Source organism: Nuphar pumila, chromosome 2, assembly GCF_984573655.1.
Source record: "Nuphar pumila chromosome 2, dmNupPumi1.hap1.1, whole genome shotgun sequence".
NCBI lineage: Eukaryota > Viridiplantae > Streptophyta > Magnoliopsida > Nymphaeales > Nymphaeaceae > Nuphar > Nuphar pumila.
In genome coordinates this window covers 101113317-101185405 of record NC_143250.1, presented here as the reverse complement: position 1 = coordinate 101185405, position 72089 = coordinate 101113317, and the positions used below count along the sequence as shown (strand labels likewise).

Genomic DNA, 72089 nt, shown 5'->3' with positions numbered 1-72089 from the left:
TTGTACTTTTGTTGTTGTTTGAAAAGGACACCGCAGCTTCATTATCACAGTAGACCTTCAGTGGCTTCCCAATGGAATCAACCACATTTAACTGTGATATGAAGTTCTTTAACCATATAGCTTGCAAAGTAGTCTCGTACAATGCAATGAATTCTGTCTCCATGGTGTGGGCAGCAGTGGTCGTCTGCTTTTCACTCCTCCAAGAGATCGCTCCCCCAGCAAGTAAGAAGACGTACCCAGTAGTAGACTTTCTATTATCAAAACATCCTCCTAAATCCGCATCTGAGTAGCCAATGTGTAACGCCCCGAAATTTAACCCAATTTTTTTTTTTAAACCAACAAATGATTCTAGGGTTAAGCATTTCAGAACGATACAGGAAGGTAAAAGCAAACCACGCCATTAATATTTTTTTTTCAACAATATTAGAATTCAAAGGGAGTTTATCACATCATCAGTCTCAAACCAAAAATTTCAATCAAAAAGCAATTAGGACCACCAGGGAACAAATAAATCCAGCCATGGTCAGCGCCTCATCCTGCTTCGCCCCTGAACTACTCTGAGCCTGAAAATGATAAAAATTATAGGAATTAGACTACCACGTCTAAGTAGGAAATCTGTAATTATTCTTGCAAGTAAATCATGTGTCAGGTGTGATGTGGGTGTTGTGTTGGAATTTCAGTCTAAACATAACACATAGGGAATTCGATGCAATAGCAATAATAGACATATATCTGAATAGAAAGGTAGATTATGTAACAGTTTATACTTAAGCACAAAAAGCATTTTTCTCAACTACAACAATTAAACAAGGTATTACGCAATCAAAACAGAACTTACGCTAACATGAATAACATCTATATAACATCCATAATATGAATTCAATTAACTAATATGTGCACAGTTTAGGATGTTGTTTTATCATAAGCACCGCATATACAACATGATGAAAAAGTAAACAATTGTCTCTTTAATGACTCCAACACAGTGATACCTAACTGTTCTAGTTAATGTTTATCTTTTCTTATCCCGCGGGTACACACGGGCCAAGGCAACCGTCACAGAAGAGAACGTTCGGGGGTATATTATTCAAGGTTGTTTTATTAACCCGAACATTCTAACTGTGACTGAAATCCCAAGGGAGCGGCCAGTGACCAAGAGAAACTCTCAAAGGCCAAAACCAAGACAGGATGCATCCCTAACTTCTGCAGAAGAACATGGAACTACCGCCTAGGACACAATTGGTAGTCCGGGTCCCCCGACTCTGAGGACTGGGACCAACGAGTCGCTTTACGCTCGAAACCAAAACACATGTCCCCAGAGTTTTGTACCACTTACCCTCTCCAAGGTAAGCCCGAAACTGAGTGGGTTAATCTTTTCATTTAGTTAATTTCCCGAAGTATGGGACATTTCCCCAACTTCTTTCTACTATAGTAGTAGTAGGATTCTCAACCTTAGTCATTTTACCCAGGTATATAGAACAGTCTCAGTCATTTGTCATTTTAATTGCATAACCCACCCACAGTGCTCCGGTGCCTTTAAACCAGTCAAGCACACAAGTTATTATTTAATTTCCTTCCCAATATACTTGAACCAGACCACACACCTTCATTAGGTACTTAACCCGTATCGGGTAATCCAATCTGTCTTGCCCATTAGGCAGGGCACATGTCTAAAGATTGCAGCGTACACCAAGTTATGTGTGGAATCAACATCTAATATGTAACAGCTTCTATGAATGCTCAGCATAATTTATTATCATGTAGGGTCTCAATATGAAAATTTCCCACAAACATAGTAACTACCAGTATCTTCAATAGTGAACATGAGTTATCATAAGCATGCCATATCTCCCAACATAATACATAGACAAAAATAGGCTAACAGGTATTTACCTAGACAAGTTAGGGTTTACATAATGAAATAGTGTCAATCGGCCAGCATAAACGTGTTGTATTTTACAGGATGAAACCATTAGCATCTGTCCACATAAATTATGTTCTGTTTAACACAGGTTTACATAATGATTTAATCAACATAGGTTGATTATAACCTATGTTAAGTTCAGCATAACTTTACAGAATGATGTAATCAACATCCGACAAACATAAACTATGATGATTCAGCATAGCTTTACAGACTAAACCATCAACATGGAGCAATAACCAGAAGATCAAGTGGGTGGTCAGAATTTACATGGACAACTTATAATCACAAGGCAACAGCTGTACCAATCGGCCAGCATAAATCAACACAAGCATGATATATGTTTCAGAATAAGAAAAATATGATCTGTTAAACAAGATTTTCATAAACCTAATTTGTATTAATCATTATCAAGATTTGATTTTTAGCAGTTCAACCATATGAACCAAGTGTTATTTAACATTTCAGTTCAACTAGAATACAGCCTGCACAATAACTATCTACTTAGCCATTTACTGTACCTTAAAGAATAAATAAGTATTTAATAACATGTCTTGTTACATAGGAAAACAAATAAGGAACATATTCCATACAGCCAAATGCACAAAAACTGTTAATAATTTAGCTACCCTACAACCTATACACCAAGAAATTCGATTTAGCCTTGAGAAGAACCTCACACCAGAACTGCACAATAGTATAATATGCCATAAACCCTGAATTTACCCGATCTCTATAAAAATAAGTGCCTAATTTAGTGAATTGTATGCTGCCCGGGTTACACCACAACTTAATATCAGGAAAATGACAAAAAGAATCTTGCACTATCGTGTTTCATGCAACTAATTGAGTGTAATATTGTATGCAGGGATTTGGAGTTTATGAAATACATATCGGATGCTAATATAGTTACTAAGACAAGAAAAAAAAAGAAACATTCACACCACACTCCGAAAACCAACAGGTAACTAGCAACCTACCCGAATCTTGATGGTCGATGCCGCAACATTTAAACACAGAATCATTCCTTAGTTCAAGATATCACATGAACCACCTTTGGTACAACCCCCCCCCCCCCCCCCCCCCCACACGCACCACGCTCTGTAAAAAAAATCTGAAACCCCCAAATTGTAAATTTGGGGTTTCGGTTTGGGGTTGACAGAAAACTCCAACACTAGAGATTTTTCCCCCTTGCAAATCGACTGATTTGGGTTTTGGACAACCCACACTCCACCCAAACCCATGATTAACCTGAAAAAAACAGTCACAGGAAACCTACCATTTTCCGGCGAAGTTGTTGCGGCAGCTACGAGAGAGGAGGTCGGTTGCGTCTCCTAACACGGCTTCAACAGCAGGCCGAGCTCGGGGGAGGGGAATCCGAGGGTTAGAGAGAGAAGAGAGAGAGAATGGGACAGCGAGAGAGGGAGAAGGAAAGGTTCGGGGTCCCTCCTTTGTAGGTGGGTGGCCTCCCGAAAAGGAAGGAGCTCCTCCTCCTCCCGGCGGCTGCGGTGTGCACCCCCAACTCCCATCTCCTATGTGTTAGGGTTTGGCTGAACCCTAACACCCGATAACTCAGGGGAGAGGGTTTCCCCTCTCAAAGCTTTTTATCGGGCAACCCATATCGGGTTGCCCCCCCCCCCTCATTAACCCCTCTTTAATTTTAACAGGGGGTGGATCGGGTCCGGGTCCGAACCACGACCCGAAATGCTGGACCCAAATTTGATTTGGGTCCGGGTCGCTTAAACAGCAGTGGACCCAAGGGTTGGATCCACTTGGGTCCGAACCGAGGATTTGAAATATTTAATTCCTTAAATATTTATTTATATAATATTACTAAAATACTCTAATATTCGAAATTTTCTTTTGGGTCCAATAACGGATCCTGGCCCAAATCCACAAAATTCTTAAGTTTTAGTGTAAAATTTATGGTTCTTACACAATGACCTCGAGGTGATCAACTTTATGATATGTTAACATATAGTCTTTTGTCCCTTGCAAATACCTCAAGACTTTCTTGGCAGCCTTCCAATGGGGTAAACCAGGATTAGACTGAAATCTGCCAAGTACCCCTACTGCAAAAGAAATATCTGGTCAAGAACATGTCTGCGCGTACTGCAAGCTGCCAACAACTGATGCATATGGATAAGCACTCATCTGTGCTTTGTCAATATCGTTCTGTGGATAATCCTTTAGGCTCAGTTTGTCACCTTTTGATATGGGTGTAGAAGTAGGAGAACAATTCTCCATCCCATATCGCTTTAACACCTTTTCTATATAGGATCTTTGGGAGAGGCCTAGAAACCATTTTGCTCGGTCTCGACGAATCTCAATGCCAAGAACATAAGCAGCCTCACTCATATCTTTCATATCAAAATGTGATGCAAGAAACTATTTTGTCTCTGAAAGCAACTTTATATCGTTGGTTGCAAGTAAAATGTCATCCACATACAACATCAATATCATGAACTTACTCCCACTTTTCTTAAGGTATATACATTGATCAATAATGTTTTCTGTAAACCCGAAAGTCACAATGACGTGGGAAAATTTTATATACCACTGTCGGGAGGCCTGTTTAAGTCCATATATTGATTTGTTAAGCTTACAAACCAAACGATCATTTTCAGAGAAACCAAGAGGTTGTTCTATATATACCTCTTCATTCAAATCCTCGTTGAGGAACGTTGTTTTCACATCCATCTGATGTAGCTCTAAGTCATAATGAGCTACGAGGGCCAGAATAATCCTCATTGACTCCTTAGTTGAGACAGGAGAAAATGTCTCATTATAGTTAATGCCTTCCATTTGGGTGAATCCTTTAGCAACCAATCTTGTTTTATGTCTCTCTATGTTACCTTTGGAGTGCTTCTTGGTCTTAAAGACCCATTTACACCCTACGGGCTTTACTCCTTTAGGTAACGTAACAAGATCCCACACTTGATTTTTAGCCATAGAGTCTAACTCTTCTTTCATGGCTTCAATCCAGTGCGAAGATTGCTTGCTTTCAACAGCTTCCATAAAATTCAACGGGTCATCATCCATATCTATGAAATCACCAGGCTCCTGAAGGTACACCACATAATCAGGATGTATGGCAGATCTCCTAATCCTTGTAGATCTCCAAACAGGTCGTTCCTCAGGCTCAGATGAAACCTGATTATCCTGCTCGTGCTCTTCCGCATTGTCCACAATAGGTTCACTTTGGATTTGTGCATTAACAATTGAATGATCAACCACACCATCATTAGGAATAACAATGTGGTATCTTTCAATGTTTTTCTTAACAGGTGATGAAACTGGATCTTGTATTTCCTCAAAACTAATGCTTTGAAGTGCACTTAATCCTACTAAACCATCTTCTAGGAATTTAGCCTTATCCGTTTCAACAATTTGTGGTGAATGAGATGGGCAATAAAACCTGTATCCTTTTGATCTTTCTGAATAACCAATAAAATATCCACTGGTTGTTCTTGGATCAAAGGCTTTAATGTGGGGGTTATATAGTTTAGCCTCTGCAGGACATCCCCATATGTGCATATAAGACAGTGATGGTTTCCTACCTGTCCATAACTCGTAAGGAGTTTTAGGCACAGATTTCGTAAGAACCTTATTCAAAATATGCACAGCAGTCCTTAAGGCTTCACCCCACAACTTGATGGGAAGTGTTGAATAATTCAACATAGCCCTGACCATTTCTTTAAGCGTATGATTTCTCCTTTCAACTACACCATTCTGATAGGCACTACCAGGCATGGTATATTGAGGCACAATGTCTTCCTCTTTAAGAAATCGCGCTAATGGTCCTTCCCTTTGCCCCATCTCAGTAAACCTACCATAATATTCGTCACCTCTATCAGACCTGACTATTTTAATAACCTTATCGGTTTGTTTCTCTACATCTTTCTTAAATTCCTTAAACATCTGAAAAACATCAGATTTTTCGAAAATCAAGTAGAGATACATATACCGAGAATAGTCATCAATAAAGGTGACGAAATATTTTTCGCCTGTGTAACAGGGGGAAAACGGTCCACATACATCCGTATGGACTATTTCTAATATCTCACTGCTGCGTTTGACACCTTCTTTATATGTGTTTGTATGCTTAGCCTTTATGCAATCAACACATGGGTCATTGTCAATAAAATCTAGAGATTGCAAGATCCCTTCATTTACCAGTCTCTTTATTCTCTTTTCAGAGATATGACACAACCTTCGATGCCAAAGCTTGTAAGATTTATCATTCATCATGCTACGTTTATTTCCAACTAATGCGTATTCAGAAGTCAAAGACCCCTGAGTTTGGATCTTCACATTCAATCTATATAAACCATCATAAACTGATGCAGAACCAATTTCAATTGAATTTCTGAATATGAACAATTTGGAATTTTCAAACTTAAAATAATATCCAAATTTATCCAACTTTGAAATTGAAATTAAGTTTCTACTATACGATGGAATATAAAAGACATCATGAAGATCTAAAACTACGCCCGTATCCAGAGTAATCCTGCAGGTTCCAACACCCTTCACATGTGAACGCATCTTGTTTCCCGAATAGATGCTTTTCTCAAGCATTGTTGGTTCCCTTCTGCTCAGGAACAGCTGTAGACAATTGGAAATATGAACAGTAGCACCAGAATCAATCCACCAGCTATTTTCAGAAATTTGTAATAAATTACATTCACGAGAAACAAATGACAAATTACCTCTCTTTTCCAACCACTTCTTGTACTTTATGCAATTTGCCTTTATGTGTCCCTTCTTCTTGCAAAAGAAGCACTTTATGGGAGTAGAGTTGGATTGCTTATCTTGGGATGACTTATCCCCAGTTGGCTTCTTCCTAGCATTTCTCTTAAATACATTCTTCATTGGTCTTACCTTGGACGTATGAGAAGCCATATGTGCACTCTGCACCTTCTCACCTTTCATCCTCTCTTCTTCTTCAACACACTTGGACATGAGTTCATTAAATGTTCATTCATCATTATGTGTGTTGTACGAGATTTTGAAAGGTTTGTATTCCAAAGGTAAGGACGTTAGAACTAAATGCACTAGGAAAGAATCAGAGATGGTGAGCTTCATGTCATTCAGCTGAGACGCTATGTTTCTCATCTCCAAAATGTGCTGGCGAATGTTTCCCCCTAGTATATTTCATAGATATCAGTTTTGACATCAGGGTACTGGCTCTGGCCTTGTTTGAACTCACAAACTGTGTCTCAATGGCATTCATGAATTCCCTCACTGTTCTGCATTGTGGGATAGCACTTCGAATGTTCTTAGCTACTTTAGATTGCAAAAGCAACAAGCTAAGCCTATTCGAGCGCTCCCACTTCTCAAAAGCAATCTTTTGATCAGCAGTACTCTGATCAGTGAGGGCAGTGGGTTCATCTATCCTTAGGTCCAGATCTAGATTCATATACCCTAATGCAAATAAAACAGTTTCTTTTCAATCACTAAAATTGGATCTATCTAGAAAAGGTATAGAGCTAGAGTCATCTAAAATCACAGAACTAGAAACTGCATGACAAAAGACACGTATCAGGAAGCATTCATACGAGTCTAAAACTTTAGCGGAAAAAGCAAAATGATAAAGGCCCTTGATATGCTTCTTTCTAGGCGAGTGAAGGGGGTTATCAGAGTCCTACTTTGGTAAGAGCTCCGACACGCAAAAACACTTCGCCTACCGACCATATTCGGTAAAACTAAGGTTCTTGTGAAGATAGACCATCAACACAATGTATCTTTGGATACACATGTGTGATGTATCTCGACACATTTACCTTATTCTACCCTACTTAAATTCCAAACACGATAAAACTACCTTTGGGTCGTCTATCGTTTCATGAATATAAGTACAATGTGCATATCGGCTTAGGAACTGGATGATAGTATAAAATTCATTTATGACTCACGTGTATTCAGTCACTTTGGTGACATGAAAACACTTATTCATTTAACTATCCTTAATGCTAATATGCAAAATTATATCTTAAAAGGGTTCGTAAACCGAATGGACCAGACATATGACTCTCGAAATGGTTCTAAAACTGAATGAACCTGTCATATATTCCATGAACCGGTCTTAAAGCACTTTGAACCGGTCTGAAACAGCCCCGAACCGGTCATCCAAGGGTCCGAACCGGTTCTGAACCTTATAAACCGGGTCAAATATGAACAAAAGTTCATTAAAACCCTATAACCGTATGCCAAAACCCCTGTATTTTCTTATATTTAAGAAAACAGGGTCTTAGCATCTCGAAACCGGTGAAAAACTGGAAGGAACCGACCAAAAATAGTTCTGAACCGGTCCCGGAAGGGGACTGAGTCAGTCCTTGATCCGGTTCAGGCCAAATAGTGCCTGGACCCTTCTGGATCCGGGTCAGACCCGGGGTTATCCGGATCCGGGTCGGACCCGATATTACTAGATCTGGGTCGGACCCGAGCAGGTCTCCACCTGAATCCCTGATCCGATCTGAATCACCTTATGGATCGGATTTGGGTGGGCGGGTCCGGTTCAGAAAATGAACCCGACCCGAAAAAAACAAAATGATAAGGGTCGAATTAGGGTTTTTTGAACCCTATTTCGCCCTTTTTCAAAATTTGCAGAGTGTTGCCGCTGCATGCCGGCGACCAACGCCGGCGCCTGCCGGCGATCAACGCCGGTGCCTGCCGGCGATCAACGTCGACGCCTGCCGGCGATCAACGTCGACGCCTGCCGGCGACCAATGCCGCCGTCCGCCGGCGACCAGCGCCGCCATCTGATGGCGCCCCAACTCCGACGAAAGCATCCATCCGACGGCCAAAATCGTTGCCGCAGAAGATTTCTGAAATCCGACGACTCAATAGTTGCCAGCGACAGTCCCAGCCGAGCTTTAACTGGCGGATGTGGAGTGAAGCACCGGCGGGGTCCTCGTTGACAGGAAACCCCCAAAAACAGAGGTAAGTATTTTTTTTTTATCAATCTGTCGCCTAACGGCGACAGTCGCCGGTGCCGGATAGGCGCCAGTGACCAGCAGCAGGGTCACCCCACGGTGATCTGCGTTGCTGGTCAAACCAGAGCACACCCCGCGCGGAAGCGGGGTGTGGGCCCATAACCCAATGTTGAGTCCGGCGGCGGTTTTCCGGCGATGCAGCATACCAAACGGTATCCCTGTAGTCATGGCCCTGCAAAGACAAAAGAAAAACAGAGCCTTCGTACCTGATGCTGCCATTTGATGGAGGGCGGAGGATGTTGCCGGAGAAAGGGGTTCTTCAACTCAGCCTGTCCGCAGCCACCACAAGCGCAGGCCTCCTTATGCAGACGGTGAGTCGACCTCTTCCCTCCTCAAATTTCTGTATTTTCGCTCATGGAAAGGGTTGCTCATGAAACCCTTTTATAAGCCATGAAATGGGAACGGTTGAGTAACCGTTCCCTCTGATTTCAAGTTTAACGGAAGGAACACTTCATGTGGGGAAGTGTTACCCACATCGTGGGTAACCACCACCAACGTGGTGGTTTAACCCAACATAACTTACTATCGTCACAGTTCCGCAAAATAAAACGCATGAAACCTGCCCAACTGGACAGAAATAAAAAGGGTACAGTTTGGAACTCCGGGAATTGCCAAACATGCTGATCACGGTCCATCATGAACATAGCCTGAGATACGTGTGAAGGTTATGTACACCACAAACACAAACACATGCATGCATGCACGCATGCACAAAAAATCAAGACATCATACAACCAACGGGTCAGCATCAACCGGGAGAACATCAGCCTCCTGCTGCAGTCCGCCATTCGCACCTCAGCGAGAGTTTTGAGCCCAAGAGCCAAAACCTTCAGGGAAAAGAAAGCTCACTAAGAGTAAGTACCAAAACCCAAAAAATGGTGATGGTGACAATGATGATAGTATTATTTTCCTCTAAAAAGATTATAACAATATTATAAAGCATCTGGAATATTTCTAAAGTGCTGTGTTCTCACAGCCACATTCATGTCCTGGGGGATCAATGTAGTGATATTCAAAATCCTGAAGAACAAAATATTTATTATGATTGTATTTGATTCTTGTTTTGGCTTTATCTTTTTTCTTCTCATTATAAGTTTTTGTTATTCGTCCTTGCTGTCTTTGAAGAAAATGACCAAAAAATGATAAAGAATGTCAATTTTTTACACATCCTACAAAAGCAAAGGAACCTGCTGAAAAACAGGAATGAGTAATTAGTGAGAACAATTAGAAGAGCACAACTGGAAATAGTGATTGTATAACACATGATGCAATACGTGTTATCATTGATTGATTGAGTAATATATTACCAATTAACCCATCACTTATTTTTATATTATCATATTATAATTTATAAGCCTTATCAATATTATAACTCATATTACTGATAACTTTTTTAAAAATTCCAATATTTTATTATATATATATTATATTTTTAAGACCAATATTTTTCGAGATTTTCCCAAGAAAAACAAAAAAAAATTAAAATCTCTGAGATATTCCATTGCCCAGAACTTCTCGTCATTTGTGACTGTGTCTACAAATTCATTGTTTGTGTTAGCATGTCTAGCTGATGCAAAACGACCTTGGAAAAGGTCACAACGGTACACACATTGCCTGCAATCCAAGCAAATGGTAGAAAGAGGAAAATTGCTAATGGAGTAAATCACAGTTGATTGCGACTCAAAAATCTCACCATGCCAACCATGTACCTGAAGGGCCACCCTCGTTGCAAGAACTTAATTTATCAAACAAGAACATAAGCACTTAACAGAAGAATAACATCTCAAAACACAAACTACAAGTCTACCACTCAAAGGAAGTTCTTCCATGGGAGGGCATGAAATACATGAATCAATCTTAACATCCTTTTATGATGTGGTTATGAAACACTTCCTTTGAAGCACTAGCTTCCAGTGAACATCACCAAACACATTAAAGAAGGTTTTATGAACTTACCTCCTAGTAGATATGAACTTTTTCCTCCTCAGACTAGCAGCTTGGACTTTGCCACCATATCGTAAGCCTTGAGGGTTGATAGCTCAAAACTAACATCTTTAACTCTGTTTACCAACTTTCTGTTGTGCTTAACCATTTTCTCGGTAGTCTGTTCTAAGCGGTGAAGAGGTCCTATCCTTGGTATTTTAAGATTCTTGGGAATGTATGGCCGCTAATTCTAATCCTAAAGTGATATAACTTCTTTTGGTGATACTAACTTAAGTGCCAGTCAGAACAGGGGTGTCAGTGGGTCGGGTTTGATCCAGACCTGACCCAGACCAAACCCTATAGGGTCAGGGTTTGGTGATAAACAAGGAGGTCCAATTAGAATCTGGGTCAGACTCAAAGAGTCCGATTAATATATGGAGTCGGGTATGGTTTGTGAAATTTCAAACCAGACCTGAGCCCGACCTGAGTGCCGACTAAGATTTGCATTTTTTGAATGTAAAAAAGATATATATATATATATATTATATATTTTATCGGGTATGGTCAGGGTCTGGTTCATGTAATCCTTATAGGATGATTTCTCTTATGGTGGGTCCAATTGGACCTGGTACCAGCATCTCAAATCAGCTCTAGTTTTTGTCCCACATGGGTACGAACCAAACCCGGTCGTTTGACACCAGTCAGAAGCATTGAAAAGACTCATGTAGTATCCAGCTCACCCTTTACTCCCCTGTAAACACCTAGAGAGATTAACTTCACTGCCACAATGTATCCTCAAAAACAATCTCAGATTAGCATAATGCTGTTTTGCTTTACCCACTCCCTGAATTTGACATGCTTGTTCTATAGGATACAACTCAAAAACCACCAATTCAGCCCTTAGGGCTATTGAAATAATAATAATAATAGTAATAATAATAATAATAAACCAAATATATATAGATATATAATAAAATATTATAAATAAGTAGCAGAAAGGAAAAAAAATGAGAGAGGAAGAAAGAAAACTAAAAACTATATTTTTAGTTGTTCTAAATCCTTGAACAAGGAATTAGATCTAGAAATAAAAAATATATAAAATAAAGAAGAAAGAACATTTAACCTATACATGAGCCTTGGGGGTCATGTATGAGGTTTGGGATTCATAAATTATGAATTTACGAATATCCTCAAATTTCTTTATTTTTCTAGGTATGGACCTTGGGAAATGATTTTCCCAAGTGAGAGCTTACTGGCTAAGCATAATAACAACTCATTTAGAGTGCAATGAGATGTTTGCACTATCTCTAGAAAATGACATTGTGAAAATAAATGTTAGTGTGTCTTGTTGGGCAAGGCCATGAGTACCTAAAGGGTACTTTGAGAAATTAAGAATTTGATAATGAATCAGAAATTAAAATAAACAAGATACACATACTTTGGTTACGCTTTGAAAGATGGGGTAACTTGTCACCTTGAGTGACTCTTCACTCACCTGGAGAGCGAGCTTGCATCCAACCCCGTGGGATTGTGCTGAGTTGCCAACAGACTTCTTCTCAGCTGGCGGTGGTGTGTTACTTTTGTGGGCCCCGCTTTGGTCACTAGGGTGGACCAATCTTCTACCACGGTGGCTTAGGGGATGAGAACTTCTTTTTGTTGTGGAGGTCCAGCTACGTACGCTAGCAATAGTGCACTACGACTTTTTTTCAAAGCAAGGAACTCCTTGACGAAAGATTTCTATACCTTGGTGTTGGTGACTCGTGTTCTTGTGGGGTTTAAAATAAAATATTAAATCACTCATGAATGCACACACCCACATCGATCGACAAACCTATAGTGACCCGTGGCAGTGGTGCCCTCGTGGAGATAATAATGAAAGTGACAACTACAAAAAATTATAATATACATTGGCAAAGAGCAAATATAACTCTAAATAAAAGAAAACAAAATTTTACATGCATGCATTTAGGTTATGTTCAGTTGTTTGTTTGATCTCTCAAGTTAGAGGTCTTGTCGAGTCAAATCCTATCAAGTCAGGATCTGAGACTCATTGTTATCCATGGACTTAGTTGGAGTCCAGTTTAGCTTGGTGATCTACCCATGTTTGCTATTGCATAGTGGGTGGTCATGTTACTTACTGAAACTTGTGGTTTGTCTCACCCCTGCTTATTTTTCTTTTTTTCAGAAAACCATAAGTAAGCGGGCTTGGCTGCGATAGATATGCATAACTAGAGTATCTTTGGAGCTGAATTATGGACCCTTCTCTTCCTGGGAGTGCTCTATATTTTGGGATTTTATCATAAATTTAATTGAATATAATTTTGTGAAACTGAGTGTTAGTTCACCTCTTGAATTTAGTAATCAGTGATGCATACATGAATGAAATGAAACTTTTGTAAAAATGTTTGTTCTTCCTTATTGCTAGAAAACATTTGCAATAACAAAAGGGGTTGAGAAAATATTTAAAAGAAATAAATATCTGATTTTTCGTTGTATGCTCTATTTTAAAAAAATTGCTCAATTTTTCGTGCAATATCACACAAACAATTTGCATTCGGTTCGTTCGGCTCAGTTACCAATCATATTCTCATAATTATCAAATAATTTGTTTAACTTGTGTGTGGCAGCTTGTATTTCCTATGTTTTTGCTCCCTATTCGAACATTGTTGGGCCCCCTCGCCCATTCTGAACTATTGTGGACTGGGTGCCATCATAGATTTGCTTGTTGCTTTGCTACCTATAACTATGTATTTAGTTGAACTTATGGATAAATAATTTAAATAAAATGTGTGTATTCATTGTTTGTGTAGCGTGAGAACATGTGGAAAAAAAATGAGAGAGGAAGAGGTGGGTGGTGGTGATAGTGGTGGGTGGTGGTGAGATGCATGGTGATTGTGGTGGTGGTGGTGGTGTTGGTGCTGGTGATGAGACGTGGTGAGATGGGTGGTGTAGAGTGTAAAAATAAATTTTTTATTGATAGGAAACATTCGTCCACATCCCTACCGAAGAATGTTTCATATTAAAAAGTGTACTTTTTAGAAAAAGTCTCTCTTATTTGAAATGGTCGAAAAATCCGTATGAAATTTTCATTTTGCATTCCTTTTCCTACATCTTTGTTGATTCCAAATGTGCCCATAATCAAGTTCAATTCTCAGTTTGTGCTTGTGTGAAAAAAAAAATTGCTTTTAATTGAGTCAGCTCAAGCTCGGCTCGGCTCGACTCAATTTATACAAACTAGATGAGGTAAGTCTGAACAAAACCTTACTATAAACAAGCCAAGCCCAAACAGCCTGCAATCAGTTGGTTCGGCTCAGTTACCAATCATCTTATGGTCATCTTCTCATAATTGTCAAAAATTTTATTTAATTTGTGTGTGGCAGCTTGTATTTCCTATGTTTTGGCACCCTATTCGAACATTGTGGGCCCGCCTCGCCATTCTAAAGTACTGCTGACTGGGACTCGCAATAGATTTGCTTGTTGCTTTGCTGCTTGTAACTATGTATTGAGTTGAACTTATGGATAAATAATTTAAAAAAAATGCTTGTATTCATTGTTTGTGCAACATGAGAAAAACAGAGTGAGAAAATGTGAAAAAATGAGAGAGAGGAGGAGGCAGGTGGTGGTGATAGTTGTGGGTGGTGCTGAGATGGATGGATGGTGGTGGGGGTGATGATGAGATGTGGTGAGATGGGTGGTGGGGAGTGTAAAAATAAATTTTTCCTTGATAGGAAACAATCCTCATGTTTCGCAATAAAAAGTGTACCTTTTATAAAAAGTCTTTCTTATTTGGAAGGGTCGGAAAATCTGTACGGATTTTTCATTTTGCATTACTTTTCCCACATCTTTCTCGCTTCCAAACGTGCCCATAAGCAAGTTCAATTCTCACTTTGTGCTTGTGTGAAAAAGGTTTTTTTTTTTTTAAATGAGTCACTTATACAAACTAGACAAAGTAAGTCTAAACAAAACCTTGCTATAAACAAGCCAAGCCCAAACAACCTGCATTCGGTTTGTTTGGCTCCTTGTTCCATCTTCTCATAATTATCAAAATAATTTTTTTAATTTGTATGTACTTCCTATGCTTTAGCTCCCTGTTCCAACATTGTGGGCCCTCTTCGCCCATTCTGAACTATTGCTGACTGGGCCCTGCCGTATGCCCCCACCATATGTTTGCTTGTGGCTTTGCTACCTGTAACTATGTATTGAGTTGAACTTATGAATAAAATACTTGTATTTATTGTCTTTCATAATTTTTGATGCATGTACGTACATTCAATCATTAACTTTATGGCCTTTAATTAGGACATAAGTGGGACGATTCAGTCTGGTTCAAAATCAATGTTGTCAGTATAGGTGTGTATCGGCTTGTACCTATCGTATCGGTAGAAAATCAATACGCTTCACTCCTGAATCGGCTATTTTTTAATAAATATAAGAATACTTAAAATTACTGTTTAATATATATTATTTTAGTGACTTTAACACGTGTCATGTAATATTTTTTATATTTTTTTTTGACCTATTCAGAATGATTCATTCAGATTCACCTGGATCGTGCACCAAATGATACAAGGCCGATATCGATGACAACATTGTTCTAAACCACTCATTGCAATTGAAAAGGACATAATGATAACAGACAGTGATGGATCTGGACTCAGTCTTGGAAATTGGATTTTGGAGACTTTACTTTTCTCAAATTAAGTTAGCCCCCTAGTATTACCTGTGGGTGGTAAGTGGGCCATGTCAGGTGGGGTTTCATCAGACCCATTTTTTGAAATAGTTCTAATATTCAAATCCATAACTGACCTAATTTGATTGATGTTTTGGTCTGGGTCTGGGTCTGGGTCTGGGTCTAGGTATGACTGAAATTATGTAGACCAACATGAGTGAATGGGTTTGGGTCTAATCTGGTCAAACGTCAAGTATAAAATGTCAGTTTTGTAGCAGACCCAATTTTTAAAAGATTGGATCCAGACCCCCAACAATTCTATTTGGGCTCAGGTTCGAGTCTGGACATGTCTGAAATTGTAGACCCGTATGGGTTTAATGAGTTTTGTCCTAAGTGGGGTTGGATTTTAATAAAGTCATTTTTAATTAAGTTTGATATTATCTTTAGCAAACTATATGACTGGTAACCGAGCCGAACGAACCAAATACAGGCAAACTTTAGAGTTTTCAATTTTTGATACAAATTAAACAAATTATTTGATATTCTAAAAAGTGCTTACTTTAGAGTTTTCAATTTTTTAAAAATGCATACAAATTTCTAAAAATGCTTACTTTAGAGATAATAACCAAAATAAAGCACATTTAAATTGAAAACTTCTAAAACTCATTATTCCAAAGCATACAAAAATTAGAGATGAAAAGAACATTAACCAAAATGGGTTTAGATATAAATCTCATCCGAGTTTGGGTAGGTTTGAGTGGGGTCGGCTTAGATTCAGGTTGGGTTCAGATTTAAACCTGACCCAAACAAGTTTACCATGAGCAGCTCGGTTCATTTACCAGCCCAAGTTTTGGCCCCAACTTTGATTGAATTCCACTTGAAGGTATTCCAGTAATATGGATTTGCATAGCCAAATCGAGACCCATCCAATTTCCAGATATTATCCAAGTGGGCCATATATCTAGATATTCTCAGATCTTTTTGGGTCTCACCTAGATATATAGCAAAATTTCATAATTTGAAAGAACTAGAACTAGAAGAGTAATGAAGAATAGCTTTGGAGTTACCACAAATAATTACTAATAAAAACAGCTGTGAAATACAAATTAATAGATTCATATCATAGGCCCAAGAGGGCTCCACTAATCCGGTAGGGGCGACTCATGTTCATTACCAAGTTGAAGAGATGTAAATTCGAAACCCACGGGTGTATGCCCGAGGCCAAATCAGTGTGTACTTCTGATGTAAATCCAAGAATGGATTTACAGAAAAATTCTACCCAACTACAACCTTATTTAAGAAAAATAAGAAATTTAATAAAAATTGCAAGAAATAACAAAAAAATTAAAGAAAGAAATTGATTGAGATTTTTCTCTTCTCAAAACTGAATCACCTCTTATATTTCTCAGCTTTTGATAGATGAGAGAGTTTCCTAATTATAATCAAACTAATTAACCTATTCAGTTAACTTCCAAAAAAGATAAAATAAGGATCAGATATAATGATCCCATATTCAAATATCGAAATACAAAGATCCAAACAAAAATATCCAAATAACTAAAATGGATCTTTGATCTCTTACCTGGGTCTTCTGCCTGCATCAACTCCCCTATGAAAAGGCAGACCTAGGTTTTTTATACTATTGAGCTCGCATGTGTGGGATATTATTTCCCGATTATCTAAAAAATAGAAAAAAAAAGAGATTTATACAGTAGGCTTAATAAAGTATTATAACAAAACAATAGATGCCTATTCTAAAGAAAATAATTTGGTGAACAAGGGGGGACTGTTTGGGAACATGCACCCTTGTTGTGGTCCTCTCTCTCTCTCTCTCTCTCTCTCTCTCTCTCTCTCTCTCTCTCTCTCTCTCTCTCTCTTTAAGCCAGCGGTAAATCATGCAGGAGGTATCCTTATCTTGAGAAAGCAGTCTTTAAATTTATCTCAACTGGATATGGGTCTTTTCTCTATGACTGTTGCTTTCAATTTGCAGACAGTTGATAGAAGAGTAGTGGTTTCTGCTGTTTATGGACCTAATCTCGCCGCTATGAGGCCCGCTTTCTGGGATGATTTGGATAGGGTTGTCGTTTCGAGCGTGGATTGTCACCTTCTTATGGAGGATTTCAATTGTTTGTTATCTATCCATGACTCTAATAACCTCGTAATTCCTAATCCCTCTATGCGAGGTTTCCAAGACTTTGTTCATCGTCATTTTCTCTACCCTATTCCTTTAATCGGAGAGCGCTTCTCTTGGTCGAATATGCGGTCTCGTCCGTGCTGTAGGGTCCTTGATAGGGTCTTTGTCACCCCTAATTTATTGGACCTCATTCCCGACGTTAAGAGTGTGTTGTTTGCTCCCTCTATCTCGGATCATGGGCAGATCATCACTCATTGGGGGGATGACTTTCGACCCACTAGGAGCTTTGCGTTTGAAGAATGGTGGCTTCAGGAATCAGATTTTCTCTCGGTTATTACTAATTCTTGGAACAAAACTGTTGATGAGCATTGGGCCGGGCTACATGTTCAAAATAAGCTTTCTCGTCTAGTTAAGGATATCAAAGCTTGGCTTCATAGTCGTAAGGTGGAGGAATTTCAGCAAATAGCCGCATGGGATCAAGAGATTTCTGCGTTGTATCAGTCTATGTCTTCTTCTGACTCTTTTTCTGATTTGCAACTTCTCAGTCTCCAAGCCAGGTCCTTAGAATTAACTATGTTCTTGAAAAGCTGGAGGATCAAAGAGGAAATTCGTTGGAAGCAAAGGTCTAGGGTGAAATGGCTTGCGGCTGGTGATGGCAACACTAAATTTTTTCACTCATATGCTTCCCATCGTCATAGGAGGAAGATTGTTCCTTCTATCTTCATTGAGGGTGTTTCTTGTCTCAATCAACACGTTAATCCGGCAGTCTCGCTATACTTTAAGGACTTATATTCTGCATTGTTAACTGCGGATGATGTCTTTGGTAATATCCTAGTTGGCTCAATTCATCCTGAGCAAGCCAGATCTATGCAAAGAAGGTTCTCTGGAGATGAGATTTTTTCAACCATTAAGGATCTGTCGGGTTGGAAAGCGCCTGGTATTGACGAGTTTCATTCGACTTTTTTAGAATTTTTTGGGACTGTGTTAAATCAGACGTGGTGAGCATGTTTGATGAGTTCCATCGTAACTCCAGACTGCCTTATCATTTACATGTTGCTATTATTTCGCTCATTCCAAAAGATGATGAGGCCACTGATATTTCTCGATTCTGACCAATCTCAGTTATGAGTGCTCTCTATCAGATGCTTGCCAAGGTTTTGGCAAATAGGCTGAAATCGGTGGCTAACCAAATTTTTTCAGACTCTCAGTTCGCCTTTATCCATAATAAGAGGGTCCAACACTCGTTCATCATGACGTCCGAGGTTGTCCATTTCTTGCATCATAGCGGTCAACCTTACTTTGTCCTTAAATTAGACTTTCATAAAGCTTTTGACTCTGTGCATTGGTCATTCTTATTTCAAATGTTAGCTAATTTCGATATTGGTCGTCATTTTTCTGGTTGGGTGAGAGAGCTGGTCTCAAATGCCCAGACCATGTTAAATATCAATGGTATTAGAGGAGACCGGCTCAAGTTGGGGCGGGGTTTGCAGCAAGGGTGCCCCCTATCGCCTTTGTTGTTGAATGCAGTTGTTGAGGGTCTTGTGGTCTTGCTTAAGCGGGATGATGTATCGGGTTTCATTCATCCTTTGCAGGTTTCTGACTTCCCGGGTCATATTCTTACTTATGTTGATGATATGATCATTTTTGGTCGTGCAAGTGTTCAATAGATGCTTAGGTTCAAGCTTATCATTCAGTTCTTTCTCTCTCTATTCGGGCTTTCTCTAAATGAGACCAAATGCTCTATTACCATGTTCAATGTTAATGCCAATATGCTTGCAACTGGAAAGAAAATTTTTAATTACACTATTTCTGAATTGCCTATTATGTACCTTGGCTTGCCGTTACAAGTGAAGCACCTCTCTTCAGCTGCTTGGGCTCCGACACTTCAAAAAGTGAAGCGCAAATTGCTTTCGTGGCAGTCGTCTTATCTCTCCAGCGCTGGCCGTCTAACCTTAGTTAGACATGTTCTTTCAACTATTCCAGAATTTTTCATGTCTATGTTTGTGATGCCTGTAGGAGTAGAGAAGCAGCTGACGCGCTTGCTGGAAGGCTTTTTATGGTATGGGTGTCAACTCAAGGGTAAGCGTCACTTGATTGGTTGGCGTTCGGTGGTCTTACCTCGGCGTATGACTGGCTTAGGCATTCCTGCGCCCAGACTGCGAAGCATTGTTCTTGTCGCCAAGCAATGTTGGTTGGCCCACCAACCGGATAACCCTTGTGCTAGTTTGCTTCTTGCTAAATATGGAGATCCAACTCTTATCCTGGTTCGTTTGGGAACCCGAGGTTTGGCACTCTCGCACTTGCGTAAATCGTGGTTGAGGGCTTTAGCCTGCTTTAGAGACCATTTTGAGGACTCCAGAAATTTTGGTCAGTGGTTGCAGTGGAAGTTGGCGCCAAGCGGAGAGTTTCTCACCGAAAAAGTCTATAGATCGTTGCTCCCGCCGGGGGCTGATTGGTTGCCCGAGAATGTGCTTTGGGGGAAGGGTCCTTCCCCTCGTTCTCGAGTCCTGGCTTGGTTAATTTTGCACGATAGGATCCAGACCCACAGTAATTTAAAGAAGTGGGGCATTCAGCTCCCGAGTTGGTGCGTGCTTTGTCAAGCTGCAGAAGAATCTACGTTTCACTTGTTCTGGTCTTGCCCAATATTTGTGGAAATCTTTAGCAGGACCTGGAGGCATCCGCAAGTATTTGTTAAGGAGGAGTCCTTTGGGCTAGATCTGATCTTTGGGCCGGTTTGTATTAGGCACAGCAAGAGGTGGGGGTTCATCTGGCAGACGTGGTTGCTTACTTCTTGGTGGTTTGTTTGGATGGCGTGAAACGATGCTCATTTCTGTCATATTCCAGTTAACATTCAAAATCTGGTGCATAAAATCTTGGTAGATGTTTATGTGATCTTGCATATGCATCTTAGTGATCTTCCACTCCCTCCTGTTAATGCTACCTATCCTTTGTCGCAATCTGGGCAAGCGGCTCCGGTGTGAGCCCAATTTTTCTGTCTGATGTTCTTTTCTCTTGTGCTTTCTTTATTTGTTTTGGCTTTTGCTCTTGTTCAGTTCATGGGTTCAACATTTTGTTGATCTTCATGAGTGGTAATGTTGAATTACTTTTGGCTCTCTCTCTCTCTCTGGTTGTCCATCGCTGCTAGGGTTTGGTAAGTGTGTATTTTCTTTTTCTTAATTAGCATTAAGAATGAACAATGAATGTTTGATTTTTTTTTTTGAATATTAGAGCTTTTATTTGTTCTTTTTTCATTAGCATAAATCTATGATTTCTTTTAGAATTTTGAGTATTGATTTGATTTTTTATTTTTAATAATATTTTTTACTTTGTATTTATGCTCACCCTAGGTTAGAATCCTGGCTCCACCATTGCCTATAGGGTCAGGTTTTGGTGATAAATACGCAGGTTCAATTACAATTCGGATTAGACCCAAAGAATCCAATTAATATATGGAGTCAGGTATGGTTTATGAAATTTCATACCAGATCTGTGCTTGACCCGAGTTCTGACTAAGATCTTCAATTTTCAATGTAAAAATGATTAAAATTTTATTTTACTGGGTATGGTCTGGGTCTGGGTCTGGCTCATGTAATCCTTATAGAATTTAGGTATGGTGTCTCTTATGGTGGGTTTAATTGGACCTAGATTCGAACCCGATACCAATATCTCAAATCAGGTCTCGACCTGGTTCCACTTGTGTTTGAACCAAACCTGACCCATTGGAAGTATTCTGGTGTTCCCCATGATCTCAGTCCGAGCTGTTGAAATAGGTTTGGCGTTCGACAACGAATCACGAAATCTTGGCAATCTTGTCTGAAATTGTTCACCCTCCCCCACTCCCGAGTAGGAATCACACAGGGTAAATTGATACGATATAAACTTCTGGTAAAATGTCCGTCCTTAACCTAAGGGATAAAGTACCTATGACTGTCATCCCATAAGCATAAAACTCAATGGAAACCTCCTCTATCAAATGAGCCTCCTGCTTTACCTTACTGAAGGAGTTGCTCATATGGGGATTTGAACTCGGTAAGAAAAGACCTTTCTATCGCCAGCCGAGACCATGTGGCCAAACCCTTCAGGTCAAATCACATTTTTGCTATTCTTGAACAAAATCTAGAATTGATTAGGGGTGACTTGTAAATGTCATCAAGTTGATGGAATGTCATGAGTTCAAAACCCATAAAGTGCATCCCTTACCACAATGTCAAAGTTGGGTGTACTCTTGGGTGGGATGAGGAGGCCTCAATGGTTTTACCAACTCGAGGCTAGCCATTAGCCAATGTGCAGTCCACACTTGGAGGAGGAATGGTTTTTCCTTAGCCTAGCTTGAAAAAGAAAAATTATGGTTAAATGAAAGAGGTACTCATATCATGGGTGTGGCATTGGAAAATCTTGATGGTCAACCACAATCTCCTTGGCATTAAGATTTTAGAGCTCCTAATTCCAATGTCTACCTTGCAGAAGTTACTTTGTGTGTACCGGGGCTGAGCCAGGATTTTAAAATTGGGTGGGCACAAAATGCACAGTGAAAAGGAAAAATAATTCTTAATAAACTATACTAACAACATTTCCAAATAATATTATAAAGCATAATTCTTACATAAAAACTCTAATTCCTACAAATATCATAATTATGTATTTATATTAATTGATTAAAACATAAAACCTTTAATAGTTTAACTAAAAATTGAGCATTTATTATTGATTATTCATGGATTCATGTCTAATTACCATTGAAAAAAATAAAGAAAATAATGAAACCATAAAAACATTTATGCCATTTCATAGAAAAAACAAATCAAAACCTTAAATCCTAACCAGCATCACTCATTTAAAGGTTATTTGATAAAAAAAACTATATTTCTAACTAAAAATAAGCATGTGGAATCATGTTTAATGTTAAAATAAAAAAAAACAAAAATACCTAATTAAATATTTTACTCATTGAAAAACAAAATAAAAACCAAAATGCTAATTGAAAAAATACAAAAAACCCTAAAACCTAATTAAATATTTATGCAACAAAAAAAATAAAAAACTAATTTCCTAAGAAACATTATATATATATATATATGTGTGTGTGTGTGTGTGTGTGTGTGTGTGTGTGTGTGTGTGTGTGAGAGAGAGAGAGAGAGAGAGCTAATTAAGAAAAAAATACAAAACGCTTAAAAGTCATACTAAAATCAAGCATGTGGAATACCTAATTAAACATTCATCTCAACCAAAATAAAAGACCTAAATGCTAATTAAAAATAAAAGATCTAAAACCTAATTAAATATTATACTATTTAAAAAACTTAAATCAAAAAACTATTTGCTAATAAAAATCATTTATATATACATGCTAATTGAGCAAAAATGAAACCCTGAAATTATAACTAAAATTAATCATGTAGTATCATATTTAATGTTGACTAAAAAACATAAAAATACTTAATTGAGCATTCATCTTATTGAAAAAAGTACAATTAAAAACTCAAAGGATAATTTGACAAAAGAAAACACAAGAAACTCTAAACCCTAGAGAAAAAAGCACAAGAAAAAAAAGCCAAAAAAGTTGTTGGGCGGCAGACAGCCTGATGCAGGTGGCATGCCTAATGCCCTAACCCCTGAGCAATCAGTAGAAAGAGAGAGGTGGGGTCGGGGTTGGGCATGGGCACATCGTTTTTATGATGTGGGTCCGACCTGGGTGGTACCCACCCTGACCTAATGGCGGGTCAGGGTGGGCACTGCCTAACTTCACCTGATACCCCCTTATTCGGGGATTTTCAGGTCAAGGTGGGCACATGTCCATCCTTACTACAATGTAGCTCAGCCCCTGGTGCCCACCCTGACCCGGCCTCTTATGCACATGGTGGGTCAAGGTGGGCTCCGATAGTCCTATTGGAAGATTTTCTGATCAGGGTGGGCACGTGTCTACCCTGGCTACAGGGTATATCGCACCTGGCCATGTATCTTTTTAAATTTCGTATATTCAAATTAATTATTATTTTTTTTATGATAAAAGAAACCTCACCGGATCACTTAGTGGGCCTGCCTCCCTGCGTGGCATAATCAAATGAATTGCCAGTTTGGCAGTTGATGATCAAGGCAAGTAAGCACATGTCAAGTGAAGTGCGTTTTTTATTTCAGCAGGCCGGTCATTCACAACATTGCACATAAATGTTTTTTTTTTCATGAATATTGGCCATCTATTCCCCTCACATTCCAGCTAGCATTTTCTAATTCTTAGTTTAGACTTGTCAAAAACCATGTTAATCCGGAGCTTCTAACAATCATTTTCTTCCAAATTTCTCTTATTCATCATTTTTAGCCATTTGTTTCGTTCCCTTTCTAATGAAAGAGGCTCTCTTTCATAGGAAACCAGGTATCTTTCTTACACAGTGTAAAATAAACATGTCTATGAAAAATATGTACTGAAACTTGCATTCTAAATGCAAAAAATAGCTTTCCTGTCAAAATACCTCTTCCTTCCAGAAAGCACTTTCCCTTCCAAGTGGCCTTTTCAAAGAAAAGAGGCATCCCATGAACGAGAGCACGACAAACACCCCTTAGGGGAAGCTACTTTCTCTTGAAAAGGATGATAGAAGGGAAAATACTTTCCAATGAGAGGAGTGAGAGAGAGAGAATTCCAATAACATTGCCCAAACAGAAGACCCCTGGACCAACGAGAGTTGAACCCAGGACCAGATGGAGAAACAAAGCATAAAAAAGCAAAAACAGGGGTTAAGCTTAAACAATCGCAGCTATCAAACTATGCAGCCCCCACTCCCCCACCGAATGCGAATGGCAGCAAGAACATCATAGTTGACATGGTGCACTAGCATCGTCAAGACTACACGCCCATCCCTATAAATCATGCCGTTTCGTGTAGTCCAAATCACCCACCACAAGGTAAACAACCATGTTCTACAGATGAATCTCTATTTTTTGCTACGCCTTATTTGTAGGGGACCCCGAATGAGATATCTGAAAATGGAGTCAATTTTGACTTGCACCTCAGGTATTGTCCACGTAGCCTGAAACATTTCTTGCGTGATGGGGCAGTACCAAAAGAGGTGCTTTATGGATTCTTCTTGCAACCCACACAACATGCATTTACTGGTCAATTGAAAGCCCCACCGTTTGAGTTTGAGTTGGGTCTGTACACAATCATGCAATATAAGTCATGCCAAGATCCTTGATCGTGGAGTGAGGTCATTTCCCCACAGTTGATTCCTAGGAAACCAATCGACTCCAGGAGGATGCAGCAATCCATAAACCTTAGCAATGGTAACTGCATCGGATGTGTCCCTTGCCCATTCAAAGAAATCTGGTAAAGTCCCCACAGAATGTCTGCACTGTGTGAGGACTCGCTTCCATGCTTTTCACAAATGAGAACTCGGCATGCACTTCATATTCAGACAATCGATTAAATCACCTTGATGAAGGTGATATTTGCATCTAAGAAAAATATCCCAGAGATCCGAAGATGACTCCAAATCACCGTTAAGAAATAAGAAGGCAGCGAGGAAAGCACATGCTTTATCATTGTAACCTGGCCTACTATGGACAGATATCTAGCCCTCTAAGAGCTTAATCGATGATGAATTGTTTCAATAACTTTTGTCCACGCCAGAGCACGCGGTTGAGCTACTTGTAACGACAACCCCAGGTAGGTGGTCGAAAACTCTTTCATCGAATAACCAAAAATCGTAGATGCTCCTGCTCGAGTGTCTCTATCGGCGTTGAATAGATAGATGAAACTTTTTCTTTCATTGATGTGCAGCCTTGAGATAGTAGCAAAAATCTTTAGAATGAGAAGCATCATGGTCATTTGTAGTAAAGAAACTTCTCCAAAAATGATAATATCATCTGCAAACTGAACCACATGCTCTAAAAAACCATTGAAGGGAAGGGGGTTCAGAAGTCATGCTTCCACTGCTCTGTGCATCAATACGACAAACCCCTCGACTGTAATATTAAAAAGCAATGGTGATAAGGGGCACCCTTGTCGGAGTCTGTGCTCCATCGAAAATGACCCTCCTCTTTTGCCATTCACCACTACCACTGCTTCTCTTTGATCCATCGTTGCCATCTTTGTCCAAATCACATAGCTTCTAGAGTCCGAAAGAAATAGGTCTATGACACTAAATCAAAGGCTCTGCAAATATCGAGCTTTAACATATAAAAAGTCCTTTGGCTACATTGCATAGAATGTGCCACCTCAGATGCAATGATATGGCCATGCATGATGCTTCTAGCTGAGATGAGTACCTTTCAGTCTCGTTGCCAATACCTTAGCAATGATCCTTCTTAAAGCACACATTATTGAGATCGGTCTGAAATGTGTTATGTTTGTTGATGCACCCTTCTTTGGGAACAGCTCCATCAAGAACCGATGGTAATCAAAGGGCAATCTTGTGTTTCGGTGAAACTCTGTAAAAGGAGCGTGAAGGTTTCGACCGACTGTCTCCCAATAAAATTTGTAAAAGTCAATCGAAAATCGGATAGTTTCCTAACAACCTGCTTGATTTCCTCTAAAGAAAATGGTACCTGCAATCGTTGAGCTCGGTGGGACGACAAAAAGCGAAAGTTGAGGGTGCCCATATCCCCACCCTCATTGACAGAAAGTGAAAAAAATCTGAGCATAATAATTGTTGATGGCCGACAACAGTTGATCCCCGGTGAAAATTCTCCCTTTGATTGACATAGATTGGATTATGCTCCCACAATAGCGCTCAGATGTTGTTTGATAAAAGAAAGAGGTATTGGCATCACCTAATGCCAACCATTGGATCTTCGATCTTTGTCTCCATTTGATCCCCTCCCCTAATTCTTCATTCAATGATCCGATTTGTAAGATCCCTCGTGCTTTCTTTGATGGCCTGTTGTTGTGTTTCAGGCATATTGGGGTTAGAGGTCAGGTAATCCTCTAGATTCGATAGCTCTCATTCTCATTCTTCCAAATGAGAAAGACGAGACGCCCCACTCTCTTTAATCCATCGAACAATTTCAGCCGTCAATCGTTTCAATTTGACACATAATATGATCACAGCCCTAGATGCTTGCATTGACTTCGTCCAGCTTCTTTGAACAGTAGAATTGAGCAGGGTTTAATTAGCGATCGATAAGGTTGATGGCCTAGGGAGGTGTCCTCCATTACACTTGGGAGGCGTGCCTTTCTACCATCTCCTCAAGTGGGTGAGTGGACGTCATAATTTATTGCATCAGGGGACTCGTTAGTGCGGCCACCAATGAGAGGAGTGAACCCAATGTAATGAAATAGATACTTTTTCTAATTTGTGTGTGCTCCACCTCATATTTTTGTGACGGGGCGGGGCGGGGAAAAGTGTACATCCATCCCCGCCTTCATGGATTTTAACCTTCGTCCCCGTCTCCATCCCCTTTTCATACCCTTCATCTCCGGTCCAAACAGGGTGAGGCCCGGCTTTCCCCCGGTCCACTGCCATCCCTAGTCTAGATGAAGGAGTTCCCATTACGGGTGTCAATGAATTAGATTTTATCCGGTGTCCTATCCAATTCTATTGGTTTAGTTGCATATCCAAATATAATTGAATGAGAATATGGTTTTTATTTTTTGGTATTGAATCTTATAAATATCTACGTGTAAACAGTAGATCTAGGATCAACTAGTTACCATCGTCACTCGATTAATCAGATAATTTCAACACGTCAGCATAGGGTTCTTCTTGAAGGTCTCTCTTGTTGACACGTAGCGGTAGTCTTGCACCGTCCTGCCTGTCATACTGCCATGTCACAACGATATCCTCGTTGTCCACCGCAAAAGCCAAAAGCAAGGAACGAAAATTGGCATCAAATTTATTTTGTTTTTTAGATGAGATCAGGTCAGAGTGTGCTTCTCTGGATGCCGTTGATCTCAAGATGAACGGCATCCAAAGCTTGTACGAATGTGATGCTCACCGCTTGAATGTGATCCACTCTTTTTTCCCATGTCGGATGGACGGCATCAGAAAGGTTTAAAATTAAAGGCTTACAATGAGCTTGTTCATTGTTTTTGATGGGTGTCGTTCATTTTTTTAGATGAACGACAGGCAAAGTGTCTCGGCGGTAACCTGATCCTCTCATTTTTTTTTTTTTTTAATTCTGCTGTTTTATGCTGCCCAAGGATGATCTACAACATGCCATGGGGCATAATGTTACTGGTTAGCAAGACTCACAAAATTATACGCCTCGAAGTGAAGTGAAATTTCAAAAACGCCACTCAACCTTAATGGGATTTTGTTTGTGTTCTTTTTTTAAGAGCCAAGAGGCAGGTTGATGGTTGATTGATTATCTTTTTTTTTTTTTTCTCCAAAAGTTATTAACAAATAACAAAAAAAAAATTTCAAGATCATGTTGGGAAACTCTAACCTCCATCTTATCTTATGAATACGACTCTTAAAATTTAAACTTGAGAATCCACATAAAAACGAACTAATTGCACCCCTGAATTGAAGTTTACCAATCTCTGAACGAACAGAGCTACAATTGGCCAAGCATTTTCCTTTAATGACACATCTTTATGTTAACAAAGAACCTACTACCTAGAATATGAAAACTGAAATATGAGCATTTTCAACACTTTTTTGTTTTTTTGCAAATCCAACCATGTGGATGTGCTTGGCATGGTGAATTTGCTAGGAATCACCTATTGGATAGCATATTTTCGATAAAAAAATAAATGTGTTTTTTAATGCTTTAATATGTATAAAGATTATGAGCTATTGATTTTAAAGCTTTAAAATAATCTGAATTATGCATCAAAATCAGATGATTCAAGAGCAGCTAGCTTCTTATAAAACTAAACATGTAGATCACATTACTAGGTTAGATTCAAGAGAAAAGAACAAAAATTTCATGAAAACCGTGGTTCACACATTAGTTCTCATATTCTAGTTACTCCTACTTAAATCATGATGAGTTGTAAACAATCTTAGTTGCCAAAGAGTGCCAACCCTTGCCTAAACACTTCTTCCTTCTAAAACTTCATATTAAAACGAGATATTTTAGGTACATATTTGAACAAGAAAAAACAAATGCATATCTTTCGCCTGACTTGAGGAGGTTGGGTTAGAGATCTTTGATCTAAGGACCCAACAGCAGATGGAGGGTGATCAGGTGCAGCAGCATATTAAAACTGCCCAACCACAGCCCCTCAACTATCTAATGGCATTTTCGTAGTTTTTAAAGCAATCATGTCTAAATACTCAGCTTCCCTCTCCTCCGTTCCCTATAAATAACCCGAGCAGCCTTCTCTTCGTGACATGCGAAACTTGCTTCTCCTTTCCCTCCATTTTCTGCTGTCTTTAACAAAAGAAAAAGAGAAGGGAAAAAACCTTTCACCCTCCGATCCCATCTTCGAGATATGCTTGGCCGTCTATCCCTCTAATTCCTATATTTACTCCAATATCTCGTCTATATATTTCCTTCTTCTTGGTGATTCTTATCTTTTATTGAATACATATATTCTTCCTGATTCGGATCACGAATTTCTGTGTTTTGATCGGGATTTTTGGGGTTTCGTTTTGCCAGAGAGGTTCGTTCTTTCTGGGGATTTCCTGAATTTTAGTGGTTTCCATCGGGATTTTGGGGTTTCGTTGTTCCAGAAAGCTTCGGTCTTTTCTGGGGGAGATTTCCTTAATTTGGTGGTTTGCGTCGGGTTTTTGGGGTTCTCGCTATTCTTCTCCAAAAGGGTTTCTCTTTTTCTGGATTTTTCCGGAAGTTTCTGAGCGAAATTCGGGTTTGGGAGTTCTTGTTGTGTTGGAAGGATTGGGTTTTCCAGGCTTTTTGAAGGAATCATGGAGGTTTCGGTGATCAGAAGCGGGCAATTTCCCGCCAGAAGAAAGAACTCCGTTTTTACGAAGTCGAATCTCGCCGGGTATTACAGAGAATTAGGGTTTTCGAGGAGGGGGCCGACCCGGATCGGGTTCGGTCTCGCGGCAGATGGGAGAAAGGGGATCAGGGCGGGAGTTCCTGCGATCGGCTCCACCGGAGCAGAGAGGGTTCTCGTCGGGAAGGAAGCCGGGAAGCGTTCTCAGGATAAGAAGGTAAAAAAAAAAAAAATAGTTCTTGATCATCGATCTCTTTGCCTTTCTTCTTGTTCTTTGTAGATCCGCGGACACGCAATGGTTTTTGGACGATCTATCTAAGCGAACCCCTTGATCCTCCTTGTTCTGCACGGAATTTCCCTCTTTTTCTTGGGTTTTTTTCCTTTTCGTTGTCTGCAGATCCTAAATTTCTTCTGGTTTTTTGCGAGAATTTCCCTTGTTTTCTAGTAATGATGTACCAAACCCTCGATTTTTTCTGGCTTTTTGCCAGGATTTCCCCTTTTTTCTGGTAATGATTAACCAAACCCTAGATTTCTTCTGGTTTTTTGCGAAATCTCCCTTGTTCTCGGAGTTTCTGTTATCCAAAACGAATAATTTTTTTCCAACGGTGAAAATTTTGTCTTTCTTTAGCTACCCGCCAAATTTTGAGATACACATGGATTGTGACAGTATTATCCTTTTTGACTGTTTAATGACCAAATTGCCCTTCAAACTTCTACGTTCTACGTTGATCGACACATGAGATTTGTCCTCTTGCCCATTTACTGAAACGCAAAGCTTCTTTTCTTTTTCCTCCTGTTTCCTTCCACAAGTTTTCTTTTTCTTTTTCTTTTTCTTTTTAGAAAACTCTTGTGGTGGTCCGTACTGGAGCTCTTTTGCTTCTTTTATTTATGAGTTGTCTTGGCTATGTGACTTTTTTGTTTTTTATGGATCCTCTTTATCTGCAAGACGTTTCAGTATTAATATATAGATTATAGAATCTGTCACCGATAATTACTTTTGAAATGAATTAAATCCCTTCTTAATGATGACACAAAATTGGGTTTCCTATCATTTCAAGATGGTCTTGAGATTTTACTGTAATCCATTTTGGGTGTTTCAAAACTTCAATTTATATGGATCTACCAACTTTTGGTAGTGGGTTGTCTGAAGTAGTGATGCCAGTTGTTTGGTGGTGGGTTGTCTGAAGTAGTGATGCCAGTTGTTTGTTGGTTGTATAATGTTTCTGGAGCACACCCTTCAAACAACAGATATTTGCTTTTCATTTCATCTGTTATATTGTTTTCTTCATTGTTTGTTTGGTAGTATATTGGATAGATTTTTGCGCTTTCTGTAACTATCATGGATGATATTCCATAATCCTGAAAATTGTTAGTTCTCTCTATTAGTGATCGCTTATCAAGGTGCAAAACTAGTTTGGTTGCATAACTTATCCTTGTCAAGGTTAAGTTGAAAGGGTTTAAAGAGTATTTTGGATCCTTTGAGGAAACACTTGTTTGTCGTTCCTACTGGCTGTGATACTGACCTTTTTGTTGGTTATAGTTACTGTCCTCTGCTGAGAGTGTGTAAAGCGCAAATAGCACAAATGATATAAAATATCCTTGTCTAAAAACCAGACCAAGTTGGCATAATCAAATTTTTAGGTCTTCTCCAACAACTAAGGGTGCGTTTGATACTCGAATTTCAAACTTGGATTTGAGATCCAAGCATTAGAGGTATGTGCATCTCAGGCCTGACCACGAATTATGAAACTGGGTATCCCTAATCTTAGCTATCATCTGTATAATCTTCCTTCACTAAATGTCTCTGATGAGTGATCTTCCGGAAGTTTGTTTCCGGCCTCTTACGAGAGAAGACCCTTTTCTGGACTGCAAGACCTGAGATCCCTTAGTATATGTGAGACAAGTTTCTCTGGCCGACACTGATGAAGCTTCTCTAAGAGGTGGATTCAGGTTATTCCTGAGATTTTTGTGGTGGAATGGTTATTCCTGATATTGTTGTAGGTGGAAACTTGCTTCCATGGGTTTTTTATAACTATTGAAAACACATTGTTATGGTCCACATGTTTGTTTCCCTAAGATTCTGTGATTCCCAGATTTAGGTTTTGTACTTCTGCAGCTTCTGCCTGCCCTTCCTGTCCACCAAATCCATCAATAGCTAATACAGGGTTGGACCTGGTAATAGAATGGTGCTGGTTCATAATTTTGAGCTAGGAACAACGGTTCAAACTTAAAACCAAAGGCTGGCTTTGAAAATTTAGTGGAGCAAAACCGACTCCCAAGTGTCATGTTAGGCTTGGTTTGGATTGAAGAACACACGTTTTCGTTAGAGTTAGAGAATCTGAAAACTCAAACTCGTTAGGGTTTGATTCTTTGATGGGTCCCTGACTTTCCTGAACATTGTGTGCAGAATGGCCGAGTTCCATTATACGTAGCACTTCCTCTTGATACAGTCTCCGATGACAACAACTTGAACCATATGAAGGCCATCTCCACCGGACTTAAGGCATTGAAGCTTCTTGGAGTTACAGGTGTGAGCGTTCCAGTAAGGTGGGGCATCATCGAGCATGAATCAGCTGGAAAATTCAACTGGTCTGCGTATCAATCTCTTGCAGAAGTGGTCCGTGACTCGGGGCTCAAACTCCGAGTTTGTCTCTGTTTCCATGGTAGATCAGGCATCTCGCTCCCTCCGTGGGTTGTTCAGATTGGAGAAAGAGAACCTGATATTTTCTTCAGGGACCGTGCTGGAAAACGGTACAAGAACTGCTTGTCGTTGGCAGTCGACGACCTTCCGGTGCTTTCCGGAAAGTCTCCCATGCAAGTCTTTGAAGAAATTCTCTCGGAATTCAAGTCATCATTCTCAAGCTTTCTAGGCACTACAATCACGGTAAAGATCATGCTCCTGCAATTTTTTAAGAGAACTGTGAACAGTCTCTCCTATCTGTGGATGCCCAACATCCATATATGGAAGAAACTACTCTCCGACTCTTAACGGCTGCTCTATTTGATTTTCTTACAGGATATCTCATTAAGCCTCGGTCCAGATGGTGAACTTAGGTACCCTTCTTTCCCTGAAAATCGCCTCAGCAAGATTCAGGGAGGTGGAGAGTTTCAGTGTTATGACAAATACATGCTTGCCAACCTCAAGCAACTTGCTGAAAGTTTTGGCCATGCCAATTGGGGTCATTCTGGCCCTCATGATGCGCTTAACTACAACCATTGGCCGCAGACAAACAACTTCTTCAAGGACTCCGGTGGGTCCTGGGAAACACCATACGGCGGTTTCTTCCTCACCTGGTACTCAGACCAGCTGATTATCCATGGTGATCGCATCCTCTCTCTTGCCTCAAGGGTTTTCAGTGATAGCCCAGTCACCATCTCCGGCAAGGTCCCGCTTGTGCATAGTTGGTACAAGACTCGGTCCCATGCTGCTGAACTAACTGCAGGATTCTACAACACTGACAAAAGAAACGGTTCCGATGCTGTTGCCAGAATGTTTGCTGCAAACTCAGCTACGTTGGTGTTACCAGGAATGGATCTCTCTGATGCCCATCAACCATCCGAAGCCTTATCGAGCCCGGAGTCACTAGTTTCGCAGATAAGAGCAGTGTGCCTCCAGCACGGAGTGCCAGTCTCAGGGGAGAACACATCAGTTTCCGGCATACCGGGCAATTTCAGGAGGATTGAAGAGAATCTAAAGAATGATGAATGGATGTTGGATTCATTCAACTACTGCAGGATGGGGGCATACTTCTTCTCGCCGGAGCACTGGCCGAAGTTTACCGAGTTCTTCCAGGGGCTCGAGTTGCCTGAAAAAGATTCTGATGACCTCCCAGACTATGAGGAGAGGCTCTCCTTCGTTAGTGCTGCTGAGCCCGAGAAGACATTACAGATGCAAGCATAAAGAGATTCTCATTTTGCTACTTCTTCCTCAATGTAAATATTTATGTATTGTACTTCAGTTGGGGGAATACTCGTGTGGCAGTTGTCTTGTAAGCGCCATAAGCTTGGGCCATAGGAAGTTATTTGTATACTGTCGAAAAATAATAATGTATCTGATAGTCCAATGTATGTATGACAATATAATCACATATACCTGAGCAGAACTTACAAAGAGGGGATTCTCTTATTCTCTGTACGCTAGTTTTTTTTTTTGTTTTCATCTTAAGAAAAGCAATATCTATGATACAGCTTGAGGAAAGGCTTATTAGCTTTGCCTAGGAACAAAAAGGTATTACCAAGCATTGAATTCTTTATATTTGGCGTCTCAATCACTCCCAATTCATGGTGTAGAGCTTCAAGTAGATATGTTATGGTGCATCTGCAACCATCATGTTTGTCGCCTGCCTCTTTAGACTCCATTTCCATTGAGAAATGGAATCATATGAATCAGAATCGCATGGGGCAGATGAAGAATGATTCTAATGGCAAATGAGAAATCGACTCCTTTGCAGAGGATGAGCAACAGACTCTCATGCCCCATTTTCTCATGTTTGATTAGACATGAGAAAATGGAGCAATGGGAGAATCATTCTCATGGGGGCTTAACAAACGTGCCCAAGAATCTGTGATCAATTAGAAAATGCTAAAAGGTCGATTCGCTACCAATGTTATGGTGATTCGCTACCAATATTTCTACAATACAAGCTGCCCCTATTAAATCCTTGTAAATAGTAACTAACAATCTTGAGCATTCTGTTTTTGCGGATGGCAAAATAGCAGGAGGGGATATGACCATATCATCAAAATGCTTCGGCTGCCTAGTCCACCTACTCAAGAATCTTTCCAAGTTTTTTTTTTTTTTTTTTTGAGGTAAGAATCTGACGAAAGTCTTATCCTGTGTGTGTACTGAGCCATCCCCACTTCTTTTTCCAAGTTGGGTATATATTTTGGTTTCTTTTCTTTTTCTTTTTGTGATTTCAGATTTTCAAAGATATTTTTTACCACACTTGAATGAGGATAAGCCCAAGACAAAACTCAAATATCACAAGCCAAATATCAAAAGTGGCGCCATTTTTGTCCAAACTTCCCAGGCTCAAAACCAGTGCAGGTTATTCCCCAACTTGCCTTTACCAAAGGCTCTTTTTGGGAGCCTTGAATTGGAGGTATGTGGTGGTTCTCTCCACTGTTCTCATGTTCTCTGCTGATTGGGAGCAGTAGTGTTGCCCAAACACTGAAACTATAAATGGAGTTGGCATTTCAACACCATTGGCAACTCCATCCTCAAGATCAATCTCATTCAAATCGCTTGAACAGATAAGCCTCACAAGCCCTGCAGCAGAAGCTGATGCTGTTAGAGGGTGGGTGCAGGAGGCGGACATATCCCTGTATTCACTGGTTATCTCATGTGCATAAGCCAAATCAACAGGTTTCCTGAGGGCAGGAGGACGGCCGCAGGGTTTTTACATCACTGGCTGCGAGAAGAGTAGTTTCAGCAGCACATCCAGCACGCCAGGTCTCCCAACCTGGTGCCAGTTTCATGAAAAGTTACCTTATCGTGAATCATATTCAAAAGCCACCTAATTTCACAGAAAATCTACTTTGCCAATGAGCACTCCAAGCTCAAAGAACAGAATCAGCAATCCATCAAATGGACAAAAACAGGAATAAAATAGAAATGCATTTCAAGTATAACTTACTATCGTCACAGTTCCGCAAAATAAAATGCATGAAACCTGCCCAACTGGACAGAAATAAAAGGGTACAGTTTGGAACTCCGGGAATTGCCAAACATGCTGATCACGGTCCATCATGAACATAGCCTGAGATAGGTGTGAAGGTTATGTACACTACAAACACAAACACATGCATGCACGCATGCACAAAAAATCAAGACATCATACATGATACAACCAACGGGTCAGCATCAACCGGGAGAACATCAGCCTCCTGCTGCAGTCCGCCATTCGCACCTCAGCGAGAGTTTTGAGCCCAAGAGCCAAAACCTTCAGGGAAAAGAAAGCTCACTAAGAGTAAGTACCAAAACCCAAAAAATGGTGATGGTGACAATGATGATAGTATTATTTTCCTCTAAAAAGATTATAACAATATTATAAAGCATCTGGAATATTTCTAAAGTGCTGTGTTCTCACAGCCACATTCATGTCCTGGGGGATCAATGTAGTGATATTCAAAATCCTGAAGAACAAAATATTTATTATGATTGTATTTGATTCTTGTTTTGGCTTTATCTTTTTTCTTCTCATTATAAGTTTTTGTTATTCGTCCTTGCTGTCTTTGAAGAAAGTGACCAAAAAATGATAAAGAATGTCAATTTTTTACACATCCTACAAAAGCAAAGGAACCTGCTGAAAAACAGGAATGAGTAATTAGTGAGAACAATTAGAAGAGCACAACTGGAAATAGTGATTGTATAACACATGATGCAATACGTGTTATCATTGATTGATTGAGTAATATATTACCAATTAACCCATCACTTATTTTTATATTATCATATTATAATTTATAAGCCTTATCAATATTATAACTCATATTACTGATAACTTTTTTAAAAATTCCAATATTTTATTATATATATATTATATTTTTAAGACCAATATTTTTCGAGATTTTCCCAAGAAAAACAAAAAAAAATTAAAATCTCTGAGATATTCCATTGCCGAGAACTTCTCGTCATTTGTGACTGTGTCTACAAATTCATTGTTTGTGTTAGCATGTCTAGCTGATGCAAAACGACCTTGGAAAAGGTCACAACGGTACACACATTGCCTGCAATCCAAGCAAATGGTAGAAAGAGGAAAATTGCTAATGGAGTAAATCACAGTTGATTGCGACTCAAAAATCTCACCATGCCAACCATGTACCTGAAGGGCCACCGTCGTTGCAAGAACTTTATCAAACAAGAACATAAGCACTTAACAGAAGAATAACATCTCAAAACACAAACTACAAGTCTACCACTCAAAGGAAGTTCTTCCATGGGAGGGCATGAAATACATGAATCAATCTTAACATCCTTTTATGATGTGGTTATGAAACACTTCCTTTGAAGCACTAGCTTCCAGTGAACATCACCAAACACATTAAAGAAGGTTTTATGAACTTACCTCCTAGTAGATATGAACTTTTTCCTCCTCAGACTAGCAGCTTGGACTTTGCCACCATATCGTAAGCCTTGAGGGTTGATAGCTCAAAACTAACATCTTTAACTCTGTTTACCAACTTTCTGTTGTGCTTAACCATTTTCTCGGTAGTCTGTTCTAAGCGGTGAAGAGGTCCTATCCTTGGTATTTTAAGATTCTTGGGAATGTATGGCCGCTAATTCTAATCCTAAAGTGATATAACTTCTTTTGGTGATACTAACTTAAGTGCCAGTCAGAACAGGGGTGTCAGTGGGTCGGGTTTGATCCAGACCAAACCCTATAGGGTCAGGGTTTGGTGATAAACAAGGATATCCAATTAGAATCTGGGTCAGACTCAAAGAGTCCGATTAATATATGGAGTCGGGTATGGTTTGTGAAATTTCAAACCAGACCTGAGCCCGACCTGAGTGCCGACTAAGATTTGCATTTTTTGAATGTAAAAAAGATATATATATATATATATATATATATATATATTATATTTTATCGGGTATGGTCAGGGTCTGGTTCATGTAATCCTTATAGGATCCGGGTATGATTTCTCTTATGGTGGGTCCAATTGGACCTGGTACCAGCATCTCAAATCAGCTCTAGTTTTGGTCCCACATGGGTCCGAACCAAACCCGGCCGTTTGACACCAGTCAGAAGCATTGAAAAGACTCATGTAGTATCCAGCTCACCCTTTAATCCCCTGTAGAGAGATTAACTTCACTGCCACAATGTATCCTCAGAAACAATCTCAGATTAGCATAATGCTGTTTTGCTTTACCCACTCCCTGAATTTGACATGCTTGTTCTATAGGATACAACTCAAAAAACACCAATTCCCAGAAAGGCAGAAAGAAGACAATGGTGAAAAAGAGAAGCTCTTGTTTTCCAATAAATTCATTTATATCCATTATAACTTGGTCATTCCTTAAGCAAACAGTAATGCCATGCTAGTATTATTTTGCAATGGAATCTACAGAAAATTGCCTTGAAAATTCCATAGCTAATGGATAAATGATGAACAATCCCGATATCTTAAAGCACAGGAGAATTTGGAGAAGTTTGAAAACAGGAACTACAGTTCAGGCTCACAAGATAGTTATATAACTTGATCTACCAACTCTTTTTTAGGAAAGATGACATTTTCTGCCATATTTCCATCTTCAGGTATGTAGAACAAGGTATACTTTGGTCCTCATCATCATAAAACCAGGGTGTTGACAAAATTTAATATAGGCAGGATCCATAATCTACAAGATTAGCAGAAGCAAAGAAAGATTTTCAATGGATATGTAAAGGACGTTGCTTTACCTTTCACTCACAAGCAATCTTGGTGTCAAAGCTGCTGAGGCATATTGCAAAGGCCTGAAAAGCAGAGAGAGGATACCTATAATCCATTGTGAATGAGTCCTTGGACACTTTTCCGAACTGCAGGAGAACCTTATCATGCTCGTGAATCACTTGTGTGTTTTCAGGTGCGGCAACAAGCTGGAAATTCTTCACAGAAGCAACAGTTACACGCCCACGAAAATTCAAGCACCAACATTGAAGTTGTTCATGCCATCTTGGTGCTTTATTTTTCAACACTAGCATTCCATCTTTTGCTCCATTTCGGCTTGATAGTGGCAATGAGAATGAACTTTCTGAGTGGGACTTAGATCGAGAAAAAGGATTTGATGTGAAGGAGTCGAGGCCATTGAGGAGGAACTCAGTCTGTGTTGGAGCAACACCTCCAGGCTCCATTGCTGTTGCTGGGATAGCATCCATAACACACTGCATTCTCCTTGGGCCCCTGGTTTTGGATGATGCACATATAAATGATTTCAAGAATGCTAACCAATGGCATAAATAACAACAAATCAGCTTTAGCAGGAAGCATAAGAGCGAACAACATTTTCAGCTACATATTAAATGTCGCAAAAAAGTTGTTGACTATGTGATTTCATCAGGAGAAAAAAGTTGAAGTGTAGAGGATGCAGCCAAAAGAAATGCAACATTTTTTCACATTGCAGAAGAGAGTGAAGAAAGACAGTACCAACCAGGATTATTATTTCCACTATAAAAATAATTGATAGGTAGGTCTTCTAGGTGGCAATTTTAGTTAAATAAATATACACTATACAAATGATGGTACCTGATTATCTTCTTGTCACGTTTTAAGTCAATAGCTGATGTGATAAAACACAGCCACATCAAAAAAACTCAGATAGACCTAAAAGGACATGGGACATGCTATTCTTGTCAGTGTCACATTTAGGGTAGTGTATAAGGAAAAATGGCAAGGGAGTAAATTGGAGTATCCTTGTGACATATCAACAAAATAGTTTGCATCCAGCAATTCAAAGAGGTATAAGTTATTGTCAAACCAATGAATAAGAGGAAAATTTTGTGAAACCTAGTAGTTTTTAAATAATCAACATCCTCCAATGCATAATGCAGAAAATATCAACAGCTTCTAGGCCGTTTATGACATGAAGGAATCAATATCTCAATTCCAGTATACAGATAGCTCTGCAAGTTAGTTTAATACCTGGCACCTAGGACGTTAAGCTCATATGAAATATGGGCAACAGTGTAATTTCCTGCAGGAACTCTTGGAGAGACTTGCTTCAAACCAACCAACCGGGTTGAGTGGCTCTTTGTCACTACGGCTCCAGCATGAGGAGGCTGTGCATCATACACAGTAAACTTTGTGCCCAAGAAGTTTGACCTATCAACATGAATGGAAGATATCATCTCAGCTTCACCAACAAGGACTTAGACGTGATAACACATACATGTATGGTAGAGAATGTAACAGCAAAATAGAGATGGACACCTCTTCCCAAATGTTTAAGCAAACTTTATATGCGTCAGCATGTACAAGCTATAACATGATTGTTTGTGTAACATCTTATGTACAACTGGCAGATTGCCTACATCAAACACAATGACCGCATGTTCCTTTACAAGAAACTAAAGAGGCACTTATGTATGCTGCAATACGTCCTTACATATGAAGCCAATACATAGCTCTTGGCAACTATAAAAAATCTGGTGAAAAGATAAAGGGTTGAAAATTGCATTACTTTTGACAGGACTAATCACACGCAAGAACGGAATATAATAGTATTATTTTCACATGGAATACTTTTACACTTCTTGTCATGATAAGATAAGACGAAACACATTCTATTGAAATAACAACAAATAATTATTATAATAAAACAAGAAAACAAGAAATCCAGGTCAATAATAGTGAGAGTTCTTCAAAGGAGAAAGTAGTCCAAACCGGCAAATGGATTCACATTGGAGTCCTTCAAAGGAGAAAGTAGTCCAAAACCTGCAAATGGATTCACATTGGTCTTCACTATACAAGGGATTTGGTATCCAGAACTCACCTCAACTTCCCTATATAGGTACCACTCCCCTTGGACATATCCCCAGCATCTAAACAAATAATGTAGTCAGTGTAGGTTGGACGCCGAACCCTTCGTGCAGCAAGAAGGAATTTACCATTTTCTGCCAGTGCTGCAAGAAGCAAATTTGACAGTCATTAACTACAATTGATTTCCCAAATATTTATGAGATATTCAAATTGCCAAGCACACCAGATATTATGAAGAAATACTCTGGGTTACAATTTACTGCAAACACATACATTCACCCTGTCCCAGACTGGACTAGATAAACAATCATTTGTAGCACAGGTACATCTTAGTGGACAATAACATTGCACCACACATCCTTTGGCAGCTCAGATCATGGGAAGCGAGAGCAAGAAGCAATGCAAGAAGTAGAAAGGAAGCAACAAATTTAAATTCTAAGAGAATCTGGAAAGCAAGAAACAAATAAAAAGCAACATGGGCAACCGCTTGAGAAGCAAAATGTGGAACCACTTGGGAAGCAACACGGGAATTGTTTGGGATGCTAAATAACATTGATGTGTGAAATAATGAGAAAACTAATGAAAACAAAGGTAAACAAAACCTTCTATGAAATCAAAATCATACTTAGTGAACCATATCAGGAAATATCTGGTAAACTATATCAGGAAATCTCTAAACCAGTTATTTTAAAAGAATGACATGAAAAAATACATGCAACAACACATTCTAAGACAATGATCATGCGTTGACATGAGAAACAAAAATCACATTTTTATGACTAGTAAGTTTACTAAAGCACCAAGTTGTTGAAAATAATAAAAAATTAAGCAGCAATTGATACATGTATTATAATGTCCATTACATGTGTAAATAATTTCTAATAAATATATTTTATAATGCTTATTATTCCTAAGAATTGTGATTCTTATTAGACATATTTTGTAATGCTTATTGAAATGTCCATTACTTGCGTGTTTATTTCTTAGATAATGTGTGAAGCTTGGGAATAACAAGATCAGAAACTATTTCCTAGTTTGCTCTTCTCCAGGAAAAATAAACAATGATAAAAACAGAATCTGGTTGCCCCCACATGGTTAAGACCAGAGTTACCAGTCGAGGAAGCGGGAGCGGGAAGCGATACGGGAAGCGGGAGCGGGAAGCGAGGCACTTTAAAAAATTTAGGAAGCGGGGAAGCGTGGGACCACTTAGAAGAAAATTCCGAACCGTCTCGGAAACGACCTAGGAAGCGAACCGGAAGCGACCTAGGAAGCGAACCGGAAGCGAGGGGAAGCGAAAAAAAATGAAAAAAATGGGGAAGCGAGGGGGAAGCGAAGGGGAAGCGTGGGGGAAGCGTGGGGGAAGCGTGGGGGAAGCGCGCTTCCCATTTATGGGAAGCGCGTTTCCCATAAAAGGGGGACGCGCTTCCCATAAAAGGGAAGCGCGCTTCCCAAAAAAGGGGGACGCTTCCCCTCACGCTTCGGAAGCGCGACGTTTCGCGCTTCCGAAGCGCGCTTCGGGGAAGCGCGCTTCCCCTTTTGCCTAGGCGCTTCCGGTAACTCTGGTTAAGACCATCAATAGTTAAAAGAGTCAAATTAGTTATTATAAGTTGTCTAAGTAATTAAAGTTAAATATTAAATATTAGGCAAACTTAAGCACTAGCTTGACTATTTGCTTTACAAAATGGAATGGAAAAGATTATTAGGAACTTAAGCCAGCATTGACAAGTCAAGGTCACAAGGTACTTAAGGCAAGAACACAAAAATACCATTACAACAGAAAAAACATTATCAAAATCAAACGCAACAATTTTAATGAAGTCAAGAAAGTAAAAGTGCCTGATAACATAAAAAAAGTTAACAGTAACTTACTTTGGGTCAGACCCAGGTAAAGATGATAAGCATGAGTAACATGATCCCTTTTTATATAACACTGCACCATTGTGTCTCTTGATCCAGGCTGCAAAATGCAAAACCACCAATTTCTTGAGCAAATATGAAATAACAAAGAAACGAACATAAAGTAACACTCATGCACCAGTACTTAATTTTCATTGATGATCATCAAACAACATTCTTGATAATTTGTAAACAGCAAGAGACCAAATGGAAAAATGTGTAGAGCTATTTATACACGATCATTACTCCAATACAACCTGCCTTTGCTGCAGCTTGAATAAAAAAAAGATTGACACACTGCTCAAAGACAGAAAATAAACTAATCTTTTGATACAATCTGAAAAATCATATTCTAAAAATCCTGAATTTCTAAAGAACTTTTGTGTATGGTGACAATATGAGTATTATACATATTCTAAAAATCCTGATCATTAGAGGACAAAGCAGTGTTATCAGTATCATATTGTATCGTACAATACGGATACGGCGTGTCACAGTATCATTGGTCCATGTGATACGATATACCCCCCCTGAATCTTTAATGAGATACAATATGATATTCAGTTATTTTAAATTTTATTTCATTGTTGTATTATGTAATTGTTATAATTTGTCTACTCAAAACCTTTTTCTTTTGTTTGTTATCTAATGTGACTGTTTAATAGTAAACCTTTTGTTTTTGTTAGTTGTTAGTTTGTTACAATATTGTTTCACATGTTATAGTAGTACATGTATATGTTTAATTGTTCATATTGCTTAAATTTGACTTATATTTTATTTGATTTTATGATTTTTTTTTGAATTTCTTTTTATGATTTTTTGTGTGTTTTTGTATTTTTTTAAATAAGATTTTTCTTGTTTCTTATGATATGGTACGAGACACCCGTATCGCTAGCCTTTTGATACGATAATTATATTGAGACAAAGCATATTGAAATTGATTGTCACTTTACAAGGAAGGCATATAAAAATGGAATCATTTTGTTAGAACATGTGAGCTCAAAGGAACAAGTTGCCGATGTGTTTACTAAGAGCTTAGCACCTTCACACTTTCAAACCTTTCTTTCCAAACTTGGGATGATACCATTAGCATCATCTCAAGTTTGAGAGAGAGTGTTGAAAAGTGTAATATGGTCATTGTATCATATGTAATGATAGTCTTGTGTTACCGTCTTTTCCTATGTACATAGATTATTTTATGAGCAGCATTTCTGTATTTTAGTAGGTGGCTGATGTTTAGGAATCAACAGTTTTTGTCCAGTTCTTGCTCAATCTCCATTTTTGCTTTTCTTCTGGCTTTGATAACTACCACTTCCATGCTATATCCAACACTCTTCCCCTAACATTTCCTAACAATTCACACTTCACACATAAAGGCATATTTTAACACTCACACTTTGCCTTGTTGTAGCCACTTCCTGTTCTGGTAACTAGAGGAAAACTGAAAAGCAAAAGGACATTTCAAATTCTGAAATTAAATATCTTACAAAGATCTCAAAAAATAATATAATGAGAAAGTTCAATAGATGATATTTTGAATTTCTCAGATACTTTTAAGACTGTCAAGAAAATGCTGCAAGAAAGGCAAAATATTGGCAATAACAATGACTAAGATTGAAAAATAGAAAACATAACAATCTCGGCTATTTTTTCACTTTGTTTCATTCTTTACCCTTGGTGTCTGCATTTGTGTGTGCCAATCATGAGCAGGAGCAATGGTGACAAATATCTGCAATATTTTAAAAACATTGCAGAAACATGTGATACAGTATCAGTCATTTCAAATGTTTAAATTATTCTGATATTTTGGAAATATTGCAATTCTTTCACTTAAATGAAAATATCACAATTTTATCACTATATTTATGTTTTTCTCAGCTAATATTTAAAATATATTTCTTCATATATTTCTATTTTTATTTTTTATTATATTTACATCTTAAACATGTCATTATGGAAGGAACTATCAACTAAAACAAGAGTTAAAAAGAAAAAGTCAAAAACCATCCAATACATCAATAAATTGGAGAACTTTGGGTTTTTTTATGCCAACATTTTCCTTAATACTGTAGCTCAATTTGGATAAAACACTTAAAAAGTGATATTCAATAATCTTAAGAAATGGATTTTCAAAACAAACAAGAATCCTCAACCATCTAAATAATGGCTTCATTCTCCATCACCTATAACATGTGCAACCAGATGGAAAGCATATGTGTTCATATTTACCATTTTGTGTGGATAAAACACTCTTAAATTTCATGACTTAGAGATACTACATGGTTTTCATGTACGTTGTCATAGTGGAAAGGAATAGAATGAGGGACATGAAACATCAACTTCCTAACATATTTCCTTTTTTGTGGTTCTATATTGGGTGATAGCTCCTGGTGTAATTCAAATTTGCAAAAAATAGAGGGAGGTGCAGAGCATCATTTCATACGTGTATTTTTTGACTCAAATGAGAAAAAAAAACCTCCACTAATCTCTATTTTTGTCCCTGAAGTGACAATGTAAGAGGGGCAGCTTGAAGTCATTTACTGCTTCCATGTTATAGAGTTTCAGTGAGTACTATTTCCCATGTGAATTATGAGCTGACAAATGGAAAAATAGCAACTGACTTGGAGAACATGTTATAAAGGATTGGAGGTACTAGGAGAACATGTACAGCTAATGCAAAATGTAGATAACCTTTTCAGTAAGTTATTCTAAACCTTAGATATCGCAAAGCAAAGGGCATCCCATTGAGGAACCGAGCACTAGGGAGACAGCCACAACTTGGCATCTAATTGCAGAAACTATGTTTTCCTAGTCACATAGATTAAAATAAGAAATGCTCCAAGCATAGCATTTTCCTACATATGGAGATATAGAACAGAGATATAGCTTTCAGACGAGCAAATAAAAATTCAGCACATAAGGAATCTTCTAAAGGGTAAAGGTCCTAAAGGAACGTTGGATATCAGTATGCACTTTCATGAACGGTAAAAAGTGCAAGTATGGTACTGTTTCATAAACCCAAGAAATAGAAGAGCAAATGGGCATGAGATAAAACGAAGATTTGGTCAAACCATCCATATCAAAACGCTAAACTTCAAAACGAAACATGGACAAAGCAGCAATTACATCAAGTAGTAAAAAAGTGTAACAAGTATAAACTATCCGATACAAAAGCAACCAAAACACCTCAATGTTGCTTACCGCAACAAACTATAAGAATAAAAAACAGCAACCAAATTCTTAAAAAGGAAAAAAATACACAAACGTTTCCACTAACCTGCTTCAACGAGATTGGAAAAGTCAGTTTCCCTGACAACTCTGGTGTCTTGACGATTTCCTTGGTTATCTCCCTCCAACTCCTGCAGACCCCAGCGCAGGCGATCACGTGTTTCCTCGGCGGCCATGTATCCTCAGCTGCCTCAACCCTGAAGATCACATCCCTCAGCAGTTCCGGCGGCATATTAGCCCAGCAGCTCTGCTTATTAGAGCCCTCATTCGTCTCATGGGCAGCCTCTCCACCACATCCTGTGTTCCCAACATGCGACCTAGATCTTGACCCATATCCTAACCTTACTTCAAACCCCTTCTTCGACGTACCACTTTCACCCTTCATTTCTTGAATTATACTCCTAAAAGACATCTCCAACTCCCTCTTCCACTTCCGTCCTAATCGAATTCTCCTCCAAAATGCCCCAAAACAACTTCAAATTGCCACATTTATCTATCACTCCATCCCAGCATCCCTATTTACACATAAAATCCACAAACATTCCCCATTCCCCAGGATCAACTCTAAGGTGATGAAAAAATACTACCTCAAGGAGAATACACATTCGGCGAATGATAACCCATTCGCCGAATAAAGGAAGCCATCTGGATTTTCCTAACGTTTCGCAACAAATCCTTCTGGTTCACCTAAAATTCACAAGACCCTAATCTTCCCAAACCAAAGGCAAAGAGAAACGACCAATCCTTTCATCAATTCCAGCAGCAAAAACCCCTACACCACCTCCATTTTTCGCATCGGATCAAACGCTCCAATCAGGATTTCACCTCGATCCCTTCATCCCGGATCCGAACGAAAAAACGCCGAAACCCAATCGGCAAGAAGAAGAAAACACTCGCACAGACTCAGATCCTCAACTCAAAACTCTCCCGATTTCAACCAGAAAACAACCCGAAAAAAACATTCAGACATAATCTTCCTCGAATGTCCACATCTCCCCATGGATTACTCCGTAAAGGAGCAACCCATCATCAAAATTCCTCCTCGATCAACAGAACAAGAAACAAAAGCAGCCGAATCCGAGCTCATTCTTCACATCACTCCACAGAGACTTCAATGAGATTGTACCGCAGAATCAACAAGATATATATATATATATATAGAGAGAGAGAGAGAGAGAGAGATTCTTAGGGTTTCGACCAACCTCAGATTATTGCGCGCATCTCTTTTTGCTCGTCTCCTCCACTCGGCGACCAAAAAAGACAACGGAATCGATGGGAGTTTGTGATAACACTGTCATTAATTGTCATTTAACGGACCATTTAAAAACTTGTTGTCTGTAATTACGTTCTTACCCATAACTTTTTCCTGAATAGCGACAATGTCCCAATTTTTTCGTAACTATCTAGATTCTAGGGCTGCAAACGGATCGGATATGGTAGGATACCCGATCCAAATCCGGCATATTTTTTCCGAATATGGATCTTTTAAGTATGATTTTAATGTCCATACGGATCTGATTCGGATCTATTCAGTCAGATTACTTTAGGATTCCGGTCTGATTCAGTTCGGCATTTTAAGTCATATCTAGAATGGATCTGATTCAAAATCTGACCCGATTACATTGTTTACATGTAAATTGCTTGTTTTTCAGTTTTTATTCATTTTTTTTCGGATACATTGGCATGCATTTGGGATTTGGATTCAACCTTACCTCATCGGATCTGATTCCGATCTGGATTCCGATTCAGACTACCATTTGCATTTTGGACTATTTGATAAGACCTGGACCGAGTCTGACCCGTTTACACACCTAGTTCTATCCAATGTCTCGAATTTTCGATTCTGGGAAAATCTCGGAATATTGTGAAAAGTGTGGTTTTGAAGAAATGAAAATTATTGGCGTATATGAAAAATCATAAAAAATAAGAAAGATATATTAGTTTAAATAAAATATAATATTGTGAAATTTACTTACGATTTAAAATGTGATGTTTTTAAAAGGTAGATGATCCGTTGAAAATATCGTGCTTTTTTTGCTGTTATATTGGCCTAAGAAAATAACGTGATGATCGGTGATATTTGTGATACAGGTCCTATATGGGTCAAGTAGGGCTCAATCCTGTTGATTTGGTTCTTTCCTCCTTGACTGGACAGATTGGTTAGGCAATTGGGATAATGGTCGATCCGGTTTCTTGGGTGACCCGGTTTGTTCCAGGCATGGCTGTGGAATGGATCTTGGAGCAGTTGGTCTTCTGGATAATGAATAATGAAGGCTGTCTGGCTGTCAATGTTATCCTATGGATTGACTGGATTTTGGAGGCTGTTATTGGGTTCACCTTAGTACATCAAAAGATGGATCTGGATCAGCTTTGATGGTTACCTGCTTATGACATGTTTGCAATTATTTTAGCATAAGATGTCCCCCACAAGCTTAGAATGATTTTATAATGGATTACGATTGTCCTCAGCCGAACTTTCAAAACGAGGGCATAGGAAGTGCAAAGCTCTATTGAGTAGAAAATACATGGAGTGTACAAACAATGACTACTCATTGGCTTGATAGGGTGATGTGCGGTAGTAGACGGTATTGTCATTGGTTAAGGCGGCACAGACGTGGAGTGTTGTTTAGTTTAATAGTGTCAACGGATGCGTTTGAAGATTTGGTTAAGAATCTCTCGACTTTAATTAGTTTCTCACGCGTAATGTTTAGAAGCATGAAGTGTGTAGGTGAAAGCCAATTCTTCTAGGGATCACCTTAAGTGGTTTCAACCGAATGTATTGACTCAGGGCTAGGCGAGTGAATGTTTAGGAGCCGACGAACAAGTCTGAGTAATGCTTTTCGTTATGACATACAATCATTAATTGGCCTTCAGATTGGGATTGAAAGGCCTTATTCCTTCTATGACGAGGTTATATTAGGGTGTGCTCATAGGGTCGTGATACACTCTATGACACATGAAGCTAAGGCGTTTGTGTGTTGTTTGGAGGTGCTAGCCGGTATGGGACGACTATGCATGTAAGCGACATGAATCAGGTAAAATACGCATTTGGAGATGCGCTTGATCAGTTTTCGCTAAAAGTTGTACACGATGTGGTGCACATGGCCAATAAAATGATTGAGCATATGAAAAAGTTTTAATGTGCGGCCTTTGGCCGTTAGGCAGTCTGTCGCATTGCAAGTTTGCAAAATAATCTAGACTTGTGATAGTCATAGTGGGTAAACTTAATTTGAGATCATTATCCAACAATATAAACCTTAGTTGGATTCAGATCCAAACCAACCCAGATCATGGTTTTGTACATGTAAAACCAGGTATATCCGATCTTGGTTGGCCTTTCTCGTTAACCACAAGTCATCCACATATGTTGACATAAGATCCTTCTCTTGATTATTTTGGATCTCAAGTTTCCTATTGCACCATCCCTTGTGAAGGTCTAGATAATAGTAGATCTACATCCAAACCCAAAAATTATGTAAAGATCTGAGTCCTGACATGAATCTAAATTAGGTCTAATATAACATAGTTGAATCTAGGGGTGTCAACGGATCAGGTTTAGTTTGAACCCAGGTGGCACCAGACCTGGCCTTGATATTTGGGTATGGTATCGGGTCTGGACCTGGGTCTAATCAGACCCACCATAAGAGAAGTCATGCCTGTATCCAATAAGAACTACATGAACCAGACCCGAGCCATACTCGGTAAAATAATATTTTTTATCATTTTTATATTGAAAATTTGTGGGTCTTAATTGGAACTCAGGTCGGGCTCGGGTCTGGTATAGAATTTCACAAACTATACCCGGATCCATGCATTAATCAGACATTTGGGTCTGGATCTGGGTCTTAATTGGGTCTTCTTATTGATCATCATACCCGGACCCTATAGGATTTGGTACGGGTTGGGTCCAGGTAAACCCAACCCGTTGATAACCCTAGTTGAATCCAGTTCCGATTTTAAAAAATGGTAAAAAAAATGGGTTCTTACATATTAAAAAATTGCGATGGGATCTGTTATAACTCTGATCCAAATAGAGATCCAGAGATAAAATGTTGACATAAATCTAATTTTGGATGTAGTTTCAGATCTTATTTCAAAACCCAAATACCAGAATAATGTGTCAGAATCGGATCCAATGTCCAATCCATTCCCATGATAAACCCACGGTTACTACCCTCTTCTTTGCTGGTCAAGCTCTTAGATGGACCCGGGGGAGGTCCGAACCCGAGAGTATTTGGTTAAGTTTTGGAGTGGACTTTCACACCATCCAATGGCCCCACATACAGTACCCATCTTTTTTGTGGCAATTAAAAGGTTTATGCCAACAGTTGGGCGTTCGGATTCCTGCTTTTGTTGTATTATTGGTGCATGGCGCACAACACCAACAATGTTTAAATTATTTTTTTTATTTTAATGATGAATAATTCTCGGCCAAGCAAAAAAAAAAAAACCTCGGGCGTGGCCCCCACAACCACGTGGTCCATCTCTGAAAGCCACGGACATACCCATGCGCCAGCGGGGCTCGCGCTTTCATCTGATAGGGTAGCACCCTCTCATGCAACCACCCCACCAATGTTTAAATGACTCAGGGGAGTTGGATGTTCACTCCCACTACTTGAATCCAAACACGTTCTTTGTGGAAATGCACCACAGCCAAAGGAGGAGAATTTTGTCTTTTCAAAGCTAGCTACGTGGTTATGCGTTGGACCAATGCTATTGGCTCATAGTGATAGATTATGCTTGAAGAGCCCATACTGTAATATATAAATATATATTGCTGGTATAAAGATAGTAATAGAAGAAAAAGAACGTTTGGTTAGATCACATGAGATTCATTTTCTCATACACTTTAGAAAGTGAATCTCATTTGCTTTTTTTTGCAAAAGCAAGTGGGATGGGGCCTACACCGGTAGGCAGGCGGTCTAGGTTTAAATCTCATGCGCCTCACCCTTTGCGCAAGTCCGAAGTTTGGTGATTCTTTGGGACAACGGGGTAAGCCCACAAAGTTTTATGTTGCGATTAAGTTCCTTATCTTTGGGGGTGGTTTCTTTATGTAAATATGAAATAAAAAGTACTCTCATGAGAAAGTGAATCTCATTTGCTTTTGCAAATAAGAGTTTTTTTTTTTTATAAAGTGAATCTCATTTGTGTGAGATATCGAATCTAATGAGACTTCATGAGATTTAGAAAGTGAATCTCATTTGCACATTACCCCCCACAAGCAACCAAAGGTACCTTTAATGTGTGTTTGTTATAATAAATCCCTTGCTTTTTTTCTCACATGCATTTGTAATACCCATAAAATGACATTTTTATGCTTTCCTTGTTAAATTCACCTTACGCCCATCTTATGCTTTCTTTTTAAAATTCGCCTTATGTCATCTTATGCTTTCTTTTTTAAATTCACTTTATGTCATCATATGCTCTTTTGAAGTTCTTGTTAAACAGATGAATAATTAAGGCATTTTAGTTACTTTGTTTGATTAACAGAGTTTAATTGAATGAATCATTTTAGGGCTAAGTGTGTATTGGAAACATAAACAATCTTTTCTATGGAGAAAGCTGGGTTAGGCATACCCTACCAGTTATACAACCATATACCATTGGGATTCGAACTTGCAATGTCTCAACACAAGGTGACGTGCACTCACTGCTCCTACCAGAAAAGCATAGCTCTGTGGGTTCCAAACATAAACTATTAATGCATGCAGCTTTCTGTAATTGCTGATTAGTGTTTGGGAAAGGGGATACAATCATTTGAAATAGGTTTTGAGGGTTTTTTTTTACCATACTGATATGATCTACATGCTTGACTTCATAGAGGTTGGCTCTTAAATTATCTGATTCTCAACACTTGGATATTTTATAGGGTTTAAAAATAATTGATCTAATTTTTTTTTTTTGAATTTTTAAAACTCAATGACCTTGCATGAGCCCTTCAGTGGACTGTTAAACTTAAAACTCTTAATCAAATATAGAAAGAAACATGCATGTCTTGCTAAAGGTCAACACATATGGACCATTCTATTAAAATGAGAGATAGGGATGGCAGTGGACCTGGAAAAAAAGGGCCCCGCTCCATTTTGCCCCGTTTGGATCGGGGATGGAGGACATGAAACAAGGATGGAGGTTAAAATCAAAACCCATGGGGATGGACTTACGATTTTTCCAGACCCGATCCCCGATCCTTGTTAATAAAATAACTAAAATACCTTTAATGATTTAATAAAATTTCATGTAACTTCCTTTTATATATTCTTAATTTCTAACCCATAAGATAAAATGATCCTCTCCTTTTTTGGGTTGACGTGGTTGACCCTTCAATGGTTTGACCTCTTTCTTTAGGGATGGCAGTAGATCGAGATGAAATGGGGCCCCGCCCCGCCTCACTCCATTTGGACCGGGGATAGAGGACATGAAACGGGGATGGAGGTTAAAATCAAGACCCGTGTGAGGACGAAGGCGGAGATGGAGGGCAGAATTTTGAAACGGAGTGGGAGTGATGACGTTGTCCCCCACATATGCTCTAGTCCACTGCCATCCCTAATCAGAGGGTCCACTGCTAACGAGGGGCACATGATTACTGATCTTACTTAATGCCATTTCTTTTTCCCCGCCTTTTTTTTTAAATTTATAATACAAAAAAAAAACTGCACCTGATATGAAGACCTGGTTGTGATGGTTGAGCCTGCCATACCTATGGTTGTAAAACTCTGAAGCTAGGACCGCTGCCCCTGAGGACTATGCTATGCATTGTGTTGCACAAAGGGGTGACGCCCATGAGAATCGAACCTAGACCCCTGTCTAGCAGTCAAGCCCTCCACCCCACTACGCCAACCCCCATTGGGCTCCTTTTCCCACTTAGTCTTCAGGTTGCATTTTTGCTCGTGAATGCATTAAAACCAAGGAATTGCACTACACTACAAGATTGTTGGTCACTATGGCATTAAAAAAACTGCTAGTTGCTATTTGTATAGTTTCCCTCAAAAATGCATTTAATTCACAATGGGGCTTGCTAGTTAAGTGTGAAGAAGGAGTGGCATCAAAGAAAGCAACAACTTTCATGATGGGTCTGGTTTGGTCTGAGTCTGAACCCGGTGCCATAATCTCAAATCAGGTTTGGGTCTGGTTCTACTTGAGTTTGAACTAAACCTGGCCCGTTGACACTAACACATGTAGACAAAGAATAAGGCCATAGGTATCGCTCATCTCACAGGGGCAACTTGTAAATGTCACCGAGTCAAGTGTAACCCCTAGTGAGCAAGGGGTGTTATGCCAAGAAAGACAATGAATGAGGTGGTTTCTAATTGGTTATATTAGAGAGGGAGAGAGAGTAGACAAGAGTACCATTTCAAAAGGCTACATTTGCACCATAGCAACATGCAGTTTAACTTCTTCCTTCATACTTCACCATAGCACCATAGTATCACATATGGTCAGGGTCTGGTTCAAGTAATCCTTATAGGATTCGAATATAGTTTCTCTTATGGTGGGTTCAATTTGACTCGAGTCTGAACCCGATACCATAATCTTAAATCAGGTTTTGGGTCTGGTTTCAACTGAATCCGAACCAAACCTGACCCGTTGGCACCCCCAACACATGTAGACAAGAATATGGCCCCAGGCATGATCACTCATCAACTTCCAAACTTTTGAAATGTATCTCCTGCAGTTTAACTTTTCCCTTCATACTGTTTTGCTTTGGTAATGAGATTATGCATTGATCACAATAAAAACTTTATTTATTACATTTAGCTGTTTGCTTTAATAATTTATGTATTAAAGATGCACTTGGTCCTAAAAAGCATTCGCTTGAACTTTATTTAGTCAAACAATGCGACTAAGATGCCCTCGTTGTTGGTTTGTTTCACACAAGACCATACGATGTGGTAGGCTGAGTAGGTTTTGCAAAATAGAAAAGGGCAAAAATGTCGCTTTATAATAACTCAGGTGATTTGAAATGCATTTCGATAAAGTAGGCAGTTGAATGTAAAAAAACTCAAATGTTGGTAAATTTTTGCAAATAGTTGATAAGTTTGGGTGGCTGTTTGTAGTTTACTTGATTTCGGACGCCTTAGCAATTTTTGTGAAAAGAATAAACTGTAAAGAAATAAAAACAAATATTTTTCTTTTTTTTTGTATAAATAGTTTACCCTTTTTTTCGTTCCATATATCACAAGAAAAACTTAGGAGTTTTTTTTAATGCCCCCCCAATTCAGACGTGTCCAGTTGCCGTAAACTTTTTATAATAGCAATTTTGAATAAATAAATAAATAAATCTTTATTCTTTTCTTTTTTCACAGAGCAAGTCAAGACTTCAGAGTAGGGATGTAAATGGATCGCATCTAGGCATTACTGAGTCCAACCTAATCGGATTCAGATTTGGATGGAAAAAGATGAAACCAAACCCGGATCCGACAAGCTTAAAACCTGGTATTTACACTTAATTGTTTCAGGGTTTTAGTAGGATTCGGATTCGGATTCGGGTTTGAATGAAAAACTTAATAGCAAACATGGATCCAATTATTAATCATATCCAGATTTGGCTACCAAACCCGACCAATCGGATTTGGATTTGGATTCGGGTCAGATGTTGGATTACATCTGACCCGTTGACACCCTACTCCGGATTTATTTTTAACTCATGGGAACTCCTGCTATGTTAAATAAGCCATGATGCTGGCTCAGATCCAGACGGTGGATCGGATAAAGATCAGAGAAAAATCATATTCGGGATTACCAGAATCAATCATACAGCATGGACAAGGATCCATATATAGGCTTAGGTCAGGTCTCAATTGGGTGGAAGTGAGACCGAGTCTATAAAAAGTGTACAATACGACAGGTCCAGCTCTAGGGTTTCAGTTGAAAACAGCTTGGTCCAAAGTTCTATTGGGCCCGCATATTCCTCAGCCAGATCATAAATAAATAAACTGCACAGTCTAGTTCTTAGTTTTCACAGTAGAAAACTTGAAACCCGGTTGGCATAGGAATTGGATCCGGATCTGATGTGTATTACTGAACCGTATTTGATCAAAGCAGGTCATATCCCACACCTTAACCATTTTGTTGAACAGGATCAAATCCTAATCCAAACCAACAATAAAAAACAAAAATAACACTAATTTATAACCATGTGCAATATATCAGGCCACATAATTTGCCTCTACACATTTGAGACGAGAGAAACCAAAGCATGCTTACTAAAAGAAAAATGTTAATTAGCGACGAAAATTAGCGACGAATTATTTCCATCGCAAAGTTGCGACGGATTAGCAAGAGAAAAGTAGTCATCACTAAAATTAAAATTTGCTGCGGAATTAACGACGGAAACATTCCATCTCAAACTCTGCCGCTAATTAGTGACGAAAAAGTTTTGTGTCAAACTTCGTCCCAATTTAGCGACAAAATTTTTTCGTCTCTACTTAGCGACGGATTTTGACACAAAACTTTTCCATCACTATTTTTCGATATAAGCCCGTCTAAGGCACGAAATTCTTTCTCTCTCTCTCTCTCTCTCTCTCTCTCTAATTACCCCCAAATCGGGTTCTCAGTTAAAGAACCCTAACCCTCCACCTTTGCCTCCACCGACTTCTTAGCCTATGTCGACCCCTTTGCCTCCGCCAACCCTCCCTTTATCCAGCTACCTGTCGCCGGTAGCCCAGACTAAATCCACCCCGCCGTTGTTCCCTTCCCTGAGCCACAATCCTTGCCTCACCGAAAGTCACCCGACACCAAAACCCCCGTGCGCCATCTGCTGCTGGCGACACCCTCTGCCTTCCGGCCCCCCTTAGGTCTCTCTCTCTCTCTCTCTCTCTCTCTCTCTCTCTCTCTCTCTCTCTCTCTCTCTCTCTCTCTCTCTCTCTTCGTCTCGTTTTGCTTTTCGGTCGACATACAGAGGATGCCTGTCCTCTATTTTTTTTTTTTGCTGACAGGCAGAGGCTGCACCCCAGCTTGTCTCCCTTTTTCGACCGGCAAGCAGGGACACCCCTGCCAGTTTTTCTGACAGGTCGGCAAGGGAGACACCCCCTGCCGCCTGTGACAAAGAACGAGGTAGGGGCTTTGGGCACCTCCCTCGTTCCTTTCGGCTGGCAGAGGCTTTGCCCCTACTGCATGGGTGTTTCTGACATGCGGGGGCAAGGCTCTTGCCCCACCCGTTCCTTCTTTTTCGCCAAGGAGGGGTCGAGTTTTCTCCCTATCTTCTTTTTCTTAGGTTTTGAGGAAGGGGCTCAACCCCCTCCCAGTTCTCCTTCTTCGTAAGGGAGGGGCTGAGACCCACTCTCTGTTGCTTGTGTTACAAGGGAGGGGTTCGACCCCGACTGCACCTCCCCTCTCATCGTCGCCCTCGTCTCTCTTCGTCATATATAAATATGCTTTGCAATATATAAATATGCATTGTAGGTACGTAGATGAGCTAATTGCATGATGATTAGTGCTAAGCATCGCATGTAGCTAAAAATGCAATGCAAAAAGAAATAAGAAAAAAATGTAAAGGCAAAAGTAATGCAAATCGGGTAAATACCCGTGGTGAGTAAGTGATGTAAGCGCATCACATATTATTTACTTTCTTGGATGCAATACTTTCCTGTTCACACACTCACTTAGTTGTGGATATCTAGGATTGCTTTGTTGGAGTTCGGAGATCATGTTGAGCATGATTTGAATGTGTGAAAATAAAAGTACTCTTATTTTTGTAGTTCAGAATCTATGCTAGTCATGGTAGTAGTTAGCGGGATATTGGAATGTGTTTGTTATAGGTACATGTTTGACATTATTGTGATATGAATGATGAATGTATTGCAATGTTTAACGTAACTGTATTCATGCTTGCATAAAGTTATTTTTGAATTAATTATGCCCTTCATATGAAATTGTATTAGGAAAATGTGCTTAAATTGAATGTATTGTGTTTATGAATGTGATTTCATCTTTCTAAATATCTTTGTGATATATATATATATATATATATATATATATATATATATATATATATATATATATATATATGTGTGTGTGTGTGTGTGTGTGTGTGTGTGTCGTGTATCCATGTTTGCATGAAGTTATTTTCGAATTAAATATGCCCTCCATATGAAATTGTATTATGAAAACATGCTTAAATTGAATGTATCGTGTTTATGAATATAATTTCATTTTTCTAAATATCTTTGTGATTATATATATACATATATATATATATGTGTGTGTGTGTGTGCTTGTGTGTATCGTGTATCGTATATCCATGTTTGCATGAAGTTATTTTTGAATTAATTATACCCTTCATGTGAAATTGTTTTATGAAAACATGCTTAAATTGAATGTATCATGTTCATGAATGCGATTTCATCTTTCTAAATATTTTTGTGATATATATATATATATATATATATATCCAACAATACATGATAAATTTGATATTTTTTTTATCGACACATTATTATGATTCACTTTTAACTGGTCAAGATAATATTTGTAACATTATAGGATAAAATGACTGCAAACCATGAATGGATGTACTGTAGGATAGTTGATAATGAGGTGTCGCTTGAATATATGGATGGTGTTGACAGCTTTATTAAATTTGCAACAACAAGTGTCAGTACAGTGGATCCCATAGGTCGGATCAAGTGCCTCTGCACGATATGTAAGAACAATCGATTTATACAACCTCATGACGTTAGACATCACCTATACAGGAAGGGTTTTCTTAGTGGTTATCAGAATTAAACGCTTTATGGTGAAGAATTTTGGAATAATTTTGACATACTGGTGAATGTGGTGTACGATAATCCATATGTGGATTTGATATTTGATGCTGCACGACCAGAATTGGGTTCTGCTATAGGTCCTAGTGATGTACAAACTGGGGTAGAGGAAGAAGCACCAAACAATGCAGCTAGTAGATTTTATGACTTACTTAGAGATGCTGATGAGCCACTATGGAATGGTTGCGAGAGTCATACTATCTTGTCTGTAGTTTTTCAACTACTGAATTTGAAGTTAGAGTATAATTTGAGCCAATCATGTTTTTATCGTCTGTGTTTTATTGTGAAGATTATGTTGCCCAAAGATGAGAAATTGCCACAAAATTTCTATTGTGCAAAGGTTGTGGTCAATGCTCTAGGTTTGAGGTATCAAAAGATAAATGTTTGTCCAAATCACTACATGTTGTTTTTTAAAGATCAAGAAAATAGCAGATCATGTTCGTCATGTGGGCATACTCGGTTCAAGCCAAAGACAAGAGACAATGGTAGTACGAGGTCAAAAGAAGTGTCATACAAGTCATTCTGCTATTTTCCGTTCACCCCTAGATTGCAATGATTGTATATGTCTTCGAGGATAACTAAACACATGAGATGACATGCAAATAAAGTTTGACATGATGAAAACAAGATCACGCATCATGTTGACGCAGAAGCTTGGAAGCACTTTGATCGTACTCATCAGACCTTCGTAATGGAAGTGAAAAATGTTAGGCTAGGTTTATGTTCAAATGGATTTAATCCATTTGGGGGTAGATCAACCCCATACTCGTGTTAGCCAGTATTTATCACCCTATACAACCTTCCTCAAAGCTTATGTATGAAGCATCAAAATCTTTTTTTGTCTCTATTGATCCATAGTTCGACCTCTCCGGACCAAAATCTTGGGCCGCATGTAATTCAAACTACCAATTAAAAAGATTTTTGCTAGAAGTCGGGTCTGAGCCCAAGTCAGAGAGGTAGGACTTGGAAAGTATTCAGACTTTTTCTTTTTAGGGAATAGGGAATTTTATTAAAACAGAAAAAAGACTGACAAAAAGCAATCATAAATATCAATGTGGTCCATAGCGTAGCGTGTGATACATATCGTTACTTTTTAGAAAAATAATACGATATACACTTGTATGTATCATGATACAAGTGTGCATTTTGTCTGTATCGTACGATATGGGTCTGTATCATATTGCATCGTATGATATAGACCGTATTATACAATATTGTGTCGGTGCACTTTAAAAGGGGCCGAAAAGTAATTTTGCATTTTTAGGTTTTAAACATCTCTTCAGAGCTGACTCCCTCATTTGTATAGAAACCATTAGAGAGGTATTCACACACTCTAGGAGCCGTGAGAGCGATTTGAGGGTCGATCCATGTGCAAGGGAGAGGGCTTTTGCAATTTCATCAAGAGTGCATTTTCACCATTTTTTCACTCAATAAATTGGGATAAAGTAACAAAAACCATATTAATATTTTGCATTATTCTTGTAAGATAGTTGATGATTGATGATGTCTTATGTAGCTCATAGAAACATAAATGCTTCATATATGATTTTATGTTGCATTTTGTGTATTTCATCATTGTTTTGTGTGATACTTTTTTAGATTTTTTCCTATTTTTTCTATTTTTTAATTTTTTTCAAAAGTTATGATTTTTTAGGATATGATACAATACTATCTTATTTTGGGTCTGACTGATACGAATTACGATACAATACTTACAACCTTGACAAATATCAGTCTCAGCCATATCTCAACAAGGCAATTTCTTGCAATAATATAGTTTTAGTTGATAAATCTCACAAAATCTCAAAAAATTTCATCACCTAAAAGTTTTAAAAACTATAAAAATAAGACAAATAAGCAAGAAAATAACATGATTAGATAATAAAATATGCATATAATCAAAGAAATAAGTAAAAATATAAAAAATAAGTAAAAATATAAAAAATAAGAAAATACGCATTTAAGATATAGAAAAGAAGTAAAAGAGTATTTGATGACATTGTGATAATATCACAATATGTGCAAGTTTTAAAAATTTCAAAATATCGTGAGATTCTGCCTTTAATATCCTTTTATAAATTTAAGGCAATAGTATCACAATATGTTCAAATATCACCTATATTTGTGATTATTATGAAAAGTCACAAGTAAAAAGAATGAAGGAAATGAATCCTATATTGGCCCCTCTCAGTATTACACTACAAAGAATCCAATCTATTGTCACCCCCATTTGTTCCCAGCAAATAGACAAATAGCTTGCTGGAAATTGTGGTGCACAGCCAACAAATCTAAAACTTGATAATAAAAAATTCTTCTATTATGCTCAAGGTTATAAGTAACGTATCGTTACCCATATCGGTCGAGCCAATAGTAACACCATATCGTATTGTATCATATCGTAAACGTATTGTATATTTTTAATAAAAAAATTCAAAAAAATCAAGAAAATAAAAAAATAGTAAAAATTCTAAAAAATCATATCACATAAAATCATGATGAATTGCACAAAATACAACCATAAAATCACATATGAAGCATTTATGTCTCTATGAGTTGCATAAAATATCATCAAACATCAACTATCTCACAAGAACAATGCAAAATATTAAATATCTTGCAATTAAGAACATGCCACAAGACTCATACTTTCATACTACATAAACAAAAATATTATGACAATAGTTTCAATCGGTTTCTTTTCATTACTTGAGTGCCCCATTGCCATATCAGATCATCTGATGCCATCTTTGTTGGAGGAGTGTGGAGCTTGATTTCTACCTTGATATAAATGCACTTCTAATAGCCTCTAGATAAATGGAGAAGTTGGCCTTCAAAAGGTATTTAAAACCCAAAATGAAAAAAAAAATATTTTGCCTTTTTAAAGTGTGCTGACGGTGTATCTTACGATATGCTCTGTATCATACGATACGACACGATACAAGGGTGTATCGTATGATACACACTCGTATCACGATAACCCAAGCTGACCACAATCTTGTCCTCAAGGTCTCCAAAAGATTCATGCAACCCTTCCAAACATCTAAACTAGTTTTCCATAGGTCTTATTCTTCCAATTCCACAACCAACCCTGTAAAGCATACTTGTGTTTAGCAAGCCTTGCCCACCACTCATCGTTGTGGCAAAGCTGCCACCACCATTTTACAATAAATGCCTTGTTCATTTCCCAGTGGTCCATCACATAAAAGCACTCTATCCTTTAAGCTATCATCAACATTGAAATAATGACTGTGCTTTCCCAGAATTAATTTTCAGACCCAAGACTTCTTCAAACACCTTCATAATCAGTCAGATCTCCCAGATTTCCATGTGTTCTGACCCACCCATAAGTAGCAAATTATCTAAAACTAGTTGAGCAAACTTGCCTTGGAACTTGTGCACATGCAATGATAGACATTAGAGAAGAATAAGGCAGAAGAAAAAGGTCTGGGACCATCAAAATTGTCCAATGTACCCTTAGAGTTGGACATCTCATTCATATATATATATATATTCACCGATATCAATGATATTTTAAAATATCATGAGTTTTTTTGAGAAATTTAGCTAGCCGATATTATGGAAAAAATCTCATGATAATTTTGAAATATTGCCAAAATAAAACTATCACGATAATATCATGATATTTATGATTTTTTCTTATTTTATATGTTTTAAGCTATTTTTCTGTAATTTCTGTTTCTTTTGTATTTTAAATACTTTCCAAACATATTTCCTTATATTTTGCAAAAAAAATTGATATAAAACCTATTATGTTTTAATCTTTCTTCTTATTAATTTTTTTATCTTTCTTATTATTGCTTTGATTTGAATATTGTTTTCAAATCTCGGTGCTTTTTGACATCAACTTGTCTTTATTAGAGTATATTTGGCTATCTTGCTTGCTTCACTCTTTCCTCTTATTTGCGTGTTTTTTTTATAAGAGATTTTTGTTTATTAGTTTTACAACCATGGTTGTGGTGAGTTATGTGCACTCATAGCTGATGTTGTTGTTTGCAGTTTAATAATCGTTTATAAAGTGAGGGATGTGCACTTCTTGTGGTCGTAGTTAGTTTGTATTGCCAGATAGCTAGTATTGTTGGTGCATGGTCACTGATATAGTTATTGCTGACATTTGTGTTTGATCTCTTGTCCTATGCACTAATTAATATACTTGAAATTTGAGGTTTTTGGATTGGAGATCATAGAGGTGGTTGCTTGTTGTGAGCAAATTGTGGTTGAGATTCACAAATATCATTCATTTTGTTATAATTTGTTGAATATGGGATTTTTAAATTCTCTCCATGAACTTTCTATTTTTTTCTGTTGTTCATTTTTCTTGTATGAAAAATGTTTGTTTATTGAAAAATTTTCATGCATTATTATGTATATTGAATATGCTTTAATTGCATATTGGATATATATGTTGAAGATATTTAGATTTGTTCTATGTTGGTTATCTTGCATTTTTTTGTTGAATTTAATTAATTCTTCATTTTTGTGAGCTCCTTTGAGTTCTTATATTTAATACATTTGTTGTCATATGAGTTGTATTTTATTTGAAATACTCGAGCCTTTAGGACTTTATTGCTAAATTGCTTATATCTTATTGGTATTTTATGTCTAATATATGTTCAGAATTTATGTTTTCTTGAAAAATATGTTGCTCTTATGATTATGGTTGTCTAATTGTGGAATTCTTAAAAATTAATTTTAAAATATATTTCTTGTGTTTATCCTTAATGGCTATTATACCTTGATTTAATTATTATTAATGTTTCTAAAATCTTAAAATTATTGATAAAAAATATGGATCTGGATATGGTCCAGGATCCATATTGACTAATGCTTATGAATATACAATGGCTGAAATCCACATGGATCTGGACTTGGGTCATGGGTTCAACCAAGACCCACAGTCCATCCATAAGTTTTTAAAATAAAGAAGAATTTAAAACTTTAACTAAAAAGAATATATATATATATATATACATATATTAAAAGAGGATAAGTTAGGGAAGAGTTCTATGTTTAATAGAGCACTATCCCAAAAAAAACAAAGAGGGGCCCGTCACCTCCTAAAGAGGAGTCCCTCTTATGTTATAACCCAAAAACGTCAGAGAGAGAGAGAGAGAGAGAGAGAGAGAGAGAGAGAGAGAGAGAGAGAGAGAGAGAGAGATCACCTTCTCCACTTTTCTTCTTCTTTAAATTTTTGCGTATTTTCAATAAGAAGGTACGTGTTTTATTTCTTTTTCCCATAGAACGGGGATTTAACATGGCCTAAATCACATGGGTTTAAGTAGAAATTATGTCTGCAATTTTTTGTATGCATAATACATATATTTTTAGTGTTCTTGATGCTTAAATATAATTTTCTGCATACTTGAACATGTCTACAATTTTTTGAATGTATAAAACATGTATTTCCAGTGTTCTTGATGCTTAAATCTAATTTTCTGCATACCTGAACATGTTTGCAATTTTTTGCATGTATAAAACATATATTTTCAATGTTCTTGAGGCTTAAATCTAATTTTTTGTGTACCTAAATATGTTTGTAATTTTTTGTATGTATAAAACATGTATTTTCAGCATTCTTGATGCTTAAATCTAATTTTCTGCATACTTGAATATGTTTGTAATTTTTTGCTTATAAAAAACATGTATTTTCAGTGTTCTTGATGCTTAAATCTAATTTTTTGCCTACCTGAACATGTTTGCAATTTTTTACATGTATTTTCAGCGTTCTGATTGCTTAAATCTAATTTTATGTATACCTGAACATATCTGCAAATTTCTGCATGTATTAAACATGTATTTTCAATATTCTTGATGCTTAAATCTATTTTTTTGCATACCTAAACATGTTTATATTTTTTTCATGTATTAAACAAGTATTTTCAGTATTTTTGTTGCTTAAATCTAATTTCCTGCATACTTGAACAATCCTGCAATTTTTTGCATGTATTTTCAGTGTTCTTGATGCTTAAATCTAATTTTCTGCACACCTGAACATGTCTGCAATTTTTTGCATGTATTAAATATGTATTTTCAATGTTCTTGATGCTTGAATATAATTTTCTGCATTCTTGTATATGCCTGCGATTTTTGGTATGTATAAAATATGTATTTGTTTGCATTCTTGAACAGGTTTGCAACAAAATATATGTGTATGATGTCGGTGTTCTTGAGACAGATTAGTGGCAGAAGATATATATATATATATATATATATATATATATATATATATATATATATGTGTGTGTGTGTGTGTGTGTGTGTGTGTGTGTGTGTGATGTCTGCATTCTTGAACAGATTCGTAGCATAAAACATATATATATATATACATGTATTTGTGATCTTGGTAGAGTTTGCAGTAGAAGTATATTGTGGACAATTATTCATCTATGGATTTTTAACTGTTTTGACTTCTTTGACAATACACTAAGATTGTTTTGATTTTGCATGGTTTAGTATTCATTCATTAAATTGTCGTGATTGTATCATGAATTGTGTTGTGCACATGAAAATTTTATTATTTATGTGTATTTCATGTTCACTGAAAAATCTTGCAATGCTACCTGATTGTGGTAATTCTTGAATCATTGATGGGCCTTTTAAAGTCATGAGTATGTGTTGTTTATGAAATATAAATTGTAAATTGCATTATAAAGATTTTGTTTAAAAATTTGGTTTTGAAATAATTACACTATTGATGTGACAGAGCAAGAGCCTTAAGTTGTTAGTGCATGTGGATTTACATAAATATTCTTATGTAAAGAACTTTGAATTAATTAAGATGGTAAAAAAAACCAAACAGTGTAATAATTTTCTTTCCTGGTTTTCCTCTAAAAGGTTAAGAACCTTGGATGGTGGTCATGGGGGACCATGAGGATACTAAACATCATATGCATTTGTTGTCCCTAAGAACCCGATGTGTGGTTCATGTTTTCAGTTGTAGAGAACTTTCAACCACTTTATCTGTGGGTGTTGTTGTTGACTCAGTTATAGTTATTGGTATACTAATAAAGTTGCATCAATGGATGTGGATTTCCTTGATGTCCCGACATTAAGCGTGGAACCCTAATATTTCAATTGATGGTATGGATTCCTCATATTGATCGGAGAACAAGTATAGAACCTAGTAAATAAAACAAAAATTAAGTGATAAGCTACTACTGAAAACTGCTTTGAACCTCGAAAACTTTGCTCATTTTGAGTATTTGTGGGTTGTTAAGCAAGTGAACATTAAAATTTTGAATATGCATTAAGTAGTGACATACATGCAAAAGAAAATATCGATTAATGAACTTAAAAGATATTCATGTATGTTGCACCAATTTATGCATCTTTAAATGTTTAATTTAACATAAAATTTTTATTTGCTTGTTTGAACTGCTTATATGATAAGTTTGTTCTGATAATATGTTACTTGTGAAACTTCTTAAACTGGTGTTTGATTTACTTTATGCTATTTTCTTACTGTTAAAAATTTAGTGGGTCTCGTACGAGAACTTCAGTTATTACTTGATTTCTATAAATATTTTTTAGGTACTGAGACTCCGTGACGAAGGAACTAGCTAGCTGGAGGACATGAGTATTACGTTCTGGTGACCCGGGTTCTGACGTCCACTAGATAGCTAGATTTGATTTTAAAAAATTTGGAGCTTTATTGACATTATTTGATTAAGTAAATGCAATTTCAGTTCATGGTTTAAATTTATTCTATGTGGTTGATCGGTTGTAAATATTAAATATGTAATATGCCCTTAGTCTTTGAGAGGTTTTCTATAATTATTAAAAAAAAATCTGCATTTTTCGAGGGTCGGTTTGAAGTCGTTACAAAATTTGGTTGGGCCTTTAGGGAGGTAGCCTTTTGAAGGGCCAATCCTAGCCAAGCCGACTCACCCTGGCTCGTATTGGCTAGAATGGAGGTGTGGCCCATGAGATCTACTCTTAACAAATTTAGTGGTTCCCGTTGGCCACGTGGGAGGAGGACAAGGACAAAAAATGTGGTTGCTTGCTGACCACCTGACAAGAAGGCTAATGAGATTCAAGCATCCTTATTACCCCCAAACTCTCCAAAAACACGAATCAAGGAAAGATGCAACTTTTTGGCTATTCTAAAAAAAAAAAAAAACTGAGAAAGGAAAATCGACTTTGGGCTTGTTGGTCTTCTTCATTGTGAAAATCATGGAAGCTGGCTGGTTTGGTCTTCTGCATTGAAGGAGAAAATGTGAACTTGAAGAACTTCATGAACTTGTGGGCTGTTGTTCTTGGGGAGCTTGCACAAAGTGATTTTGTTAAATTCTGGAGTGTGAGAACTGTTTGGGCATGACCCCCTTCTAGTCCTTCCTCTTTGGCGTGAAATCTTCATGGACAAGCTTGGGGCGACATTGCGAGGACGTTGTTGTCTTCAAGACCATCGTTGTTGGTTCGTGGCTGTTTAGGCGTGGAAAAGACTACTGCATAATCTGTTCAATGCCCAGTGTGGTGGTCATTGTTTACCATCTGAACTTGTCGTGCGGTTGTTGAGAACCCTGCATAAACGTGGTGTGGTGGAGCTGACATGGACGTCGATGCTGCAATTCTTCCTACTGTTTGGAATACTTGAACTGTCATAGTTAGATTTCTGTTATGCTGAGTTTTTTGCGAACTCTTGAAATTTGATTATAAATATCAAATTGTGTGTTTGACGTTTGAAACTTCCTGTTTGCAAACTCGTGAATGTTGTTTAAAAATTCTCTGAGATTAGAGTTTGATTGATGCCCAAACTATAATCATTGTTGTGTGCATTTGATTCCCTACCGGAACCTTGGTGTTAAGAAGAATCAATTTTTGTGGATTGGTGTCGTTGATTGAAATCCGAGAATCGTCTGCCAATTGTTTGTTGTTTACATCTATTTTTTCTGACTGTGTTAAAGACTTTACTCGTCACCAATAATTAATTCTTGATCAGTCTAGCTGACGACATCGTATTGCACTGTTACTTGCATTTCTGAAATCGTTACCATATTAGAAAATGTTGGTTTCATTTTCATGAACTGTAGTGCTTGTTCACATCACACATGTGTTCTTTTGATTCAGCCCCCCTGAGTGTGCTGTGTGCACAGGTCTTGTGATCCATTGTGTTGGGTCTGGATGTGACCCCAACTGGATACCATCCCCAAGCATGTGTATAGATTTGTTGGACTGTTGTGTGTCCAATCCCTTTGGGCCGACCTGCTGGACCGAGTTCGATGCCACTTAGTGGGTCTGATCCAATATTTTATCATTGGAAACTTCCCTACCTGATTTGCCATACTCGCTGTTTGTATTGCTTGTTTGACTGAAATACTTGTTTAAGATAATTGCAGAATCTGTTCAAGATAATTGTTTAAATTGATATTGAAGTGACAAACGTATTTGTAAAATTGAAGTTCGATGGGAGTTGAAGTGTGGAATATTGGAGTGCAGGGCACATTAGTTAATATATATAGATATAGCGGTTAGGCCACCTGCATGCAATTAGATTCGCTCCTTACAATGAATCTGAAATTATTTTTTTTCAAAAATTTGCACCTTGTTTTCAAACTTAAACCGCTTCCGCATTAGACTCCAGAGGCTTCTCGCATGGCTTGTCGATGGTAAGATGATTAGATTCTTGATCTATACTCTGATGGGATTTGTTCTTCTATGCTTTCATGTTTTTGTCAACTGGTACTTTGAGATCACATATGACTGGATCACCTTTATCCTTTTTTGATGATTTATTTGTGGAAGAAGGATCATCAACATTACTGTCACATTTTCTTTTCTTTCCAGACGGTTTTCTACTTTTAACACTGTCATCTTTTGAACCATAAATTTCAGCATTTAGTCCAAGCCTCTCCTCTTCTGCTGATGGATAAGGGCAGCTAATTTTGGCACCTTCAACATCATCACTTGAATCTTCCGAACTAGAAATAAATTTGATATGTGACAGAGGAAAATGACTTGATACGTTCAGACATGGCATTGAACTGTTCATCAAGTATTTGTTTCTGTAACTGGATATACTGCAAAGGTTGTCTCCTCTTCTCAACCTTCCTAGTTCATGCATCAAAGTTTTGTTTCAACGTATAAAGGAATTTTTTATATGCAGCTCTTTCTGTTTTTCTTTCTTCTTGAATCAAGGCAACATACAACCTCAAAGATCAAATTTACAGTTAATAAGATAAAAGGACAGTAAATGATAGAATATGTTTAAAAAGTATTCAATAAAAAAAGTGTTGGGTTGGGTACTGGGTCCGCCCATAATGGGCGAGATCTGGACCCGGCCCACCATTTGAGAAAGGGGCGGTTTGATAACCGCCCATTATCCCCTCTTCTAGGGATTTTTGATTCCTGATATGCGTAGAGAGCATAAGGGAATACAAAAGAAGAAAAACTCACATAGAGTGTGAGACGCACAGAGAGAAAAGGCTGGGCCTTTGTGTGCTTAAGAGAGAAGAGAGAGGGTGTGCGACACATAAGAAAGAGACAAAGGCTAGGCCTTTGTGTGCTGCAATGAGAGGAAATAGAGGCAGAGAGTGAAAGAACAGAGTGCTATGTTCTCGTATGCCTGAAAGAAATTTCAACAGTAAAAAGTTGTGCATAGTGGGTGCTTAAGATCTCAATAGAGAGATCTTTGTGCACAGTGTCTGTAGTGAAAAGAAAGAAAAAGACAGTGTGTCTTTGTGGTGAATCAACATAGTGAGCACTTGGATCATGGATTTGTCATTCTCTCCAAGTGAAGGCACGTATCTGTTGAGCAAAAGCAAGCATATGCGATCCTCTTACGCTTCCGCGACAAGAAAAAGGTATGTATCGAAAACCTATATTGGTATCAGAGGATCGTTTATTTATGCTATTTTTGCTTGCGGATATATCCTCGTATACACGTGGTCAGGACCATTGTGCGTTCATGGTGGACGCACGCTGTGGGGCCGCTATAAGGCATGCCCGATATAGTACCGCAGGTCTATGGGCTGAGCCATAGAGCCGACCTTGGACCCATGTATGATGTGGTAGGGCTGCAAAGTGGGTCTCCTGTCAGGCGGGCCACTGCAGCCACAAGCCCAACGACTAGGTCGCAGACCTGGGTTGCAGCCAGGTGGGCTGCTGCAGTGCAGGTCCGGCCTCGGGCCAGATCCTGCGACACAGGCCGCAGGCCAAAACCCAACCAGGTGGGTTGCTGCGGCGCAGGCCCGACCTCAAACCCGACCCTGCGGCACAGGCACAGGCCGCAGGCCAAGCCTCAACCCTGCGGCACAGGCCGCAGGCCTAGCCCCTGGCCCTACGGCACAAGCCGCAGGCCTGGCCCCACCGGCCACGGGCTAGGGTATTGCGACAAGGCCGCAAATTTTTTTTAGGGGCCGAACTCTATCATGGCCAGGGTCCATGTGGGTCGAGGCCAATGGCCAGCGACTGGAGCCGTAAACTCCCTTGGTTAAGCCACTTCTAGGCCGGGGATACCCGGATCCATATAATATAATATTTTTTTCCTGAATTTGGATGAACGTGATATAATCATATTGATTATATAAGGAGATAGAAGTACTTTGGAAGTACTTACTCTATGTGTTGATATCTTATTTATACAATCATAATACAGTTTAGATAAATATAATTATCTTAGAAAAAGTGAGAGATAATTGTGAATGTAGTGAGTTTCGATTCTACGCCCAGAGAGAAATTATATCTTATCTAATCATGTGATTATGACTGCATATAGATGTGCTAGTGATTAGATTATAACATGCTTGAATAACATATTTGCGCATTTTTTTTCACTCTTATTTTAAAAGGACATGGTCGCACCAAGTAAATCCATAATGGATTTAGCACGAATTGAGAAACTGAATGGTGATAACTATGATATATGGCATAGAAAGATTCAGTTTACACTGAAAGAGGCTGAGGCCTTGGAGGCTCTCAACCATACTATGAATCAACCTGAAATTGGTAATGGGGCACAATCTCGTAGGGACATAGAGACCTATGAAAAATGAAAGCGCATGAATACTGTTGCGCGTGTCACCATGTTATGTTCTATGCAAGATGACATAATGTGCCAATTTGAGCATTATAAGACTGCTCAACAGATGTGGATGACCCTTAAAGATAAGTTTGGGGGAACATCAGCTACAAAGCTAAGAAGGCTGACCATCAAGTTCGATTCATACAAGAAGTCCCCTCAGTATACTATGAGCCAGCATTTTAGGGAAATGACAAATATGATAAGAGAGCTTAATAGTGCAGGACATACCTTTACAAATGAGCAGCAGGTCCAGGCTGTGATTCGGTCTCTGCCACATAGTTGGGAGCATATGAAAATAAATATGATTTATAATGAAAGTATTAAGACTTTCGATGATATCGTCCATCATGTAGAGCTAGAAAATGATCGCCTCGAAGCGACTCAATCATCTAGCATGAAGGCATATGTGGTGGAAAGCTCTAAAAGGCCAAAATCTTTTAAGAAGAATTTTTATGGACCAAGAAGGTTCAAGAAGGGACAAGACAAAGAGCAAAAAAAAAGTCTTATCAGTGCTCTGGGAAGCGTGGTGGCAAGAAAAATAAGGCAAATGCAAAATGTTTTAAGTGTGGCAATTTGAGTCACTATGCTCGTGAATGTCATGAGAAGGAGAAGGTGCATTCTCTCATAACTCCTGTTTTAAGTGCAAATGTTTGTAGTTGTGCACTAATTATTGAATCTAATCCTATGTGAATTGTAGACTCAGAAGCCACCAACCATGTGATCAAAGACCGCACAAACTTTATCGAATACAAGAAGATGTCATCTGGTTCGAAGTGGTTGTTTCTGGGAAACAACACCAGAGCAGAAGTCAAAGGGATCGGGACCTGCAAATTGGATTTGCGAGGAGGACAATCTTTATTATTATATGATGTTCTGCATGTTCCAGAGATTCAACGAATTTTGATTTCAGTTTATGCTCTGTCTATGTTAAACTATAAACTTGTATTTGGAGATGTCAATGTTGACATCAATTGTTGACAAACATTAGTTGCTTCTGGTTTCTTGATGAATGGTTTCTATGTGTTGGACACAGAACTTATAAGTTTGAATATTCGTGTTGAATGTTTTTCTGTTGTTTCAACTGCTAATAATATGGATGTGGATGTATCTGTATGGCATGCTCGACTTGGACATATAGGGCAAAAGAGAATGGATAGGCTTGCACAAAAGGGTCTTTTGGAATCCCATGCGAAGATTGAAATGCCTATATGTGAGCATTGCCTTGCTGGAAAAGTAACATGATTGCCTTTTGGAAAGGCAATTAGAGCAACCTATCATCTTCAATTAATTCATTCCGATATATGTGGGCCAATGAATGTGGCAACGAGGCATGGAGCCTCTTATTTCATCACTTTTATTGATGATTATACACGATTTAGTCATGTGTATTTAATTACACATAAATCTGAAGCATTAGATTGCTTTAGATCCTTTATGAACATGGTAGAGAATCAACTTGATCGTAGGATCAAGGCTTTAGGAATAGATTGTGAACGTGAATATCTATCCGAACAATTCAAGGAATTATGTGATGATAAAGGGATAGATAGACAATTAATTACTCGTCGAACTCCGCAATAAAATGGTGTTGCAGAAAGAAGGAGTAGTACCCTCTTAGAGATGGTCATGTCTATGATGACGCAGGCAAATTTATCCATTTCTTTTTGGGGGTGATTGTTTGTTGACTGTCGCTCATGTATTAAATCGTGTACTATCTAAATCTATTTCTTCAACTCCCTACGAATTATAGAAAGCCAGAAAGTCAGATTTGGCTTATCTCAGACCCTGGGGGTCTACTGCATATGTCCATAATCTTTCCCATCAATATAGAAAATTGTGTCCTAGGGAAAAGAAGTGTATCTTTATAAGATACTGTGAACATTCAAAATGATATGTGTTCTTAGGAGAGAATACATATGGGAGTATTTCTGAGATAAATTCTAGAGATGCCACGTTTATTGAAGGTGACTTTCTTAAAAGAGGAGAGATAGAGCGTCACTTTCAGTTCTATGAATTGGATGATGTAGAGATTGATCATCACGTTTTAGAGAAACAAGAGGATGTGTCTATACCACTATTGGATAGTTGGAGTAACACTTAAGTGGATATCGATTTTGATGAAGATCTGGCAACTTGAAAGAGTTCAAGGAAGAGAATTCCTCGTCAGAGATTCTAAATCAAAGGGAAAACCTTTGTGGTTATGCCCCAAGATGATAAGATACCTAAAAGTGTTAGAGATGCTCTATCTTGTTCTAAAAGGGATGAATGACGCAAGGCAATGAAAGAGAAAATTAAATCCATGGCATCCAACAAGGTCTGGGATCTTGTTAATCTTCCAAAAGGAAGAAAACCTATTGGGAGCAAATGAGTTTTCAATATTAAGAGGAATGCTGATAGATCTATCGAGCGATACAAGGCTCGTTTGGTTGCTAAAGGATACACACAGATGGCAGAGATAGACTATGAAGAGGCATTCTCTCATGTTGTCAAATTGACCTATATTCATCTTTTGTTAGCCATAGTGTCACATATGGATTTAAAATTACATCAGATGGACGTTAAGACTGCATTCCTAAATGGAAAACTGGATGAAGAAATATATATGGAACAACTCGAGGGGTTTGTTACTACTGGCTTTGAGCGCAAAGTATGCAAGCTCAAATGATCCATTTATGGATTAAAGCAGTCATTCAGACACTGGTATTTAAAGTTTCATGAGACCATCATGAGCAATGACTTTGCTATGATTGATGAGGACCACTGTGTTTATCTTAAGCGTCAAGGTCCAAAATTTATAATTTTAACTCTATATGTAGATATTTTATTGGCTAGTAATGATTTAGAGTTTCTAAAAACCATTAAAGAATGGTTGTCTATTCATTTTGGAATAAAAGTTATGGGTGAAGCATGCTTTATGCTGGGCATAGAGATTAAAAGAGATCGTTCAAAAAGACTTCTTTCTCTTTCACAAGAGTTATATATAAAGAAGGTCTTAGAATGATTTCATATGTAAGATTGTAAACCCATAGATACTCCTGTTGCAAAAGGGAATGATTTAAATCTTAAGATGTGTCCAAAAGAATCTAAAGAAATAGAAGTTATGTTTAAAGTACCTTCCTCCAATGCAGTAGGCAGCCTTATGTACCTTATGATGTACACCCGACCTGACATATGTTATGCAGTAGGGTTGGTGAGTAGATATCAAGCTAATCCAGGATAAGCCC

At 38.3% G+C, this 72089-nt stretch overlaps 2 protein-coding genes across 2 annotated transcripts; one reads left to right on the top strand and one right to left on the bottom strand.

The window, feature by feature from the left end:
* Positions 1-28937: 28937 nt before the first annotated feature.
* On the top strand, positions 28938-33402 carry LOC149846408 (inactive beta-amylase 9-like). Its single transcript, XM_089997984.1, has 3 exons — positions 28938-29701; positions 31892-32368; positions 32501-33402. The coding sequence occupies exons 1-3, from the start codon at positions 29453-29455 to the stop codon at positions 33383-33385; spliced, it is 1611 nt and encodes a 536-aa protein (XP_089854110.1). The 5' UTR covers positions 28938-29452; the 3' UTR covers positions 33386-33402.
* Positions 33403-35084: 1682 nt separating this feature from the next.
* LOC149846407 (tubby-like F-box protein 3) lies at positions 35085-46353 on the bottom strand. Its single transcript, XM_089996338.1, has 6 exons — positions 45116-46353; positions 41812-41899; positions 39956-40085; positions 39106-39285; positions 37887-38367; positions 35085-35426 (listed from the first exon to the last, which is right to left on the bottom strand). The coding sequence occupies exons 1-5, from the start codon at positions 45476-45478 to the stop codon at positions 37890-37892; spliced, it is 1239 nt and encodes a 412-aa protein (XP_089852464.1). The 5' UTR covers positions 45479-46353; the 3' UTR covers positions 35085-35426; positions 37887-37889.
* Positions 46354-72089: the final 25736 nt, after the last annotated feature.

Bases quoted from the DNA above. Each gene is read 5' to 3' on its own strand.
- LOC149846408 (XM_089997984.1), top strand. From the start codon at position 29,453: ATGGAGGTTTCGGTGATCAGAAGCGGGCAATTTCCCGCCAGAAGAAAG. The intron at 29,702-31,891 runs GTAAAAAAAAAA...CATTGTGTGCAG, and splicing joins AGCGTTCTCAGGATAAGAAG to AATGGCCGAGTTCCATTATA. The intron at 32,369-32,500 runs GTAAAGATCATG...ATTTTCTTACAG, and splicing joins TTCTAGGCACTACAATCACG to GATATCTCATTAAGCCTCGG.
- LOC149846407 (XM_089996338.1), bottom strand. From the start codon at position 45,478: ATGTCTTTTAGGAGTATAATTCAAGAAATGAAGGGTGAAAGTGGTACG. The intron at 41,900-45,115 runs GTTAGTGGAAAC...TGCATTTTGCAG, and splicing joins TTCCAATCTCGTTGAAGCAG to CCTGGATCAAGAGACACAAT. The intron at 38,368-39,105 runs GTATTAAACTAA...ATCCAAAACCAG, and splicing joins CTTAACGTCCTAGGTGCCAG to GGGCCCAAGGAGAATGCAGT.